This window comes from Myodes glareolus, chromosome 8, assembly GCF_982192425.1.
Source record: "Myodes glareolus chromosome 8, mMyoGla1.1, whole genome shotgun sequence".
NCBI lineage: Eukaryota > Metazoa > Chordata > Mammalia > Rodentia > Cricetidae > Myodes > Myodes glareolus.
This window is the reverse complement of record NC_142033.1, coordinates 83843206-83915294: the sequence shown is the minus strand read 5'-3', so window position 1 is coordinate 83915294 and position 72089 is coordinate 83843206. Positions and strand designations below refer to the sequence as shown.

The 72089-nt window shown below is 37.7% G+C and overlaps 1 pseudogene; it reads left to right on the top strand.

Annotated features, from left to right (window-relative positions):
* The first annotated feature begins 11835 nt into the window (after positions 1 to 11835).
* On the top strand, positions 11836 to 40002 carry LOC125401173 (methionine aminopeptidase 2 pseudogene; annotated as a pseudogene).
* The last annotated feature ends 32087 nt before the right edge of the window (positions 40003 to 72089 follow it).

Here is a 72089-nt window from a genome sequence, read left to right as displayed (position 1 = left end):
GCCAATTATGTTGCCTCTCTACTGGCTCTGAGGAAATATGCAATATCACTAAGTCTGTCCCTCCAGGAGAATCTGTCCTGATGCAAAGGTCACCAACTTCATCTGACTAGCCACCTCTGTGAGACTCTTGGCCACTGCATTCCTGGGGTGAGCCCATTCCAATGTGTCAACTAAGAAAAATGTCAAAGTTCTTCCCTAATCTAAGAAGAAGGCAGCTATGATATCTAGTCACATGCTTGCCTAAAGAGGAGGGAATGCTCCTCTATGAGTGCAGAGAAATTATAAAAGATGTTTATTTCTCAAGGCTAGATTTAAAGCATGAGCAACTCCCCATACTGATAGGAACTCAATTCAACAGGGGATATCAAGTAAATAACTCAAAGCAAAGATATATTGATAAAGGTGACTGCTCATTTCAGAGGACAAATAAAAAAGAATAAAAACAGTGACTCAGTCCTCTGGTTCCTTGAAGCTATCTGGGGCTCTGTCTTGGCATTGGTGCTCTGCAAGGCTCACATGAAGAGTCCATGTCAAGTGAGCCAGGAAAAATCAACAGGAAGACAAGGCAGCCAAACAAGCTGCCCTTGATGAAAACATAGTTCTGCAGTATCCTCCATTACCCCCAAAATATGTTTATATTCCCCATGTTCCCAGAACACCGTTATATATACCAGAAGAAAAAAAAGGAGTAACTTACGAAGAGGTGACTAAAACTCAGGAAGACTGAATAATCACTACAGATTTGAAAATAATAATTGTAGAGATGAGAGCTCTCCACCTAGTCCAGCAAGCTCACAAAGAAACCCATATGGGAAAAACTGCCCTCAAGAATTTTTACAAAGAGGTTTGATATTTTTGAGGTTGCTAAAACGGACACAACACGCTAGAGATTCTGTCTGCAGTTTTCTTGGAACAATCTTAAGCAGGGACCCAATGCCCCTCCACTGACACAAAAACAAGGGTCCTATGCACATAGACATACAGATATGGAATTTGCTGACATTCAACCTAGGAGAAAGGATTGAAACTTGCTGGTATGGTGCACTTTTCAAGCTCTGTAGAAGCTTTTCCTACCTGTACAGACAATCACTTGGAACTTGCACAAAGGATACCACCTCCAATCTTCAGGTTGGATCAAAAGGAATAAATAGGACCTTGACACAGCACTGGCCAAACATCGCCAAGAACAGACCTCTCTTGGTCAAAATTTCTATTACTTGCATTCTTTAAGGTGGATTATATATTCCATCAATGTGATTAATTGCCATTTGAGACTGTGTTTAGCCACCTAGCTCCACTTCTCCCAAAAAACTAACGGGATTACTAAGAACATCGACGTGCCTTCCTCCAAGATATAGCTTCAGGAACAACACAGAAAATTCGTTTAAGTTGCAGGTATCAACCAATGGATATGCCACACCCATCCTAACACTGTTATGGACTTCAGCCAGGAATAGATTCACCCAAACCAGCCTCTGAAATTGTCTATCTCAAAATGACCTCAGAATGGAGACAGCAGCTCAACTCCTACTCTGCATCCTGCTGTCCCTCCTGATACTGGGAATGGATTCATGCATACATGCAGTATTCACTTAGAATCTCTGATACTGTCACATAAATTAGTCTGGAGTGCTTTATTACAGAGCAGCTCCAATTCCCATATACTCATCAGTATAACTAACTACCCACCAGAAGAGGTCTGTCTTATCTCTTTCAGGTGGTCTTCTGCTGAGAAAGAGGCCAGCCACAGATCATTCCTCAGCCCTCATCAGGCAATGATGGAGCTGCTCCCATCAGCAAAACAGCCTGTGATTCTTTTGGGGAGATGAACATTGTCAATGAGTGGCAGGAGAAAAAAAATAACAATTGTGGATGGGCTTACCCTAAATACTGCTAATGCATGGGCTTCACACTGATAGAGGCTTAGAAACGAACTCCCACAGAGGGACAAGGAGTTAAGGTCATATCTGGCCTTTGCTTGAGAGAAGCTCTTTATATGAAAATAACATATCTTGATATTCTGGCTTTAGTATATGCTAGGCATGAGCTTGTTTTCCTTGGTCAGGATTGCTGGATATGCTTATATGCAATCTAGTTTACTTATACAGGAGTAGAAATGACTAACCAAAACCTAACACCCCAAAAGAAAAACGTTTAACTAGGCTATCTGCTCGAGAATAGGATAGGAAAGATCTGATATATGAGAGAAAAAAGTCTCTATCAGACTTGTTTAAAGAGTTGTAGTTCCACAAGCTGCATACATAGCCTACCCCCAAAGCATTGATGTCTGTTGCTCAGGAGACAGTTGTACAAGGGTATTCTTTATCCCTGTCTTAGCTGTGCTCCCAGGAAGCAAGGCACAGCAATACTTACATCCACTAGATTCATGAAGTAAAAGAATACCTGTATATTTACTAGTTTTGATAGGAATGACCCTGAAAAGGTCAATGAACAGCAGTTCCACTGCAAGAGGCTTTCGATAAGTTCAACAGGGCCAACTCTCTACTCAAATCAAGAAAAAAACAAACTGATTGATGTGGGATTCCTCTCTGAATGCTGTGAATACCGTTGGTGAATAAAGAAACTGCCTTGGTCTGTTGACAGGGCAGAACTTAGATAGGTGGCAAAAACTAAATTGAATGCTGGGAGAAAGGAGGTAGAATCAGAGAGAAGCCATACAGCCCCACTGAAGACAAACACTGAAACTTTACCCGGTAAGCCACTGTTATGTGGCAATATACAGATTAATGGAGATGGTCAAATTAATATGTAAAAGTTATCCAATAAGAAGTTAAAGCTAATGGACCAAGCAGTGATTTAATTGATATAGTTTCTGTGTGATTATTTTGGGGCTGAGTAGCTGGAAACAAACAAGTGGCTCATTACAACAATTGCTCAAGAAAATAAAGCCACTTTTCATAATAAAATAGATTCCTGACTGCAATGGTCCTCCAAAATCTTACAAATTAGACCTGATTGTTGCATATATATATATATATATATAATTTTATAAAGAAGAATATTTTTTAATGCTGAATAGTCTGTCAGTAATGATATGAAAAAATGACAAAAAGTTATCAAAATGATTAAGGCTGCAAGTGCAAATGAGAGCCAATGGAGTACAATGTAGATAATAAAACAGGAATGTCAACCCATTTTTTCAAGATAGATTCATAAGATACTCTGAGGGAAAAAGGCAGGGAAAGATATTGAATATGGCAGAAAAACCCAAGGCAGTAAAAGTATTAGGTACTAATTTGCTGATCTATTTACTGATTTACTTAAAGGACCACCTGCACTGCCATTTACCAAGCATGATTTCACTTGTTACCTAGAAGCTAATGACCTGGAGAAATAGTTAAAACCATAGGTCTTTACCTTTAGAAACCTGCTGAATGGCACATATACCTGTAAAACCTTGCTTGATCCCTACCACACCTCATGGTTTTAGACTGAACCTGACACTAAAGCTCTTCTGGAGCTGTCCTGGCTCCATCTACCCGGCACATATCCTCTCTTCCTCTCTCATTGGTAAGAATGCTTATTTCAGAAGGGTTCCTGCAACAACATCACCTGAGCAGCTAAGACTTCAATATGGGAATTTAAAGGAGCTCACAGGTCAGAATGTAAGTTTTTCTACTTATCTGAAAACTCAGGTCCTTATTATAGGCAAAATACTTTAATCACATCAACTCTCTGTCTAAGTCGAAGAAGCGCAATGCAACACTATCCAAATTAGATATTGCTAAGACTCATAGTAGAATTCATCTTCTGATTTGACCCTTAACGGTTAAGGATGTTCCAAACATAACGGTGGGACATTCATATTAGGATATATAACTATCTTCCAACAGGGGAAGAATAGAAAAGAAAGGAGACATGATGAGTGTGAAGCCAGTTCATATCACCAGTAAGGCCTACTGCATGAGTTCAGATTTACGAAGAACAATCTTTTGTGGGTCAGTGTCCTGTCTTATGAATTCATTAAGGCATCATTTATATTTAAAGTCACTAGCATAGGGGGGTCTGCTCCACAACCTTTGATTAAGTGTAGCTTATTGAATTTGAGATTATCACCCGATCTTCTGAAATCAGAGAAGTAATCTTAATGATGACGAACAAGCTATGGCAGTCTTTACTTTACTTGAAGAATAACACATGTGTCTGTAGACAAACTCTATGATCCAGACTTGTATGTAATCTTTAAGTAAAGCAATTTCACCTGGAAAAAGAAAAATTTGTCCCTAGGTACTGGAGATTAAAGTGAGATTTGGGTGAGACCTCCATAATATGTGATATAGATCTTTTCTTTCTTTCTTTTCATCTCAAAAATTTATTATTTGGGGTGTGTGTGTGTGTGTGTGTGTGTGTGTGTGTGTGTGTGCGCACGCGCATGTGCGTGCGTATGTGTGTAGAGGCATGCATGTATCCATACACAACAGAAGAGGATGGCAGATCCTCTGGCATTGCAGTCCTAGGGGTTTGTGAACCACTCAAAGTAGGTGCTATGAACACAGTTTTGTTCCTCTGCAAGAACAACCATGGAGACATCTCTCCAGCCCCTGAATCTTTCAATCTAAACCCACTACTGTTTTCTCAATTGCACCTCAATGACTGAGAACACAAGTCAGACTTCAAGGTGTTATCTCCACTGCTCTCTCTCAATAGTGTAATGAGTAGTTATAAAATAATAACATTCATCAACAAATATCTGAAAATTGATAGGATCACACCCATATAGCAAGAAGAAACACACATGTGAAAGTTATATACTGCTTACTTAGTTCTTATGTTTTTGAAAAATAAACCTTGTTTTAGATCTCATGCATACATATTTTCTCTTGGTAAATTTATTATCTACCTTTTTAGACATAAGAATTAAAAGATTGAATACTACACAATTAAAATTTATTTATTCCAGGATTTTTCTCTACCGCATTTAAACCATACCACTTTCTAAAATTAGAAACAAATTCAAGGAAGTACAGAAATATAAGTGATCTCATTTAATGACATCTTTTAGTGCTACTTTAGATCTAAGCATAACAAATTCTGAAAAAGTGTATTAAAAGCATTTCAATCATTTACTTAAGTAAATTTTATGTTTGGGAGTTAAAGAGAAAATTCTAGATTCTGAAATATAGTTCCCATGTGTGATATAATCTCTGACTTCAGTGTTGTCTTACCTGCCTGAAGTTACTAACATATCCATGGGCTGTTATCAAAGGATACTAGAGATCTTGATGAAGCCTACAGAGGGGAAAATGCTCTGGTCCACTTTTCTAGGAAGTTTCCTGAAAAAAATTACAGGTGATATCCACAGTTTCTATTGCTGCAACAAAACACAATTACCAAAGCAACTCGGGGAGAAAAGTGTTTATTTGACGGACAGTTCAACAACACTGCTAATCATCAAAGGAAACCAGAATAAGAACTCAAGCATCACAGGAATCTGAAGTCTGGATGTAGGTTTTTCATCAGCACAAAGGCTGCACATTAAATTGCTGCTGCTTTAACGAGCAAATGTGAGCCTGCTTCTGCATCAGGGGCCCAGCCACTCAGGCTGTGGTCTGGTAGGAATTCTGTTCCCTGCAGGTACCTGCTATGTCACTGCTACCAAATACACCTTTTAATTAAATCTCTATCATTCTATTTATTAATAAGACTTAGATGTCAAAGGATGGGATGAATATCTGCTAGCTCAGAGATGTTCAGTGGCTACTAACTCTTTGCAGTCCTCTCAAAAGGAAAGAGAGAGTCCTTTCTCTTTGCCAAAACAAAAGAACCCATGCTACAGAAAGTCTCTCCATGCTTCTTCCTGTGCATCTCTCTAATGTCTCACAGACACCCTATGGCTCTCTCTGATTACTTTCAGTCAACTAGTTGCTAACTCAGCCTCCTCACTAAAGGTTGATTTTAATTATCACAAAGACAAACTCATGGTTCACAGTGGTAGGCGCGGATGCAGAGGTCATAGAGGGGTGCTGTTAACTGACTAGCTCCCTGTGTTCTGAGTACCCTTTCTTATAGAACAGAATGACCAGCCGGAGTATGGCACCATTTATAATAGGCTGAGCCTTCCCCCATCAAGCGCTAATTAAGAAAATGCCTTACAAACTCGACTGCAGCATAATCTTCTCATATTCTCAATTGAGATTCTCTCCTCTCTGGTGACTTTAACTTTCTTCAAGTTGACATAAAATATCCAGCACAGAAGAAAAGACACTCAGTGTTGTGTGACAATTTCTCCTACTGACAGAATGGTGGAATGAGAAGTATGTGAGGGAGTACATGGCCTAGGCACATGGTCTAAGTCACGTAAGAACTGATAGAAAACAAAAATTAAATAAAATAAGTAATTTATAGCAGCCAATATTGTAGCATGAATTCTAATAGGTCTTAATAATAAAAGCCCAGAATCAGATATTGGGGAAAATGCTGAGAGATCAGAGACAGGAAGAAACAAGTCACAGCCACACCTTAACTCACAAATTTCCCAGTGGGAAAAACACTGAGTTCCTGCTTTTTCCCGCCCTATCACTTCCATTCTCTGTCCAGACACATCACTTCCTGTCTGTCTGTACAGACCTCCAGACCTCAGTGTTTGGCCTGTGGCTAGTTCCACCCTCTGATCTTCAGGCAAGCATTATTTCTACAAAAAGGTATCACTATACAACATCTGCCAAACACAACACCTTGATGGTTTTCACAGTCCTATGGGCCAGCAACAGAACTCAACTGGGCCAGAAGGCCTAGCTCTACTCTTCTATTGTGGAATAATATTTCAAAGGCAAAGATGTATTACTTTAATTATATGAAGATATGTTAAATTTGTTTCTGTTGCCTTTGTAACACCTGATTCTGTGTTACCCTCTCAGTAAGGTTCGTGCGCAACCGTACCTTACGCGAGTTTGGGCAAAGGCCTGGAGATTGAACAAAAGACACAAGAGACCATGGTCATTCGAAAGAGAACAGCCGAATGCCACTTTATTCAGCTTTTTGCCAAACTAATATACTAGGCCACAGTAAAGGAATTCCTTCCCAACCAGGTGGGAACCTGGCGCCCTGTGGGACCTGGTGCCATAAGGAATTCCTTCTCAGGTAGGGGGGAACCTGGCATCATGTAGGAACTCCTCCCGGGCAGATGGGAAATTACCATACCAAAGATGAAACAATGCCCTACAGCTAAATCACCAGGCTATGTCAGAGTGAACACAGGAACTAGCAGGAAGCTTTAGCTGGCTGACCAGAACTGTCCTGGAGACACACCCCAGGGAGAAAGGGGAGACCAGGCCCTACATTTGTTAATGATGTAAAAGTGTGTTATGTTTGTGAAGGGTCTGAAGACAAGAATAAAAATATAGACACTAAAGATTAGAAGGTAGAAATTTAGGATGTAGGAAGAAGGACACATAAAGCTGTAAACCTAAGTAAACTATCAACAACTTTCTCAGCAGATCACAGATCAATCTTCACAGGGATTACTTTCTCGGATGCCTGGGAAATCTCCATCACGTTAGCTATTTACAACTGACTTTTTTTATTACAAGGCCAGAGCATCTCCCTGTAAACTGAGGGTAGTGTCTTGACTGTCCTTAACAAACAGTAGGTGTGAACTGAGTTTAACCCTTAGGAGACAGAGATATGTGACCTCTGAGTCAGACACTGTCTCTGTTATGGGAGACTGGCACTACCAGAGGAGAGGCATGACCTCAGTTTGTACTCGGGGATACCAGGAGACAGTGGATAAATAAAAGAAGGTTTTAATGAGCTCTGATAATAAAGGTTGTAAAGTATGGCAGTCAATTTACCTAAAAATAATGTGAAAGACTTTTCTTCTAAGTTCTCAGTCCAAGAATCCTAATTTATTAACCTTCTAGTGTTACAAGCAGCCCCCTTTCTGACAAATTGCTAAAGATATCTGTTTTCTTGCAATTAGTGAGTTTCGTTGTAGTCTCTCCTAAAACATATTTCATGATGGCTGCCTAATTACTCATGGACACTAGCACTCACTCCCCTCTTTAGGGTCTCCGCTGACCAACCCAAGGGTCAGGGCAAGGTTGTAAAATTCTCTTGTTCAGGGATAATGCCTGGTGCCCCTGCTATAAAAAGTAAGTTCAAAAACCAGCCGTTTGCCACAGCCTAACAAACACCATCTCTGGCTGTGGTCTCAGCTAGCTGATAAGCTTCTGTGCCCCGCGGTGTTTTATTTTTATTTTTTTATTTTTAAGTTTGCTTCTGGTTTTCCTAGGATCTGGTTTCTGGAATAAAGTTTGCTTCTGGTTTATAAGACTTGGTGGTGTTCTCATCTTTGTGCGACCCCCCTGGACCCAACAGTTTGTTTATGCTGCATTTGTTTAATAATGCAAAGATGTGTTGCTATTTCACTTTGTCTTCCTAAGGCACCTGACTGTTCTAATAAGGATCAGAATGGTCAATATGTAGTCAGAGAAAGGACAGCGTAGCTGGAGGGCAAAGAGAATAAGTAGGAGGAGAAATCTAGGCCAAGGAGGAGAAGATAAGAGAATGAGGAGAAGATGTTACCAAGGGTTAACTAGCCAGCAGACAAAGAAAAGGACAGGCAGAAAGAAAGATAAAAAGATCCAAGACAAAACATAGATAAGGAGAAATCAATTAAAGTTAGAGCTAAGACAAGGACGAGCTTTCATAACTAATATTAAGTCTCCATGTCATAATTTGGGAGCTGGTTGGTGGCCCAAGAGAAAAGCCTGCTATACTCTCCTTGTCAGCTAAGTCACCATTGGCTTGCTATCCTGTGAACACTAAGGAGATTATTTGTTTGCAGAGACAGTGGAAGAAGATGAATTCAAGCATCTGTTGGGACTGGTGACAGATTTAGTAAAGGCAACAAGTTGGAACTCCAAGCAACAGCAACAGGCATTTTACGGCTCTCCTGCATCACATTGGCTTATTTTCCATTGGTCAAAGTCAGTCATTTGTCCAAGCAAAAATGCAGCACAGGAGGAAATAAGTCCCAGAGTTTATGGTAGAGAGTATTGAAAAGTGGGGATACATTTTATGGTGATTTCTATAAACAATCCAATGAACTGTGTTGATTATGTATGTGTGTGGTTTCTGTAAAAATTTCTCATAATAATAAAGGCAAGGATAAATTTTCCACAGAATATGTTATTGGTAAATTAATATAAATAATACCATGATAAATCTGTAATAAATGAGTAACTAACTGATTAGAATGTAAATTACCAATTAGTTCTAATGTTAGTCTACCTTGATGGCAGAAGAAAAGAAGGATGAAGGAGAGAAGGAAGGGAAGGGAAAGGGAACAAGGGGATGGGAAAGAATGGAACAGAGGGAAGAGGAGTGGAGTGGTGTTGGCCTCTGCACTTTTCTGTGAATACCCACGCCCGATTCAGGCGTGCGCTTTCCCGAACCGAGTCCACAAGAATGGATTAATATCCTAAGGGTTGAAGCACACAGACACAAGGAGACCTGCTCATTCACCAAAGAGTAAATGGCCTCTTTATTAAACTCAAGTCGGGTATATAAATATTAGTGGGCAAAGGGGGCAAAAGGGCAAAGCCCCCTCCCATCAGAAGCAGTGGAAGAGGATGACAGGTGTCCAGCACCCAAGGCCAGAATCAGCTGCGGGAGGCAGGCGTTGCAGGTGTATAGGGCCCATGGCTGGAACCTTGTTTACAGGTGGAATTACCATAACAAAAGATGGCCAAGTTCTTTCGCCTGTGCAATAAACAGAAAAGCCAGGGAGCCAGAGGTCAAATGGCCCTGCAAATCACCAGGAACAAAAGGGGGAAAGACCTGTGTACCTACAGAGCGGTGAGAGGGAAGGAAAGGGAAGGGAAGGGAAGGAAAGGGAAGGGAAAAAAAGAGAAGCAGGAGGGAGAGAAGAGAGCAGGAAAGAAAAGTCAAACTTATTAGAAATCTTTGTGATTCGATATGAAATTCATGTGAATAAGGTAAAGTCTTAATGGTACTTGAAACTAAATCCTTGAACAATAAATTTTAGCTAAATTTAGAATCTTCAAGATGAAAGAAGGAGTAAACCTATTACAATCACCCATGTGATATGTCCTAAGATTATTTAACCAGGTTAATAGAAATCTGTGACCAAAATTTTAGAATCAGTGTTTCATTGATGCCAAGTCCTATTGTCTTTTATTTCTGTGAACTAAGTGAATTATAATAACCTTCTGCCAGGAGTAAGAATGTGTGTGTGTGTGTTTGTGCATGTGCATTTGTGTGTGTATGTGCAGTTGATGAGAGTGATTTCAGCTATCTTCATTTATGCTTCAGGTGAGATTATAAAACATGTAAATAAGTATATCATGTGGAACACAGAATGCTTGCTGTATAATTTTCACATAAAGTTGGGAGCTAAGAAGCAACAATTAAAGTAATAAGACCAAAACAAACTAACCTGAATTGCCCGATGTAGTGAACAGTGTGCACAGGTTGGCACAATTCCTCACAGTGCATGCTGGGAACTACAGGTCACACCAAAACAAAAAAAAAATACAAGTTAAAATTATCATTGTCTTAATTGTTCAGCAGCAGAAAAACACTTCACTAATCAATCTGTGTGGATGATATATCTGACAAAAGTGTGGAGGCAGAATCACAAGACATGATGATTCATTTTCCAATAGGTCATAGTTGATAACGCAAGAGCAGTCCCCTTCCTCACAATGAGTCCCCAAGTTAGAGCGTTGAAGAGTCATATATAGTCTTGACACCACTTCTAGAATACCAATGTAAAGCATCTTGCCTCTGATTCTCAGTGGCTTTATTTTTATAAAGGTTGAAAGAAGAGATTTATCTCACTGTATTGCAACCTTCTCCAATCAAACAAAAATCAAATTTAAAAGAAAAACCAAATAAAACAAAGAAAATAAAGCAAAAACAAACAAACAAAGCAAAAGAAAAAGTAAAAGAATTGTATCACGAAACTTGTAGTATGACCCGTTGAGTCACACAGTGTACCTTTTAGTCCATTCATCTTTACTTGCAAGTGTTCATTTCCACAAGTCACTGGTCTGGTCCAAGGCCTCTGCTTTCTGCTATACCATTGACAATGAACTCTTAATGGGGCTCATCTTGGAAATCATGCTGTTGTCCTGTGTCTTGAAGATTCTGCTGCTTTGGATCTGTAGGTGTTTTCCCTTCACATTTTCCAACAGTTTATAGATTCTGTAGATGTTGAGGTGGGACAATTCATAACTCTGGTTATGAACCTGGATGGTATGTGGGTTGGTCATTTCACTAAATCTCTCTCTTTATCACAGTTTGGGGAAACTCTCTGGCACTGCTTTGACTGGCTCACCCAATGCAGGCTCACCCAATGCAGGCTACAGCAGGCAGCAGGGCCAGTTCTCCTGCTCCCAGGCCCTTAGACCTGGGTCTCTATCACTCATTTCACCAGGAGGGACAGCTCTACTGTTTTACCTAGATAAGGTGCAGGGCCCTCATTCCTGATTGCTGTAGGAGAAATATGAAGCAGTATGGTCCCTGGGCACCAACATGGTCCCATGTGGCTTACCAGACCCTGGGCATCCAAAGAGCCCTCAGTGGCAACTATAGCCATGGACACCATCACAGTCCCCACCTTAAGCAGAACCACAGACATGGCCATAGGCAGTGACCAGAGTCCATCTGTCTCCATGGCTACAGTTGACAGTATCAGTCTTCCAGTTCAGTATGGCCCCAAGTGCAGCACTCTCCTCAGATACCAATATGGTTCAAAAGCCAGTCAGACACTGATCATTCACATGGTGATAATAGAAATCCTGGGACATCAATTTAGACCCAGTATGCTATAGGACCACAGACCTATACATGGTCCTTTGCAGCAGCCCAGGACTGGAAGAGATCATGACCCTGAGTGACAGTGCAGGCCACTCAGATCAGGATGTCCCTCATGGCACCATGGCCCTCAGATGCCTTCATGATCACAGGTTGCAGCCCAGACCCCAGGTATTTATGTGGCCTTTAGTGGCAACATGGTCCACGGACATCACTACAAACCCTAACTGTAGTACAATAATGGACCCACACATGGCCCTAGGCAGCAACACAGCTTGATGTCATCATTGGTCACTTGGACTGGCATGGCCCCCACAGCAGCATGGCTCTCCAATATCTACATGGACCCAGGTGGCAGCCCAAACCCCTGGCATCAGTACTGTTGTCAATGACCTCAGGAACCACAGTCATCAAAACAGATTGTATAGCAGTGTCATAACCAGACGTGGCCCTTGACCTTAGTCTTAATCCAGAGGATACAATGGCCTCAGATGACAGTCCTGGCCATGCAAATCACCCTGGCCCAGGTGGTTGCACAGTCCTCAGACACAAACAAGGTCAGAGCTTTTGACCCAGGCCTCAGGCATCTGTGTGGTCTCTGGTGGCAACATGGTCCAGGAACATCAACACAATTGCCTTTGGCAGCAGGACTATAGATCTAGACACGGTCTTCAGCAGCAGCCTGGGTCAGGTTGTCACCATGGCCTCAGGAGGTTCTGCAAGCTACTTAGGTTGGCATGCCATGACCCTCAGACACCAGCATGACCACAAGTAATAATCTAGACCATCTCAACCTCCAGCAGTGACAGGAGCCACAGACATCATCATAGGCCCTCTTGGCTGCTCCAGAGTTGAAGACAAAGACCTGTTTCTTGTTCATAGGTCAGGCCCCTATATCTTCCTGGACTCAAGTGGCCCACTGGTCATTTATATCAGCCCATTCTTTATCACACTCACCTCTCTAGAACCACCTCTGTCCCCAGCCCATGAACCATCTTCCACCTCCTCCTCCTGTACTCTCTTAGCACAATGGTGCCTGACCATTCAGAACCAAGGCCCTTGGTTGAATCATAGGTGATGCTTAGTTGAACACTCAATAAAGCTCAGTCTTAAGGGATGATACTGAGCTTTATGCTTTTCCTCTCTCCCATGCCCAGGGCTAGAGACCTCCAGCAGCACTTGGTACCTGATAACACTATGTCAAGGTACCAGGAAGTCTCCTGGTTGGTTGTGACCCCCCACACAGTCCAAAGAATCTGGATAGGGGCTCGACCTGTGTCCTTTGCATATTTAAATACAATATTCTCGTTTTTTTGTCTTTCTGGAACCGGTTTATTTGCATGTTATGATCATGTCCATATATCTTGACATTTTAGTCAAAAATCGAGTGGTTATAACTTCATGAGTTTTGCTCTGGGTCCTCAGTCCTACTCTGTTGATCTACATGTCTGATTTTGTACCAATACTAGCTTTTTGCTACTGTGGCTCTGTAGTATATAAATTAATATTAGGTATGGTAATATTTCCAACAGTTCTTTCTTCTCAGGATTGCTTCAGCTATCTGTGATCTTCTGTGCTTCCATATGAATTTAAAGAATATTTTTCCTATTTCTAAAGGATGGTTCTGGAATTTTGACAGGGACTGTACAAAGCCCATAGGTTTCTTTTAAAAGCATGGTTATTTCATAATATGAATTCTAGTTTCATGAGCATGTAAGCTCTTTGAGCAGTGCATGTATAGTGGTCAGAGGACAACCAGCAGGGGCTGACCCTTCTTCCCACAGTGTCCACATGCAGGTCCTCAGAATCAGAGTTGGATGCTAAACCACTCTGGATCCTAAGCCACTCTGTCATCTCACTAGCTTTTCTTTTCCCTTTTTTATTGCTTTATAAATAATACCATTCAAAATTTTCACCTCCTTCCCTCATCCCTTTTCTCTCCCACTCCCCTCACTCATCCTCCCACCTTCAGTCCTAAGAGAAAGCAGGGTACCCTGCCCTGTGGGAAGTCCAAGGCTCTCCCACTTCCATCCAGGCCTAGGAAGGTGAGCTTCCAAACAGACTAGGATCCAAAAAAGCCAGTACATGCAGTAGAAACAAGTCCCAGAGCTTTTATCATTCGCTTCTCTGTCAACCCCCCCTTATCAGCAACATTCAGAGAGTCCAGTTTGATCACATGCTTGTTTAGTCCCAGTCCAACTGGCCTTGGTGCACTCCCATTAGATCAGTCACAGTGTTTCAGTGGGTAGACGAACCTCTCGCAGTCCTGACATCCTTGCTCATCTTCTCCCTCCTTCTGCTCTTCATCTGGACCTTGGGAGCTCAGTCCAGGGCTCCAGTGTGGGTCTCTGTCTCCATCTACATCCATTTCTGAATGAAGGTTCTATAGTGATATTCAAGATATTCATCAGTTTGGCTATGGGAAAAATATAATATTCTTTAGCATTGATTTTGTTTGTTATTATTTGTCATCTCTGAGTTTTTTGAATTTTATATTGTTTTGATCATTTTTATTTATAACTGTTCTAAATTCTGGTGTGTCATGTCTTGTATCATTTCCAGGATATTTAGTTTTTTGGATTGTATGTAGTTATATATACATACACACATATTTGTTTTATTTATTCATGTAATTATTTCAATACAGGATTTCACTGTATAGCCTTGGCTGTTCTTGACTTCGAACTCAGAGATCTGCCTGCCTCTGCCTCCCAAGTGTTTGGATCAAAGGGGTGAGCCACCACTACTGGAGCATATATTTGTTTCTTTAATAGGAGTTTTTATAAGATGTTTGCATGTTTTGAATATATTCATCTTCTCTCCTAACTCTTCTTATATCCATCTTCTTTATCCATTCATCTTTGTGTCATTTTGTGAAATTATATTATAATACCAACATTTTCCCTTCTTTTTTCTCTCTGCAAACACTCCCATGACCACCTTTTGTGCTTTTTCAAGTATTTTACCTCATTTTCATTGTTATTATGTGCATTTGAATATACATCCATACATATAACCTATTCATTCTATAGAATGTTCTTCATATGTATGGTTTCATGGATGATCTTTTGGTATTAGAAAATGAATTGATATGCTGTTCCCTGGGGAAGGCTATTTCTCCTGTTCTCAGTGTTCTTAGGTTCCCTATAGTTCATTTTGTATGGTTGGTGACTCATGGGCTTCCTCTCTCCATTTTGGCTAGGCTATTGTTGTTCTTAATTGGCTCTTACAATCCTCCTACCATCCTCTTTCACAATGTTCGCTTAGAATTTTGTGTAAGAGTTGTATTGTCGATGGATTCATTGGGACTGAGTTCTTCAACTCTGCATTTTGATTGGATGTATTTGTTCTGTAGTGGTCTCCATCTGTTGAAAGCAGAAATTTCTCTGATGAAGAGTGAGGGCTACATTTGTAAGTATGAGAGCAAATGTTTAGAGTGTAGTCATGGCTTATGTTACCTTGTCAAGTAGTGGTTGGATATTCTCTAACAAGGTAATTTTTAACTATTAATTCATTTGATCTTCTCTCTAAAGTTTCACTAATGATCTACCTGTGTTTTCTCAATATCCTTGGGCATAGTTTAGTTACTTTTATAATTCTTAAAATTTTAAATTTCAATTAAAACACTCTAAGGTTCTTAAAATTATGATTACATATAATTACTTAGAAAAATATATTACTATAAACACTTTCATGTTACACATTTGCTTCAAATTAGAAACAGGTGTGCATCTCTAAACAAAGGATTCTGAAAATATTTTAAATGATTTAAGTAAATGCTTAGAAAAACTGTTTTTAAGAGAAGTTTCTATGTAGAGTAATCTTTTGTTTGTTTTTGTTGCTTCATAGCTTCTGTTTTACTTCATAGGTGTCTCTGTTTTTTAACTACCATCTGCTTGCCAATTCTCTGTTTGGTCACATGAAATTCATAGCCTTCAAAATTTACAGAAAATATTACTCAATGTAGAATAAGACGAGAGACAAAGAAAATCATTCTTACCTATTGGAAGTTAAATTCTTCCAAGAGTCTATATGTTAAATTCTTGGTCTCAGCAGTGACACTTTTAGAAGATAAAGTGTTGCTCAAGACATGAATATCTTTAAGAGATTCTCAAACCATATCAGAAGTGATGGTTCCTAACAATTATCAATTCAACAAGACCTAGATTCACTTAGGAGATGGGCCTATAGACATATCTGAAGAGGAAAATCTTAATTATTTTATTTAGGGGGAAGGTCTGCCCACTATATATGGCACCATTGCATAAGCAGAGGATCCTAGTGTGTATCCAAATCAAGCTAAACATCTGTATACATTAATTCATTGTTCTGTGCTCTGCTCTGTGGGTGTAATGCAACTAGTCCTGTCAAGCACTCACAACTGTGACTTCTTTGCCATAATGAACTGTGACCTATGAGTCAAATAAACCCTTTATCCCTACAGTTGCTTTTTCTTCTATATCATTTCATCTCTTCATCATAGGAAAGCAGTATCAACAACAAAATATTAAGACATAAGGCACTTAGAAACATAATCTTTGCTTCTTCACGTACATTCTGGCTGATGAAGACTACTTTCCTTGCCCATACTCAACCCTTACCAGGGGCTCAAAACATCTCCAAAACAAAGAAAAAATAAACTTCTTGCTTTATAAATGAATTATCTTAGATAGGTTACTGTAGCACCAGAAACACAATTAATATGAGAATTTCTGTAATATGTCTTTACCTATCTTAAAGAGGATAATCTTCTATTTCAGAACCTCAATTTCTTGACAGCTGCTATCGACAATGTTAAAGTAGACAAAATTTGCCCTGGTTACGAACCTCTCATGATTGCCTCTTTCCTGTGTACAGTCACATAGTCATAGAGCATATTGTTATTCAGAACTCATATACCTCTCAGTTCTCCAAATAACTTCTGATACTTATTTGCCCTTGTTAAAAAAAAATCCCTGAGACAAAATTAAGTGAATTTTGGTAAAGAAATATTGGGAATTCTTTGCTCAGTGGTTGCAAAGCCAATTCAACTAGTTTTCCTGGATGCATTTTCCTTCTCTCCTGTGCTCTGTGGGAACAAAATAATGAAGTTTCTAATCAGCAGCATGCAGTTCATGGAATTGGAATGGGCTGGCACCATGTCAAGCTAAGAATGACAGGAAAATAAGCCACTATTTTTCTGTAGAGGTTCCTGGGTTAGAGTTGTGCTTTTCAATTTGAAGAATTAGAGTGAGTTTTGTTTATATTTATTTTAAGGAAACAATACTAATACATGTTCATATTGTAGTTAACTGATGATGGTCACAAAGTTCAGGTCATGGAATTTCAATGGCTTGCTTTTCCTTTTCTGCTTGTATTCTAAATTGTGAGTAGTGACAGCAATGTTGTAATAGACCGCATAAGGGAAGAGACAATAAGTCAGAGAGCTCAAGTCATCCTGTTGTAAATAATTCCAGTCATCCATCCCTATTTCAATTAATAGATACAGCTGATTTCCTATTAGCTGGAGTAGGATACTGAGTGCACATTGAACATTATTAATTGTGGGAAATAGGTGATTTTCAGTGTCAAGTTTTGAAATAAAAGGTTAAAATAATCCACAAAATACTATGATATCAGTAAAAAGACATTTGCTAGTAAGGAATAAAACAGTATTGGTAAGGATAATGAGTCAAACTTTAACAATGATAATATTATTTTCAAAGCTGAAAGCAAAGCATAAAAAAGATTTATATTCCTCACACTTACCTGAATCAGTATATTAATATAGAAGGTATAAGTACAAAACAAGTTCCGAACCCTCAAGTAATTGGTTTCTTACATGCTTGTATAGATTGAATTGCATGATGTGTCCAGCTATGACCATCGTGATTTTTTCAATATGTCTCCCATTTGTCTGGGGTTGCTTCTTTTTAGATTGCTTTTAGGAAGCCCTTATTTTCCTAAGACACATTCTTTTTCATCAGTAGTCTTATCCAACCAAAAGGGACAGTAAATATAGAAACAAGAGTACTCAACAAAACTGAGATGATTTTGAGTGTAGATTTGGATCTGCACATCTCTTCCTGTAAGCTCTGCTGGTGTGTCCGTCTGAACTTATTTCATTTATCTTTTAGACCATGGTTGATTTTGAACCCATTTTCTACTAAATCCAATCTGAGAATAAGATGAAATATCTATATCATTAATAAATCAAATGGATATTCAGTGAAAAAATAGTATTTCTTTACCCTCTTTAACTTGGCAGGTAGGCCAGTTCCTGTGGATTAAAATAAAACAAATAAACATGCAATACAGTATGAGATCATGGAAAATGCTCAACTGGCTAGAAAATATGCAGTTCTTTAATTCAGTTATGACTCAGAGAAAAGTTTTATTAATAATTAGTGAGAATTAGAGGTATAGTTGCATAGAGCGTTTGTCTAGCATTCATCACATGTAAGGAAAAAAAAAGAGAGGGAGATTGGCAACAAGGAGAGAACATGAAGGATGAGGAGAATGAGGAGAGAAGTACGAAAATCTGAAGCAGAATATCAGGTGACATGGGGGACTTGGATCTAATGGTGTTACTGAATTAAAGAATGAGAAGAGGTAGAAGAGAAGCTACAGTACAGACCACAGAGAGGGATACAGAAACCAAAATGATTAGATTTAGAGGACCTTCTTCTGAGCTTGGCCTACATGGTGCTCAGAATAAAACTCAGAACAGTTCCTGTCATTCTTAGGGCTGCTAATGGTGACTACACCATAACATTTGTAATACAACTTTTGAGTATATATCCAAAGGATGCTTAATAATGCCACAAGGACATGCATTCAACTATGTGCATAGCAGCTTTGTTCATCATAGCCAGAATCTGGAAACAATCTAAATGCCCTTCGATGGAAGAATGGATAAGGAAAATGTGATACACACTGGAGTACTACACAGCAGAAAAAATAGCAACATCTTAAATTTTGCAGGAAATTGATGAAGCTAGTAAACATATTGAGTGAGGTAATCCAGACACAGAAAGACAATTATCACATGTACTCACTCACAGGTGGTTTTTAAACACAAAGCAAAGAAAACCAGCCTACAAACCACAATCCCAGAGAACTTAGACAACAATGAGGACACTAAAAGAGACTTACATAGATCTAATCTACCTGGGAAGTAGAAAAAGACAAGATCTCCTGAGTAAATTGGGAGCATGGGGACCTTGGGGGAGGACTGAAGTGGGGAGGGGACAGGCAGGGAGGGGAGCAGAGAAAAATGTAGAGCTCAATAAAAATCAATTATAAACAGAGCAGAACATTTTGTCAGCACTGTGCTTTCAATTGACAAATGATTTTTTCCTAAAGTTTGAAATTTTCAAGTATGTGACAGTCCTATGTGACTTGACTCAATAAAAACTACAGGTTCTGAGCCCCTGCCAAACTTTCCTGTGTTGTCAAAGTTTCATGTATGAAGTTATTATGTTATTATGTAGGGAGAGAACTACTGGAGGTTGCTCCTTCATTTCTCTTGTCATGACTACATGTGTTTTCTGTGCTGTTTTTACTTCACATATTTAACCTATAATTAGCCAAAGCTATGAACGTAACTATATGCTGAATACACAGGGCTGTTTTGTTCAATCCTCACAACATGGAATGATCTTAAAACAGATAATAATGGTTCTAATTTCCTCAATAATGTGAAAGATGATATTAAGTTAGACAAAAGAAGCAGAAAGGTAAGTGTAAAATCTCTGTAAAAGCACAGAAAAATAACAATGCTATTCCTTATCAGTGCTTAATTTCTCAGAAATAGGAACAGCCCAAATATCCTTTATTTGGTCAATAAAGAAGTAGTTGTTTACAGACACAATGCAAGTAACTTACATACATATTCTATATATAAATATAGAAATGCATTTGTATGCAATACATGTAAATTTATATATCTAATTTATGTTGCTTATGTTTATACATATATATGCATTTATATATTTGCACATATGTTTCATATAGATATGCATATATGTTCATTTCTATATGAAATTGAAACCACATATAGCAGTGAAAAGGGCAAACACAAACATTTCAAGGTGAGTACTTTATTCTATTACTAATATAGGTGCTCAAAAATTAGTTTCTTGGTTTTATATATTAGCCTAAAATAAAGTGGATTCTCAGTGTGCTGTTCTATGAATTTTTTCATCTGTCTGATTCTAGAACCACTACAGCAGTCCCAGTGGACCAAAGGTCTTTCACCCTAAAGTTTCCCATATTATTTCTCTGTAGTCATATTTCTTCCTACCCAAGTGCTTCAGGGGCAACCTACCCATCCCGAATCACTGTGAGTATTAATTTTCCAAAAAATCTTTTGTGGGCAGTTGATAGGGCTCGGCAGATGAAGGCACTGGCACCAACAACTTGTGTTGTTTCCCATGGACCAACATGGTAAAAGGAGAAAAAAAACTTTTCAGTTTTTATCTGGCAACCACACACAAACACACATACCACTTACCCAAAATAAATAAATAAATGGAACAAAACTAAATGCATCCCTATACTATATAAGCTTCTGGGATAAGTTTCTTTCACTGAATGTCATATAGATCAGAATGTGGCAACTGTAGCTGTCTATCATAATTCATTTCATTATCAAATCTTTAGAGAATAATGAATTACTTTTATTTTTCAGTATAAAGCTCATATTAATACTTGTGTACAGAATTTTAAGTGACCGTGTGCTTTAATTGTTCTAGAGTAAATAACAAGTAGGATTATTATGTCATATATATGCTTATTTGTAGTTACCAGAAACTGCCAGCTTTTTCCTAGACTTACCATATGATTTGCTAATTTGTCAAATATGATTATCACTTATTACATCCACTGGGTACTATTATTAATATCACAGTTTGGGGATTATTATCACATGCTTTATTTTATCCATCTTTTATGAATACAGAGATGTGCCACAATGATTTCATTTCCATGATGCTAAGGAAATTAACATTCATATGTCCTCTTTAGGGTTATGTCATTTCCAATAATTAGATCCAATATTCATTTAGGGACCTTCATATATTAGCATTGTTGAATAAGAAATTTATATGTTTCATAGAGAAGTCTAGGCAGATATATGGTGATACACAGATTAATGGAGATTGGTTAAATTAATGTGTAAGAGTTAGCCAATAAGAAGCTAGAGCTAATGGGCCAAGCAGTGATTTAATTAATACAGTTTCTGTGTGATTATTTCAGGTCTAAACTAGCTGGGCAACTGGGAACAAACAAGTGGTCCCTCCTTCCAACAGATTTTAACATAATGATAATATAGCATAAACTGATATGCTAATAATTGATAAAAATATAATATAAACTGATATGCCAATAAATTATAATAAAATATAATATAAACTGATATGTTAATAATTGATAATAAAATATAAAATGAAAATATAAACATAATGATCATAATTAATAGAAAGAGTCACTTTATAGAATGGATAAGTAAGACATACCCAGGTGTGGCTGTGGGCTTTTTAAGAGAGGACTATGTTTAAGTGTCTTTATAATAATGACATATAAGGCTTTAGTGGTTTCTGAAGTTGAATCTCAAATGGTTGCTAAGGAACAATTTTTATTTTAGTGAATGAGATCACAAGATATTTCTTGGGAGGCATTGGATGAGATGACAGGTGACAGCTCATACAGATAAAACCTCATGTCAGAAGGTTGCAGGGAAAGTCGAGATGTTTACACTGTCAGCAAAACTTAATAGTTTGGATTAGGAAATTTCCGAAAAATACACTAGAAAGACTATGTCTATATCCAACAACATATGTACTCAAGTTTTAGGTAGTCGAACTGCTATTTTAAGATTTTTATTTCAAGTATTTCTGTATAAAGAGAACACTGTATTGTCTAGATAGTTAACATTCACAGCAACTGGAATTGAGATGCAAGGTTTTAGTTTTGACTATCAGCTGGTAGATTTCACCCTCATCCCAGAGAGGTTCCTTTCTTGTCTCGCATCCCATAGTTTTCCTTGTCTTTTTATACTGCCTCACTCTTCAGATTTGGGTTTTGTTTTTTATCATTTGTTCTGACCTATCTTGCTAGGTGCTGTGGGCCGGCCTCAAAATCATAACCTTCCTGACCTACCTTCCTAATTACTGGGACAAAAAGCATGCAGTAACAAATATGGAGAAGTTGTCAGCATACATCTCAGTGTTTCAGACTTAGGTTAAGGAACAAGGCAGCTACATTCTGTAAGCATTTAGTCAAGGTTACAAGGCCAAGGAAAACAAAAATCTCTACATGTCCCACGTCAGCTCTCAGAGCACCAAGTTCAGGAAAGAAAATCCAAAAGTGTTGACTCATAAACATGTCTGCCAAACAACAGCCTTTGTTTATTTTATTTTATTTTTGTCTTGGATCTTTCCCAACTTGAAACTTCTTGACAGGCCATTTTCTCCCAGTGGGCTTTCCTAGGACTATGTAATTTTGCTTCAGCTATCTACTAATCAGAATTCCCACATATTCAAAAAAATTTGTCTCAACTTCTGGCCTTATTAACGTGAGTGGACTAAATGAGCCTATTTCCAGATTAGAAAACCCATCACCTCCGAACACTACTCGGCAACTTACTATGTCTTACTTTCTGTGCTACGGGGCCTGTGTTTTTTACATCCCAATAAACCTCGCTTCCTTGTCTTTCTACTGTCCTCACTCAACCTTTCTCATACCTGTGATACAAGAAACTCAATTGCAAGTCAAAAAACTTGATTCAATGAAATTTTAATTTTTGTGAATCTCAATTTTGTTATCATTAATAATTTTCTAATTAGAATTTATGATTTATTTGCACCAAATATTTCCATAAATTCTGGTCATAAAAGTTTTTTTATAGCTTTCTTTTGGATGTTTCGTGTTTTATTTAAGATTTATTTTCTGTTTATAGAAAATATGGAGTTTAATTTGAAGCCTAATGTTCTGCATATAAATATCCAGTAGAGCCTATGACATATTAAGAAGAAATGTGTTTCCTCCCTCAATTGTCTCTGCATGTTTTGGTGATCAACAGTTCAAGAGTGTTTGTTTTTTACTAGGTGGGAGACATTTTCTTCAGTGATGAAGCTGCAGGTAATAATGTCATGCTCCTGCAAATCCCTTACCCAGGATCCTGTCACGTGGGTCACCACCAGTCACTTTTAAGTCTCTACTATCAATGTCCTTTCTGCAGAATGTCTTTTTCATTTTAAAATTTGGTTAGCTCAATGTTTTATTGTGATTTCTTGTTTGCTTGAGACAAGGTAAAACATATGTATTACATATGGATCGTATGTAATTTATACATGCAAGATATATGTGTGCCATAGCAAAACCAATTATTGTACATAATTACATATAATAATAAAAATAAAATTTTAAATATGTGATGATACTCATACCAGTCTATTTCTGAACATACCATTATGTTGTATTTTATTGGTCTCTATTTATGTTTTTATCAATGGCTTGTTTTCTTAGTTATTGGTAATTTTCTTTGGAATAGCACTGTATTATCATTATAGTACTGTTTGTCTTTCAAAATAGTTTAAATATTCAATTTAATTTTTATTTAATATTAAGTTTATATTAGGTTATGAACAACAATTAAAATGGGAAAATAGAATAGGCTTTATACCAAATATTTAAGGAATAATAATGAAGAATTATTAGTCACTGGAAATATGTAAATTAATAACACAAGGAGAGCTACTTGAAACACCAGAATGGGTAGAAAAAGGGAGAACTAATAAGTAGAAGAGAGATTATTTAAACCCCTGGTGCTCTCCTACACTTCTAATGGAAAATTAAATGGTTGAATCACCTTGTAAGCCACCTTATTAATTTATGCAAAAGTCAAATACAAACTTCCCAGATAATCCAGCCCTTCCACTCTCAGGTATGCACACAAGGAGAATTAAAAGACATGTTTTCCCAAAGAATGGGAGTAAGACATTCATACCCACATCATGTCTATTTTCTGATAGTATAGAATAATCAAAACATAATATCTGGTGAATAAACAAAACATGGTAAATATATCTAAGTGTTGTTTGTCAATATAAGAAATAAATCACTGTTGGTTATAACTTGAATCATACCTAGAAAACATTATTCTAGGTAAAAATAATATATGTATGTGTATATATATAAGCATACATTAATATAACCATATATATGAATATAAAAATATATTCCTAGTTTATTGTATGTGTCTTTGTCCTAAGCTTGTCAGTGAACATATTTGTTTGTGTTCTTGCTCATCAATACATATATGGAGGAAAGAGATAAATACTGGGTATTGTTTTGTATAGCTCTCCACTTTATTTTTTGGAGATGGTTGCTCACTGACCTGGAGCTTACTGAATGTCTAGGCTAGCTTATTGTTCTGAACAGAGAATGTGCCATTGATTCTACCATAAGGTATTGAATTTTGACCTTAGGGATTATCTGGCAGGGTAACCCTAACAATTATCTGGCAGGGTAAATCTTAAGGGGTCTACCCATGGACAAAGATCTACAGGCAACTAAAAATGCTGCATGTGGGAGAAATAGTCTTCCTGATAAATGGGCACTTTCATTTATTATTCAGTATCAAGGAACGAGACTTAAAATCATATACAGACAAGTAACAATAAAGGAACCGAGCAGCTTGTATTTATATACTTAGGAATATATTGTTTTCTTATCAGATAAAGACATACTTTGTCATATGAATCTATCTATCTATCTATCTATCTATCTATCTATCTATCTATACAGACATATATACTTAGTTAAAAAATGAGGTCACAATTTCAAGAGGGAGCAAGTATGTAAGTACATGGGAAAGAATGGGAAGAGAAAAGAGAAAGAAAAAGAAAGAATGTAATTATATTTTAATTTAAAAAAATAAAATCAACTTAGATTTAACCAATGTTATTGTGGGAGTCCCCTCTGTGTGTTGTTTATATTGGTTAATGAATAAAGAAACTGCCTTGGCATAGTAGAGCAGAACATAGGTTAGTGGAGAAGATAGAACTGAATTCTAGGAGGAAAAAAAAACAGAGTCAGAGAGACATCATGGATCCTGGGAATTTTACCTGGTAAGCCACTGCCATGTGACAAAACACAGATTAATAGAAATGGGTTAAATTAAGATGTAAGAATTAGCCAATAAGAACTTAGAACTAATGGGACAGGCAGTTATTTAATTAATACAGATTCTGTGTGGTTATTTTGGGGCTAAGCTAGCTGAGTGGCCAGGATGAACAAGCAGCCCTTCCTTGCAACACAATATCATCCTTTTTTAAAAGAATATATTATCTTTTACAAATCATTCACAACATATGTTAAACCTCTAATTTGGCCTCATCTATTTCTAGTTTGGAACAATACTTTACCTGCAGAGAAATTTCCACGTTAAATTCATTCTTGTCTAAAATAATCTCCCCCTTTCTAGTTCTTCCACTTTTATTCGTAGATTTTTAGAGTTATATGGTACTCAGGCTTGGTAACTTTGAAACTCTATTTCTCAAAAGCTTATATAAAATCAAAAATATTTCTCAAACATGCTTACCTTTGTATCTTATTATGCCTTGTTTGGTAGATCTCCTTTTTCTTAAGGGAAACTGAGAAGTAGTAGATCTGGGGAAGAGGGCACGTGAAGAGGGAATTGGGAGAAGAAGAAGGAGGGGAAACTGCAGTAGCATTTTTTTATATGAGGGAAGAATAAATAAAAAGTACTTACACATTCACACATGTACCAAGATTCATGAATTGACCATATATTTTATTATTTGGTTATCTTCAACAATTTTAGAGACAGAAAAGTTTTTTCGTGCATAAAAATTTCCATGATCTTCAAGGTTGCTTCTTTGTTTAGTGCATAACAATCCTCATTGGATCAAGTACTTACTATTGGAGGAAATATACAACCCAATGATCTAAAATTCAATTATTTTTAAAACCTTGGAATATTTATAAGCTGTATTATCATAATTACTAACTATAAGACCATCTGGAATACCAAATGGCAGTTTTAAAAATATGTTTCCTATACCTACCTTTGAGTTATATACTGAAGGAGTGGTAGGGAAAAGTGGTAAACACTGAAAAATTAACTAGTTAAATTTCTGCAAACAACAACAGCAAAAATATTAGCAAAATGTTCTGTTTTTCTGAAGAATATAGAAGAAATAATATTTGAATAATCAGCTCAGTTTGAAGCTATGGGCCACTGAACAAACCATAGAAGGAGCTCCAGGAAGAATTCAACAATATCTGCCTGAGAAGACAGCCAGCATTCCATGGTGGGGCACAAGAAACCCATGCTGGTACACAGGACTGGTATAGGAGGCCTTCTGTCTATGTGTTACTTTCATTGGTCAAATAAAGAAACTGCCTTGGCTTTTTGAAAGGGCAGAATTTAGATAGGTGGAGTAGACAGAACAGAATGCTGGGAGTAAGAAAGCAGGGTCAGGCAGACACCATGGCTCTCCCCTCCAAGGCAGACACCACTGGTCTCCTCTCTGAGATAGACATAGGATAGACTCATCCCAGTAAACTACAGTCACGTGGTAATATGCAGATTATTAGAAATGAGTTAATTAAGATGTGAGAGCTAGCAAAGAAGAGGCTAGATATAATGGGCCAGGCAGTACTTAAATGAATACAGTTTCCATGTAATTATTTTGGGTAAAGCTAGCCGGCAGTCGGGCGGTGGGAAGTGGCCTGCTGCTACTCTTTTTACAACACAGGACTACACTGGACCAGCTGAACTATCAAGTGAAAGTAGATCTTCCCTATGTCCCCACTCTTAGGTATCAAGAAATATTGGTGGAAAAATGCAGCTCTTCCTTCAATGAGAAGATTAAACAATTCATTGTGGAGTCAAATGTGATAGACAATATTTGTTATAAGGTAATAGTTTTGTAAACTTTTGTCTGCTAGAAACACGACACAGTAAGTTAAAAATCTGTCAAAAATTTAAGATGGTATCTATCTTAGGTTTTCTGCCCCTGTAAAGAGAGGCTATGCCCATGGCAACTGTTAGAAAGAAAAACATTTAACTGAGGTGGTGGTTTAGAGTTTCAGAGGTTTAGTCCATTATCATCATGGTAGAGAGCATGGCTGCAGGCAGGTAGACATGGTGCTGAATGAAGAGCAGCTGCTACATTTAAATAAGAAGGCAACAGAAAGTGGATTGTGACACTGGGAAGTAAGTATCTTGAGCGTAGGAAACCTCAAAGCCCAGCCCCACATTGACGCACTTTCTCCAGAAAGGTCACACCTACTCCAACAAAACCATACTTTCTAATAGTGTCACTCCCTAAGAGTTTCTGGGGGCTATTCAAACTACCACATTCCACTCAGTGACACCCATAATGCTTCAAATACTATCGTAATGCAAAATTCATTTAGTCCAACTTCACATGTCTCTCTAGTCTATCATAGCCTTTTTAAACAATGTTTACTTGATTCTGTAGTCTCTGTTTGTTTACCTAGATTTTCCATACCCAGCCGGCCCTCGGTTTGTGTTTTCTTCATTGCCTCCATTTCAGTTTTCAATTCTTGAACTGTTTCCATTACCTGTTTGATTGTTTAAAAGCCCAAAGTTCAAAGTCTCTTCTGAGATTCCTACAATCTCTTAAATGCAATTACCTACAAAGTTCAAAATCAAAGAGTAGATTATATACTTCCAAAATGCAATGGGACAGGAAATGCATCACCATTCCAAAGCATAGGGAAGGGAACATAGTGAGGAAACACTGAGCCAAAAAAAAAAAAAAAGAATGAAAACCAACTAGGCATTAGATCAGTCCCCTTATATCAGTGGGTGATGGCGCCCATCGCAGTCCTGATTTCTTTTTTCATTTTCTTCATCCTTCTGCTCCTCATTTGGACCGTGGAGGGCTCCGTCCGGTGCTCCAATATGGGTCTCCGTCTGTATCACCATCCAACGTCGGATGAAGGTTTCCTCTGCTCTTGCCTTCTTTGTTCACGTTCTTCTTCCTTCTGCCTCTCCTTTGGACCTAGGGAGCTAGGTCCAGTGTTTCGACGTGGGTCTCCGCCTCCATCTCCCTCCATCGCCAGATGAGGGTTCTATGGTGATATGCAAAATGTTCATCTGTATGGTTGTGGGCCAAGGCCGGTTCAGGCACTCTCTCCTCTAGAGTTCACCAAGGCCAGCTGGACTGGAACTGAACGAGCACGTGATCTAACCAGATTCTCTGAATGTGGCCGGATTCTCTGGATGTGGCTGGCCCGGAGTCTTTCTGAAAAGCCATTGACAATGACACTGGGACTTGTTTCCTCTGCATATACTGGTTTTTTGGGATCCAGTCTGTTTGGATACTCACCTTCCTGGACCTGGAGGGAGGGGGGAGGAACTTGAACTTCCCACAGGGCAGGACACCCTGACTGCTCTAGGGGATGGGGAGGGAGGAGGAGAGGGAGTGGGGGGAGTGGGAGTGTGTTGGGAGGAGGGGCGGAAATGGAAACTTTTATAATTTAATAAACATTAAAAAAAAAGAAAACCAACTAGGCAAACTCAAAACTCTATATCTCCTTGTTTGATGTCAAAATTCTCTCAAACAGACAGCTCTGTTTAGCTTTGATGACTGCAACACACTTCTCCCTCTTGGGTGGTTTTTGCTCCTTACTAGCAGCTCTGCTCAACAGGTTTCCCAGGGCTCTGGCATCTCTCACGTCTTGGGGTCTCCAAGGCAATCCAGCTTTCAACTTCAAAGCTTCACAGGATGCCTTCTTTAGTCCTCCATTCAGGGACACCTCTGACACAAGCTTGCCATTGGTGGCTTTCTATAGGAGCAGAGGCAAATTACATAACCTGTTTCTTCTATCCTCAACTCTACAGGTAGAACCATGTGTCCAAAGCAGCCAAGTTCTGCTGATTGCTGTGACTGGAACATTGCCCCCTAGTTCAATGACATCTTCACCAGTTTTCTGATTTTTTATGGTTGCCTTTTCTGCCTAAACTTGGCTTTTCTTGAACTTGCTGGATAAACCAAGCAGGCCTCAAATTCAGAGAGCCTCTGCCTTCTCAGTGCTGGGACTAAAGGTGTGTACCTCCGCATCCAGCTCTAAATTTTTCAATTTCTTTTCACCAGTTGAAATTTAGCTGGGTGGATTCTGGCCCTGAGGCCACCACTCCCTTTTCTCAATTTCTTAGTCTATTTAACTCTTTGAATATAAGATTTAGCTCTATTCCACATCCTAGTGCTCTTTTTCTCAAGTTGTACATTTGGTATTTTTATTTGCCCGGTTTTCTCCTTTTAATTATAAATCTTCTTTAGAGTTACCACTAATAACCACAGGACAGAATCTGTTTTGAGATTTCCCCTGCTAACAGGATTGATCCTACTCATACTGTGTATGTCCAGGAGGCCAAGGAAAATGTCACAGAGGATAAGCGATTAGCTCAACAAAGGAAACAGTGACGCAAATTAGCTAGTGACAAATGACTCATTACCTAGGACACAAGGACATGCAAGGGAGAGATTGAAGAATGCAAGTTAATGACACCTGTGTTTTATACTGGCAAGGTTAGCATTGTAATTTTCTTTATTGTTATTTTAATTGGCAGATAATATTGAATGCTTTTATAGTGCACACAAAAATGTTTCAAAATGGGTATATATTGTACAATGGCTAAATCAAGCCAACTTACATATTAAAATACTTATTCAGCAATTTTCAATTATATAAAGATGATTGTTAGCTCTAGTAATTCTATTATGCAGTAATCTCTTAAATTTATTCATGCTGGACAGTCTTATATTAGCACAGCCTAGCCTTAAACTCCAATTGATCTATGTTAGCCTGTAGAGTGCTAGGTTCACAAGAGTTTAGAACCATACCCAGCTGCTGGTGAAAAAAGTTTATTCTTTTTGTCCTGAATGTGCCCACTACCAGAATCCACCATGTTACTCTCAATTTCTATAAAATCAACTGTTAGAATGTGATCCTGGAAGTGATATTACCTAGGGAGAGCGAATCAACTGTCTGAGTCTTATTACATATGAAAGATTGTTAGGTGGTACACTGATGTTCAGAAAGTGATGGGCTTTCCTCCTTCTCAAAGACTGAACAGGGTCTCAGACATATATGGCATCCTTTAATTTTATGCCATGATCACCAAAGTACTTACAGGCTTAGGGGCTGGGGGGTTATTTTGGCTTGTGGTTTCACTTTTTGGTGTCACATTAACGAACTCACTCCCTGGGCCAATGCTGCCAGCACTTCTGTACTTCCAACTGCTAATTTTGCCATTTCAAATCCCATGCTTTCATCTTTGGGAATTTTTAAATTGAATTTTGAATGTGGTGTGAAGAAATGATCTGATATAATTACTTTTCCTATCAATATACAATTTATATGCTATTATTCTTTTAAGAGTCTAGTCATTGTACATCGTGTATTCTTAGAATTGTTGTTGAAAATCAATTGGCCAGAAGTGTATGCACTTTTGAACTCAATTCTGTTTTAATGGTCTGTTTCTGGTTTTAACGTTAGTATTATATTCTATTGAATATTTGTATTTTTTACTACTCACTTTTAAAACAATGTTTGAAAGATAACATATTATGATAAGTCATTATTGACTTTTTATGCCTAACATTTTAAAACACATTCACAGAAAACAGTCCACACATGCTTATAGCAACTGTACTGTGGGTTGCTAGAATCTGCAAACTCAAACATCCTTCAGCAGACAAAACTATGCTTGGGTAACTTCACAAGACAGAACGTTACAGACAAAAAAGATGAAAACTTTAACATACATATCCAGATTAGATGAGTCTTAAAGGCATTGCACTGACTAGTGGATTAAAGTCAGTATTTTAGAAGGTGACAATGGTTTACAGTTGTTTAAATATTTCTTCTTTCAATTTAATAGTTTTTATTCAACTAAGATTTCATTTTATATACATTAACATATTTTAGATGATATACATCATTCACATTTTAATTTACAGAATTATATCTAAGTCATGTGTACCCTCAGTATGCACACTTTATATGCTGTCTTGTGTTTGTGTCATCTCTGGATGATATTCATCAGTCACTCTTCTTATCTGCTAACCTATGTTCTTAGTTATTTCTTTCAATTTCTGGAACCTGACATTCTTCTGGTCAGGTTCCAGAAATACCAAAAATACATTTGGGTATTTGGTTGAGTTTGGTTTGGTTATATCTCTAAAAGCCTCCCATATCTTCTTACACATAATTATTATATTTTAAACCACTTGTCATATGCAGACATTCTTATTGTGATGTTTTATACATATGACTTACTTGACAACTTTTAAGAACAGTTCTAACTCCTAATTATGTAGCGCAAGACCAATAGATTGATGTGTTAGTTGGCAGCTGGACACACTAGATGTAACTTTAATTTCAATAAGATATATTTCAGCAGAAAATTTGTTTGTAATTAGATATCTAAAAGCTACTAATGGTGAGTCATAGGAATTAAAAAAGAAATGGTTTTGTTTACTTAGTTGGTATTTAGGGCCTTGGTGAGCAACATCTAATCATGAAATATGTTTGGAACAATGACCAGTGATAGGCCTTCAATATCTAGCATAGGCTACTGACAGAGTGCTTGTGTCTATTACTCCTCTCTTCATATGGACAGGAAATCCACTGTCAAATTGCCTTAGTGCTTTCATTAAATTGTTCTTGTAATTGTGTGTGTGTGTGTGTGTGTGTTTGTATACTCTATATACCTGTATATACTCATGTGTATGAATGTGTATGGATATGCTACTGCCTTTGTATGAAGGTCAGAGGACACCCTTAGGTGTCAATCTTTTTCTTTTACTGTATGAAGTACTGTCTTGTTTTTGTTTCTCTGCTGTAGAGGCTAGGATAGCTGGCCTATAAGTTTCGGGGCTCTTCCTTCCCTACCTCCCATATCCCAATAGGAGTCCTATGCATCCAGCATTTACATGAGTTGTAAAGATTCAAACTCATGTCCTCATGCTTGCAAGGCATGCATTCTTCTCCATCTCCCTAGTCCCTCTCTCATAGTCATAAGGTAGATATCATTAGTGCATCCAATGAGAAAGTTTAGAGGGTAGAAGTACTTACCACGCAAACTTGGAACCCTGGGTTCAATTCATAAAACCCATATGAAAGTAGAAAGAATCAATGCCACGAGCAAAGACGGCAAGATCAGAGAGAACCTTCATCCCACGATGAATGGCGATACAGATGGAGACCCACATTGGAGCACCGGACTGAGCCTCCCAAGGTCCAAATGAGGAGCAGAAGGAGGAAGAAAATGAAAAAGGAAATAAGGACTGCGAGGGATGTGATCACCCACTGATACAAGGGGACAAATCTAATGAGAGTTTACCAAGGCCAGTTGGACGGGGACTGAATGAGGACACAATCCAACCAGATTCTCTGAATGTGGCCGGATTCTCTGAATGTGGCTGGCCGGAGTCTTTCTGAAAAGCCATTGACAATGGCACTGGGACTTGTTTCCTCTGCATATACTGGATTTTGCGGATCCAGTCCGTCTGGACACTCACCTTCCTGGACCTGGAGGGAGGGGGGAGGAACTTGAACTTCCCACTGGGCAGGAATCCCTGACTGCTCTTAGGGATGGAGAGGGAGGAGGAGAGGGAGTGGGGAGAGTAGGAGGGTGGTGGGAAGAGGGGCGGAAATGGAAACTTTTATAATTTAATAAAATTACAAAAAAAAAAAAAGAAACTGTTCTCCGATGTTCCCATATATGCTATGGTCCTTGTATTCATGTATATACACACATACCCAACATAACCCAAAGAACAATAAAATTAAAAAAAATATATTATCTACTTGAGAAAACCTTATGTTGAAATAAATCATGTACAGTGGCTTGGTATCTAGTAGACAAGGAATTAAATATGAGATTCCCAAGGAAAACTGAACCTATGTTTTGCTAGCAAGGTCAATTGACTATCAGGTTGTCCCTTTGTGGATAAATATCCTTCAAGTTCAAATAAATTGTCTCTACTGTGTCAGAAATCCAGTCACTAGTTACTTTCTTAGTCACCATACATGTAAATTTTCAGTTTCAAAAGATTCCAAATTTATCATAAAGTTACCTACATTGTCATTTTGGTACCTCTGTGTTTTCTTTCCTAGATGGTTATGGCAAAATCAATAGTCTGAAGGGGAAGTCTAGTCAACTCTTATTTAGAAGCTAAAAGGATCATCTTATTATATGAATATTTCATTTACCTCATATATATTCATAAGAAATTTCTAAGAGTCCAAACCTGGAACTTTTTTTTTTCTCACCTTGGACCAGTCCATGTCAATCCCTCTTTGAAGTGATTGCTTGGCAAATAAACTTTAACTTACACTATTTGTGTCTCCCGAATAAATTCTTTCTTTCAAAAGAGGCAATAATAAAGAGACTACCAGTAACAGTTTGTTAGACCAACGGCAGGGAAAGATGGTCACAACAACAGACAGGACCTTCCACTTTTTGTTGGTCCTTACTCATTTCTTAGAATTTTGAACGTTTTTCAAGGGACAGGGTGCTTTAGTGTTCAAATATTCCCAAGGAGAAAATGATGGTTTTTTTTTTTTCCCCCTCAAGACACTGCGGGAAATAAGGACAAACTGTCTTGTGCCTTTCTCAGGTCTGATCTCAGTTTTCTGCCTATAACTTATCTCACTAAGATCAAAGTCATCTTGACCTCCTCTTCCCAGAAAACTTCATGGCTCCCATTAATGTTGGACATGCAGAGCATATGAATGGATTTCTGAAAGTACAGATCTCTGAGTGTCATGTGTATGAGTGTTCATTTTTTTCTGTCGAATTAATTATTGTTACTGAGGCTTAGAAACAAAGGGAGAGCATTTTAAAGTGTTGTTATTGATGTAGTATTAAAATGAGGCTATACAATCTTCTGCTCACATTTCTAAACAAATAATTGATTTTTAGTCACAGGATATTTTCAGCACATTTATTCTTTGAAAAGAATCAGGAAAATATGTTCTTTTGTTAATTCAGAAAGTTCCTTCCATTTCTCTGGCGCCTCGAGTATATTAAGAAAATTCTAAATTTGTGTATTTCCTTTTCAGTTCAGAGAATATTGGTTCTTGCATTCACTGACAGTGTGTCATGTGTTAACCACAGGATGAACTTGCTCATTTGCTTGTTTCCCAGACATGGCTGAGACAAAGTTAGAAGTAGTCTGATAATTTTAACTTGACATGGAGGTTTGTACTTGCTGTTCTAGTATTTACAAAGAGCTTTATCATCATAGGTATTGTTTTTCTTGTGCTGATGTCATTAAACAGTACTTACTCATCTGATGGTCTTAGATGATGGACAGTGTCATCCTTCTAGTGTCTAGGGTGATCTCTAGTCTCTTGCCTAGATGTAATATGGTCTACTAAATGAAACTTGAGCATAGCAATGTGTGTCAGCACAAGGTCATGGCACTTTGCTATGCATTTAAGAGTCTTTACCTCTGTCTTATTAATAAGTAGCTTTTCAGATGTTGCTATCTTTAAAACTTGGAGTCCATAGTTAGGAAATATAAGCTAACCTCATGTGTTAAGAACCTTTCATATTATTTCCTGAATTAGTCTATTATGCCTCATATGAAAACTATGGTACACAAAAGATATTACCTCAAGCAATATTTCAGACTTAAAAAGATACTAGAATACTTAGGATTCCTGAAATTAACGTAGAAATCCCATAAATAGCTTCAAGAAACTACCCTTAAAAACTGAAGTACAGTAGCACATTCCTTTGCTAAAATTTGTGAAAATAATCTTTTAAAAATATTTAGTAAAAGTGAAGATAAAATGGAATTTAAACAGCAACTTAAGAAAACTACAAGAGATTTTGCACTCAGGAACAGGCTCAGTTCTCTTTCATATCTTGCAAAAGAAATATCTGTAAAGCAAAACTGATAAATTTGTCTATATTGACATTCATTCTATTTATTATCATTGGAATCTTTATTGTTCCTCATGAATTTCTCTGAAATGTACTGAAAATTAAAAAAATAAAATAAAATTGAACCACTAGGAGTGATGCAGTTGGAAACGTTGCCATCGATAAATCATCATCCCTTGAAGTTTAATTGAGTTTTCAAAAATATTTCAGCATCCATCAATAAGTTATAAAATAAATGTGAAAAATCATCTTCCAGATTTCTCAGAATTACTATAAACTAAGCACATTGGAGAAAACGTGATTTTAAAAAAAAATCTCACTTCATCAAAATAGCAGAGTAGCAGAAGAGATTTCTCAGTCATTTAAAGTTACCATTGTCAACATTTTTCTCCTTCTTATGTTTATTTCTAAATATTATGTGTGTAGTTAAGCTTTGTTTTATTTTATATTCCTTTCCTTTCTTATATCTTTACTTCTCTCTATCTGTGGAAGCCATAGGGTTATATAGTGCTTATTTGGATATATATAAATCTTACTCCTTGATGAAAGTGTTCATTATACCTAAGTGTTTTCTCGTGACAGATTTAGGATTTTCTAAGTACAGAATCATGTTTCCTGCAAGGAGAACTGGTTTGATTTCTTTATTTCTCCTACTTGATCCCCTGCTGTTTCTTTACTTTGCTTTATCGTTCCTGCTAAGACTTCAAGCACTCTGTTGAATAAAAGTGGAAATAATGGCTACCTTCATTTCAAGCATTCATAGTGATAGTTTCCTCCTTTTTCTACCCTCTATTCTATCTTTCTTTGTCAGTCTCTTTTCTCTGGATCCCTGTCTGCTTGCCTTTGCTCACAGGGGAGTTGTAGTGTCTGGAGCCCTGGCTGCTTGCTCTTTTCAGGAATGTCAAGTGTGTGTCTCTATCTTCCTCTGCTGCTCTATCACCCATTTATGATTTACAATGCTCTTCCACAATAGATTGTTTTCTGTTATTCTGGTTCTTTGAATTTACCACACAGCACAGAGGCAGCTTATATTTCCTAATGACTACAAGTGATGTTAGATGAAAATATCCTTGATAAATTCCCTCAAGTCAAGAATCAATGAACCATCAATATCTTTCCAAGAATAATAGACAACTGCAATGTTTTTATTCAGCTATTTAGTAAGAAGAATCTTATCTCACAAAGTTGTGACAGAAATCATTTGATACTATATAGATTCATCCTATAACTAGAACCTAGACAAACAGGAGCTTGATAGTAGCATTTGAAAAAGTAGCACACACAATCGATGAAAAAGCTGATAATTTTTGTGATTTGTGGGAGAGAGTTGTAAGGAAATAAAAGACAATTGAAAATAGCTGGAGATGTCATATTTGATAAAAGACTGTTATCTAAAATTTGTGCAGAATGCACAGCACTCAATCGTGAGAAAATAAACAGCTCAATTAAAAAGTGAATCAACAGCCCTAACAGATAATTCATCAGAAACAATATGAAGATTTCAAATACGCGTGAAGAAGCATATTCCACAGCATACATTATCAGAAAATATAAGTTAGTGTAAGGGGATAACACTGCATTTCTCTCTTAATGATTAAATTCCACAACAAACAACTAATTTCATAGATGTGAAACCACAGAAACTTTCATTTATTGTTGATTGTAATCTTTGTGTAGTCATTTTAGAAGCTGTTTGTAACAAAACTAAGCCTATTGTTATAATAGGGGATGTAAAGAATTATATATTTTTCCAGTAAATCTCCTGATGAGATGAGAGTTGGTATACTAGAATAAGACTTATCACACAGTTCTGACTAATTCATCTCATAGCTATATCTATGCATGCAGGTTTATAAAGAAACTGATGTATAAAAATGAGACATACTGTAAAATCCCAACACATGACACTCCATAAAAAGAAAACAATAAATACTGTTATCATCTGGTTAAAGGTGAGCATGGGTTGAACTGGCAAAGGCAAGGCTGAAAGTGTGAAAACTCTTGAATGATGATATAATGGTCAATACATTTACTATTTCATTTTCCAAACCTATAGAATTGTGAAGAAAAAGAATGAGTTTTAATGTAAACTATGGACTTTAATTATAATGCCTCAAAGTATGTTAATTAACTGTAACGAATGACCACTCTAATAGGAAATATTGATCACAGTGGAGACCATGCATGATTGAGGCAGAAGGTACATGAGAAATCTCTGTACTTTGCCCTCAATTAAACTCTGAAAATAAATCAGCTGTGTCAAATAATCTTTAAAATAAAAAAGTATTTTGTAGGAAGGACATATATTATGTTGATATAATCTATGTTGTTAACTATTCTATTTGTTATTTACATATCAAAACTAAGAAACATTTTATAATTAAATCAAATGGTGACTACACCACGATAAAGTTTTAGAGTTTAAAAATTATTTCATTTGATAACACAATATAAAGGGGAACTGGAAGTAGCCAAGCTGAAATATACTTGAATATTCAAACCAGAAATCAGTAGCAGCAGTTTGTTCTTTGCTGTGAATTTATAAGCAATGACCTACATCTGGAACATGTTCATATTTTAGGTATACATGTCCTCATCAGGAAGTTACACACGTTTTATATTTAAATACTTATTTTACAATGTAATACTCATTTTCAACACTCCTTTATCCTCAAATTATTCATGAAGTAATTTTAAAGATTTTCAGAAATGTATACATGACAACATTATTCCTAGAGTTAATGTTAATGCCTGCTTCTTTTGGTGAAGTAGAGGTCAAGATGGTCCTTGTAAATAATTTTTGAACAAAATTACTCAAGAAATAGAGGACAAAGGTCCTATTCTCCCTATGGAGCCTGATAGACTCAAAGCAAATGATATGAACAAAGACAGTGGGGCATGTCTGACACAAATTGTCACAAGAAACTCACTGGAATGAAAGATAAGAAGCAGGTTATGTTTTCTATGCAATTCTACTGCCAGAAACAAAGTCTCTGAGTCCTCATTTTAAAAAGTGTAGAAGTGGTTGGTATTAAAGCACACAGGGCTCATCCCTGAGTAAGACTATTGATGTTGTGTCTCTGCCAACAGCCTGAATGCCATCTTTTAGCACCATAAAGTTAGCTAGAAAGGAAAATGTCTTCCAGTCATTTTCAGAGTAATTTTCTGTTCTGAAATTATAGTGTATGAAGTTTTCAGCAACAGAGTCATAACTTTTAGTTATGATAGGTTACCACTAGCAATAGCAAAAGCTTCTGTGGCTTTAACTGCTTTTAGAGGATCTCTAACCAAAAGTGATAGGGAGGTTGTCCATACTTTGCAGTGAGGTTTTACAGTAACAATCAGTGTCTCTGGGAAGAACATTAACCAGTCATGCAGGGATCTCTATGCAATCTCTACTCGTAGCTGAGGAGCTATAGGTAGATAATTTGATGGCTGATACAAAAGACAGTCACTTTTTGGTGTTGATATGTTGCTGTGATTCTGTTGATCTAGTAGATAGCTACATTCATGAGCATATGGGCAGAAATAATCAGACTTGGTGGGTGCTAAAAAAATTAAGAAGTGGGCATGCATGTTCTGGGGAGTTTTATGTATTAGAAGTGAATCATGTATTTTTATGATAAAAATACACTATATGAAGCCATGCAGTTTTTTTTTCTGCTAAACCATTGAATCAGAAAGATCTCTCTTAAGGGTGCCACGACATGCTGCCAGCTGGAAAAAAAAATGCCACTAAACTTTAGTTTTTTGTGTCTAGAATTCCTTTCCAAGTTTTCCCAGGTTTCACATGGATTTAGTCAGTACACGCTGGTGCACCAATTTATTGTAAGAAAGCAGCTTGCTCGTTCCCAGCTGTCCAGAACTGAAATAATCACACAGAGCTGTATTAATTATAACACTGCTTGGCCTAATATTTTATGCCTATTTCTAGCTCACTTTTATCTCTAAATTAATCCATTTCTATTGTTTTATATTTTACCAAGAGGCTCTTGGCCTTATGGCAAGTTTCCAGCTGGCGACTTGCTCCTTTCACCTCTGGCGGCTACATGGCATCTTCCTGACTCTGACTCCTTTCTTCCAGCATTCAGTTTAGTTTTCCCCATCTAGCTCTGTTCTGTCCTGATATAGGCTTAAAACAGTTTATTAATTCATTAACCAATAAAAGTAACACATATACAGAAGGACTTCCCTTACCCCCTGACAAGGAAATCTACCTCAGTGGGTGAGGTGACAAGACATTCATTGGATGAGAAAGAGAGAGATGATGATGATGAAAATGGTGATGGTGCAACTGGGAAGAAGAAGGAGGAGGAGGAGGAAGGAAGGAAGGAAGGAAGGAAGGAAGGAAGAAGGGAGGGAGGGAGGGAGGGAGGGAGGGAGGGAGGGAGGGAAGAAGAAAAGAAGGAAGGAAGGAAGAGAAGAGAGACAGAGAGAGAGAGACAGAGAGACAGAGAGAGAGAGAGAGAGAAAGAAAGAGAAAAAAGGAGGACCAAAAGTTCAAATAGACCCTCCCTCTGTTCCAATATGTGACCTGATTCCTAAAGATGTTTTCCCCAAAGAACAAGAGAGTGAATACCCACCCAAACAAGATGGGCAAACAGCTGCTTGGAGAACTATAAGTTATGAAAAGAAAGCATTAGATCAGCCTAGTGAAGAGACTTGGAATGACATCATGGAAGCTGCAGAAGCTCATCAACAAGTTAAAAATTATGTTATGAGCTGTATCAAGCTGGAAGACTGTTCTCAAAAGCTAACAAGAGATAATTGATTAAATGCAGGCTTGGCATTTCCCACTGGGTGTTCTCTCAACAACTGTGCTGTACATTATACTCCGAACACTGGTGACACGACAGACTTACAGTATGATGAAATCTGTAAGACAGGCTTTGAAGCACATATAAGTGGCACAATAATTGTGCTTTTATTGTGACTTTTAATCCCAAACGTGATATATTATTACAAGATGTATAAGATGCTACTCATACTGGAATAAAGTGTGCTAGGATTATTGTTCATCTCTGTGATATTGGTGAAGCCAATCAAGAAGCTATGGAATTCTATGAAGTAGAAATAGATAGAAAGAATTATCAAGTGAAACCCATCTGTAATCTAAAGGGATATTTAGTTGGCTTTTATAGAACATATGCTGGAAAAACATTGTGAAAGGACAGGTGGCTATAAGAATGGAGGATGGAGAGATGTATGCCATTGAGACCTTTGGTTTCCAAAAGAAGGTGGAAAATATTTGTCCATAAGAATAGCCTGTAACTCACCACACGTCACATGGGAGGTAACACAGATCCTGAGCACCTTGAGGACTAGCAGTCAGTTCTGGATGATGAAAGATGTATCTAATCGACACCTGTCATTGTAGAAGGCAAACATTTAGCTGCTGTTGAAAGTCTGACACTGCTTCCTTTTCTTCTTAGTCATAAGCAATATTTCAAAATGTAAATGTTCTGTCAATCTTAGTTTGGAGCAATCCCAGAGGCAACCTGATGTCATGTATCATTTTTTTTAAAAAAAAAACTGTAGCATATTTTTTACCCCTCTCTTAGTGCATTATCTTTAGCTTTGTTTGTTGACTCATTTTTTCACAACTAAGCTATTTTTCCAACCTAGTACCTGGTCCTCAGTACCTAAGTAATTGGTCTCTCTGTTTTTCCTACCTATAGTCTACCTTTGGAATATCTTAAGAGAGTAGGAGTTTTATAGCTATTTGGTAGACAAATAGAAAGGCTCTTGATAGATTAATGCATGTTTATGTAGTCATTTAAGATAGCTAACTTTCTGACTCTTCTCCAGGTACAAGACAAAGGCTTGGAGGATGTGATGAGCTTTTCCCTGCTATAGGTGATTAGTCTGTGGGACTTTATATTTCCTACAAGAGGGTCTCTTGATACAAGAGCCAATCAGCTTTCCTTTCTTTGTCTGCTTGCAATAGCCCAATTCAGCCAATTCTGAGAGAGAAATGAAAGCTATTTTACCCTCAAACATACAAAATTTTGAATTTCACAGACATACTACAGATTTCTTCCTTACTGAGTTAGTCATTCTCTTTGGGTGCCTTTCTGTGTGTATGTGTATGCTTCTGTTTTCAATGGCACTTGCCTGTTACTTTTACTGCCTATTTATTAAGTTGTGAAGAAAAAACATGTATTCATGCCACCATACAAAATGTCACCATGAAGGTATCAATCTTATCCTTTCTAATGTCTTAAATTAAATCAAAACATGAATAACTCAACTTTATGTTCCCTTATAGGTCAAAAGATCCCCTTATGTTTCACTCCACTCAGTATCCATCACAAAAGTTTTGTAGGCATCTCATCTTCCTTTCTTACTTGTGGTAACTATTATGTTTCCATTTTGACCACTTAAATTTAATTGAGCTTGAACTTAATTGTATAAGCCCTTTGAATATATTGCTAGTCCACCTAGGAGTTGAACTGATGATTCCTTAGGTAAGTCTAAATAAATGCTACCATATTAACTGCCCATTTCACATTTCTTCTCTCCATGAAAGTGTTTTCTATCCACTTAATCTCAAAAATAAAATAAAATAAAACTCTCAAAACCTTTCATTGCATATCTGTCCATCAGATTTCTCTTTTCTTCCCTTCATCGATAATAGGCTTAGAAGATTTTCATTTCTTTGACTCTTCTTCCCTTCATCTATTACCCGAGCCCAGAAAGAAAATTAAAAGGCTGGTACAAATGAAATATCTGTGAAGTAGATAGATGTGTTCACTTCATCTATTTTCCTTTATTTGGCTGCATGTATTTGCAATTGTAAACTAAGGAAATGTGGACCATTGTTGCATTTGTTAAAGAGAAATGGATGATGCTTCTTCATTGTAAAGATTACAAAGCAATTTTTCCTGATACAAGAAAAATTTCTAAAGCTTCTGCCCAAAATGCTAGCAATATATTAGTTTAGACTGCTTTCCTTCTCTTATCCAATATGCAGAAAAAGCTTCTAATACAGTGTTTTTATCAAAATTGCTGGAAATTCCTCAATTTGGAGATTCTAAAATAAATCAGCTTTGTTTTACATTTTTAGACTGGAAATAAGGCAAAGGAATGACTAAATAAATACATAGCTAAGAGAAATATACAACTAAAGGAATGGATGGGAAAATTGTTGTCTGGCATAAAAAACACAGGACTGGGTACAGAATAAGTGAGAATAGAGGGCACTTACTAGCCTGACCTCCCACTGCAGGAGATGGCACTTAACAAGAAAACCTTATCTGTGTGTTGCATTGTAATTCTCTGCATTCATTTACCACCCACTTGTAGGAGCAAGAGCAGGCACATCCATAAAGTATATGATTTATCACAACGTCACTTTTATTCCTTCTAAAATGCAAACATAAGGAAAGCGCAATAAACATTTTCTAAATTATGTGTGAATGTATAAAAATAACCTGTAAATCTCTCGGCTTGTGCAAGAATGTGTTCATATTTTCCATTGTACACATTTTAAAATCTATGCCTACTTTCCTCTATTAATTCATATGATTTACATGGAAAAGATATTAAAAGTTGGAACAAAGCCTTCATAAAATAAAATTAGCCAGTTCATGTGTATGTAACTTTTGTTGCTGCTATGAATTGAAAAGTAAAGTGCCCAGCCCTCAGCTTCATCTGAGCTAGGCTTGTACTCCTGTGAAGTTTTCTGAAGTGCTTGATCTCTTTAATCTCTTTTGAAAGGCTCTGTAGATGGTGAAAGCCCCACAGGGTATTTCAACATTTGAGTACATCATTTTTCTGCCATTCATTTTACCGCCTTGGTATTTATTGCTTGCTCATAATTTCCTTTCATCTTTTGGAAGGCTTTTTGTTCTTCCATGTCTTACTCTACTTGTTTCATTCAAGCTCTATAGGTGTGATGAAAGTTTCACATCAAATCTTTATTTTCTTCTGACTTTATGTGGATATAAAATTCTCAAATCACAATTTTCATTTATCATTCAATTTTTCAGAATTTTATCAGTGATTATTATATTTACTTCATTTCTAATCCTGTCTCTTTCCCCTCTAGTTCTTCTACTGCCCCCTTCTCCCTCTCATTATCATAACATCTGGTTTAGTTATTGTATTCAAAAGTTTTTCATTTAATTTACCTACCAACCACAGTTTCCCCTCTCTCCTTCTTCCCATTCCCTCCATCCATCTCCCTTTGGCACCTCCCCAACCACTCCTCCTCTATCTCTATTCATAAATGGTAGGCCTCCCATGGGGTTCAACAAAGCATGGCATATCAACTTGAGGCAGAACCAAGCTCCTCCCTCTGCATCAAGGTTGTCAGAGGCAACCCAGCATGGGATTTGGGTTCCCAAAAGTCAGCTCAAGAACCAGGGACAGGTCCTGATGTCACTGCTAGGAGCTCCATGAACAGATCACACTACAAAACTGTCACACACATGCAGAAGGCCTAGGTCAGTCCCATGTAGGCTCCCTAACTGTTGGTTCAGAGTCCATGTGCTCCCACAAGCTCAGGTGATCTGCTTCTGTTGGTTTCCCTGTCATGACCTTGATCTCTCTGTCTCTTCAGCAGGTCTCCAAGAACTTGGTCCAGTATTTGGCTGTGGATCACTGTATCTGCTTCCACCAGTTACTGGATGAATGATCTCTGATGACAATTAGGATAGTCACCAATATGATTACAGGAGAAGGCCGTTTCAGGCAGCCTCTCCACTACTGCTATAAGGTAGTTGTGATCTTCGATTTGAATTTTTAGGCGTTTCCCTGGTACCAGTTTTCTCCCTAATCCCAAAAATGGCCCCTATGAAGATATCTCTTTATTCTCTCCATTTTTTTCTGTCCCCCAACCTGCCCAACTTGATTCCTCATGTTTTCATACCCCTATACCCTCCCTATCTCCAGCTTGTTCAGGAGATCTCTTCTATTTCCCCTTTCCAATAAAATCCATTTGTCTCCCTCAGCCCTCTTTGTTACCTAGATTCTATAGAGCTGTGGGTTCTAGCCCAGTTGTCTTTTACTTTACAGCTAGTAGACACTTATGAGTGAGTAATGTTTGTCCTTTTGAGTCTGGGTTACCTTATTCAGGATGAATTTTTTTCCTAGTTCCATCCATTTGCTTACAAATTTCATGATGTTATTGTTTTTTACTGCTGAGTAACACTCCACTGTGTGAATGTACCACATTATCTTTATCCATTATTCAGTTTAGAGATATCTTGGTTAATTCCAGTTTCTGGCTATTATGAATAATACTGATATCAATGTGGTTGAGCAATCCTTGTGATATGATTGAACATTCTTTGGATATATGTCCAAGATTGGTATAGCTAGGTCTTGAGGTAAATTGATTCCAAATTTTCTGAGAAAGCACAATACCAATCTCTAAAGAGGCTGCACAAGTTTTCATTTCCACCAGCTGTGGAGGAATGTTCCCCTTACTTCACTTCTTCTCCAGCAGAGCATGCCATTAAAGTTTTTGATCTTAGTCATTCTGACAGGTGCAAGATAGTATCTCATAGTCATTCTGATTTTCACTTCCTTGATGGCTAAGGATGTTGAATAATTTTTTAAGTGTGTCTTGGCCATTTGAGAATTCTTTGTTTAAATCCGTACCCCATTTTTAATTGAATTATTTGGTATTTTGATGTGTACTTTCTTGAGTTCTCTTTATATTTTGAAGGTCAATCCTCTTTTTGATGTGGGATTGGTGATCTTTTATCATTCTGTAGGTTGCTGTTTTCCTTATTGACAGTGTCCTTTGCCTTACATAAGCTTTTCAGTTTTAGAAGGTCTCATTTATTAATTGTCAATCTCATTATGTTATTTTCAAATATGCATATACATATACTCTTTCTCTCTTTCACACACACACACACACACATACACACACTACATCAATTTAAGTTCATATATTCATGACTGACCACTTGGAATTGGATAACCTATCAGTGAGTTTCTCTTTAGAGAAAAAAAATTGTGGAAAGGGGAGCACAAAGATTATAAGAGCTAGAGGACCAAGGTGTCTGTTGAATAACATGTTTTAAACATGACAATGTAGCATCCATGTAATACCAACTATATGGTTGTCTAAATAAGACCTGAACATTGACAATAGCAGTAGACATGACAACACAGACAGGAGAAGATTGGGAATTTCGTAAGGTCCCAACTTTAAAGGTAGAGCTGCTGACAAACAACAACTACAAATAGAAGGAGAGTTGCATTTTTATTTCTAACCTTGAATCTGGACTCTAATGTTCAGTTGGAAACTGGTGCCTCATTGTTTTATGAATGTGAAAGGACTTTTTGCTTGAAGATTTATATATAATTGTAAGTTTTATTCATTTTAAGTTAATATTTACCAAGATTTTCTAGAAATTATTAAGACTCTTCACAATGCATGAATGAAGGCTTTTTTTATTTTTTTTTATTTTTTTTTTTTTAAATCTTTTTTTTTTTTTTTTAAGTAAATTTTATTAAATTATAAAAGTTTCCATTTCCATGAAGGCTTTTTTTAAACAAAACATCCTTTCTTTCATCCATGATTATTGTTGATGAGTGCATGATTTTCTCAAATTCATTGCCTTTCCAAAGACCTTTGATCATCCATGCATTTCTAGACTAGAGCTGGGGATAATTTTCTCTTCTGTAGATTTGCTCATGTCTGACCTATTCCTGTATTGTGGTAAGAAATTGATGATGTGATCAACACTGGTTGTTTCTATTTGCATGTAATTTAAAACATGCCTAGGTGTTGGGTGGGAGGGCACTAGACCACCTGTGACATGAAGGCAGAAAGGAGGCTGGTGGACGTGGAAAAGGCACAATGAGCTTCACAGGCAGACTGAGAGACAGCAGAGAGAACAGGATCAGTGAAAATTTATGTTAAAAATATATTCAAAATTATTGCTTTGGAGATTGATTAAAACAAAATATCACAAAAATGCTATCATGTAATCCTTATATCTTTCCTGTCCTGTAAGCAGAAACTAATACTTTGATTTTCAAGGTTTCTATTTAAGCTGTACTGCTTGGTGTCAAACAAGATCTTAGGCAGAGTAAAAGCAGGCATTAATTCAGAAAACAGCAACCTCTGCCCAACATTGTACAGCCAAGAGGAGTCATGAGCAATAGTATTAAAAAACACAGATACAGGGTATAGTAGATAATAATAAATGTTAAATAGGGTAACTGCTGTTTCCTAACAAAGTCAGAGGATTGGGACATTGGATCATGCTATGTTTGTCAGGTTACTGCATGACTTTTGCAGTTTGGACAAAGAGAACTATGCCTCACAGTGGACTTCCTTGTTTCAAGGATCACCATACCAACTATGTTCAAATGAGATTGAAAAATGTAAGACAGAGTACTGAGTGGCTAATCATACTTGATGGCAATTAGTTGAGAGCTGACTGATGAATCAAAAAAATAGATTATGGCAACAATAATATAACAAAAAGTGAGCATTTGGAAAATGGTAAATGTAAGACTATGAGTGTAGGAATGATACATCTTAGGTGACCTATATATCTGGAACAATTATTTTAACCCATTTTCTTTGTCCAAATTTTGAAAGGCAGACTAATTAAGCCAGTGCTCATGACACAAAGGTGTACTTGTGTTGTTAAGGAATGGGTTCACTGGCTCACTGCCATGCTGACTCTGTAAACTTGTTATAGTGGCAAATGTTTCTCTTTGACCTTCACCCAGCACCCAGTGGCAATCATAAACATGGACAAGTAAGGGTTAGGGAGGAGAAGTTATAGGAATGCAGTTTTTGTTTGTGTGTCTGTTAGTTTCCAGGCTTCTTTAAGGATCATTAAAAGATTCATCACAACATTTCAAAGCAAACAGATTTCCCTTTTGTAATGCATGTTTTGTTTGCCTTGAGATTTTGCTTGTTTTGAGTGGAAGGTATTAGGGATCAAACCCAGGTATCAGTCCACAGTAAACAAGCAATTTACCTACTATTTGAGGATTTTATGCTTATTTCTGATGCTGAGTTTACTTTAGAAAAAATTATCTGGAGCATTTCACATCAACATACAAATGTTTCTAGAGAATTCAATTTAAAAAGTCCCTAATCTTGTGGACCATGTCACCAGGGTGGCAAGATAGAGGACTAATCCCTCCTCTGTCAGAGCACACTCTGCCTCCTTTCTTTCTGCCTAAATATATGCCTGAATATGATTTCTAAAATGCCTGGGACTGCAAGGAAGATGGAGCCATTGGCAACCTGACTTAAGCAGAATTTTCTCTGTTCACAAAATAAATAAGCTACTGAACACCACCCTAGAACACTTCATGAAAGTTACCCCTATGTTTCATTGTCTAGGCCATTAAATTTTCATAAAGAAATTTAGCAATAGTTCCAAGAACACGTAGTAAAATGTAAACACATGTCTTAGTTATTTTCTATTACCTTTACAACGTTTCAGAAGCAAAACAACTTACAGAAGGAAGTGTTTATTGACTTCCACTATTCCAGAGTGTTAGAGTCTGCGACAATCATGATGGAGAACAGACAGGTAGACATTTCAATAGAGCAGCTGCTGAGAACTCACATCCTGATCCACAAGCATGAGGCAGAAAGAGAGAGGATTAACTGGAAATGGCATGGACTGTTGAAACCTCAAAAACTCACCCATGTTAATACACCTTCTCCAACAACACCAACCCTCCTAATCCTTCCCAAATAGTTCTATCAACTGGAGAACAAGTATTCAAACATACGAGCCTACGGGGGCCATTCTCATTTTCTCATTCAACGTACCATCCTTCAATATCTACTGAATTAACATTCCATGTGGTGTATCGCACATGGAGAGAAGGTCACATTTTCAACCACTCTGATAAGGTTCTGTGACTGAAAACTGGACAAGTATGAGTTTTGGAACAATTTCATCTCTGAAACAGTACTAAAAAATTTTGGATTGTTATATTTGACTCTTGTCAAAGATCCTAGCTTTGCCTGGAAAAATGTAAAATGGTAGTTAGTTTAAGAAAGTCTTTATTCATAACTTTAACATCATGTTTTATCTTATGCACCAATATCAGGCCATATAATATTAACCCTGAGTAGCTTATCAAGATATTTGAAATCTTTATTAACTTCACCTCCATTGACTGAGGATCCTGAGATATTTTTTCTAGCCTTAGGTCTTAAGAACAATTCAACTGAGTCCTCCCCTTGAACGATCTACAAGCTAAGTTATTATCTCTTTGCTAGTACAAACACATTTATAGTAATGATGAGGCAATTATTGAGTGACATATACCATTCTTATTTATCTCTTAATCAGGATATGTATATATATATATATATATATATATATATATATATATATGTACACACACACACTCACACATATGTGTGTGTGTGCGTGTGTGTGTGTGTGTGTGTATTTGTCCTACCAAGGCAGCTCAGTTAGTATCTACTTAAATGTTTAGCTGTTTAGCTACAAGTGGTGATTTAGCACAAATCCAGATCAAGTTACTGAATCTGGACAAATGATAAAGGCATTTTGCTAGTAGGGTGCCCCACTGGTGACAAATATTAAGCAGAGACAGAACGCAAAATAGGTTCTCACTGAAATGTAATTTGGAATCTACATTAAACTGAAAAGTTGATTACAGATACTTGGTAGAATTATAATTCCAACTAACTGTCACTAAAGAAAGCATAGAGCCCCTCATATCATATGGCAGATTAACTATTAAAACAGATCAGTACTATGGAAATTAGAGATAAATGAAACAATAGTAAATGGATACATCTGAAAAGTTGTCCAAATATGTTGTGTTGTGCTAGAAGAAAATGACTAATTTGTGTTCAAAGGCACATTTACTGCTCAGAAAAGAGATAGAGAGATCATGCGGAAGTCATGTGTATGTACTTATTTTCTAATTCTTTTTGTGAGTATACTTTATATACATGGGTTTTTATGTGTTGAAAGAAAGCATTCAGTTCTCACCTGGACAATGATTAGTTTGTACATGTTGTTTCATTGTGAGTTGTTGATGCTGTACTCTTTTGGCATTTTTGAGAGGTCTACCACCTAGCTCCCAAATAAATCTCTCATGGAGTTGGAAGCTTATTATTACTTATTCATGCCTGGCCAGAGTTTGGATTATTTCTTACCAGTTTTTCAAAACTTAAATTAACCAGACTACACTTTCCCATTGGGCTTTTCCTTTTCTTACTTCTGTATAGCTTACTTTCATTCTTACTCCATGCCTGGCTGGATAGGTGGCTGACCCTTGACTTCCTCCTTCCATTATTCTTTTATTACTTTTCCTCTTCCTCCTTTCTCCTTTTATTTATACTCTCTGCCTGGCAGTCCTGCCTATTTCTCTCTTTTGCCTCGCTGTTGGCCGTTCTGCTTTTCATTAAGCCATCAGGTGTTTTAGACAGGCACAGTAACACAGCTGCACAGAGTTAAACAAATGCAACATGAACAAAAGTAACACACCTTAAAAATAATATTTCCCAGCAGTGCCTTTTCAAAGTATCTCCTTCAATTCTCAAACATGCAGTCACAGCAGTTCCACTCTCACTTGACCATAAGGCCTTTGAGCATGTTTTATACATTTTGTTGGCTCTGTCTAGACATTTACAATTTTGTTGCTGATGTTCTGTCTCTGGAGTTATACCACTGTGCTTGTTCTTTGTGTCCGGAGTTACATCACTGTGCTCCCCAGTCCTGCTCTCGCTGCCTTCATTTCTAGGGAACAGGTCCAAGAAGCTGCATGTAGCCCATTAGTGTGACACAAAACTTTCCAAGAAACTTCAGAGAGTACAATTTTTCCTAAACAGGTTACTGCAGATCTATTGACAGCTGTTTGAACCATAAAAGCATTCTACAAACTTTATATCAACTAACTTCTTTGTTTTCATTGTGCAGCTGTGCAAATGTAATATGGATAGAGTAGGATAAAAATTCATAAATTACCAAGGGGTGTTGTAATACTCCATCAGAAAAGTAGGTGAACAAAGAGAAAAACACAGATTTGATTATCAACACTAATGGAACCTATTAGAACACACAGTCACACAAACATGAACACACACACACAAGTACACACAAATACACACACATATGGACATTCACACACAAACACTGGCAATGAACAAATAAATATGAATGAAAAAAGGAGGATGAATTGGGAAATAGAAAGGATTAATACAGTTAAAAGGGTACAGAATCAATTAAATAGGTGACTACAACAAAATAAGTAATGTAAGTAAGACTTAAAAAATCACATTATTACATTAGTGTGCTGACCAATTTTTTTCTTAACTTGACACAATCTAGAACAGTGATCCTCAACCTGTGGGTTGCAATCCCTTTGTGAGTTAAACAACCCTTTTACAGGGGTCTCCCAAAGCCATTAAAAAACAGAGGTATTTGCATTATGATTCATAACACTAGAAAATTAGAGTTTTGGAGTAGCAATGAAAGTAGTTTTATGGTTGGTGGGTCACCACAACCTGAGGAACTGAATTAAAGTGTTAAAGCATTAGAACATTTGAGAATCACTAGTCTAGAGACGTCTAAGTGGTAGTAACCTCAGATGAGAAAATGACCCCATCAGATTGGCCAGTAAGGAAGCCCAAAGGCCTATGGGACATTTACTTGATTGATGATGATTGATGATAGATGATTGGTGATCGATGTAGAAGTGCCCAGAGTACTGTGATCAGTGGCACCCTTAGGCAGATGATCTTAGGAAGTAAGGACAGCAAGCTGAGTGAGCCAAATGGAGCAAGCCAGTAAGCAGACTTCTGCTTCAGTTCCTGCCTTCACCAAGTTTCTCTCTTGAGTCCCTGTCCTAACTTCCCTTAGTGATGGACTGTGATTCCAGAGATGAAATAAACCCTACTTACCCAAGTTGTTTTAGGTCATGGAGGTTATTGAAGCAATAAAAACCCTAAGCCAATTAATACATTCTGATAAAATGTTTAAAATAAAAAATATTTAGTGTAAAATGATTAAAGAGATTGAAGAACAAGAGAAATAAAAAATAATAAAAGCAAAAAATGTCTACTATGAAATCAACTTTGCTTCTGTAGGTAAATTCTATCTATCCACAAGTAGTAATGTAAAAGAAATGCTAAAAGGCTAAAAAGGCAGACAATTTGTATGTCTCATTTTAGGTCATGTGTCCTTAGTATTAATACATGGCCTCCCTGAGCCTCTTTTTCTCTTACATAAAAGGAACATCTACAGAATTTACAGAATTTCACAATAGAGTTATGACAAACAGGAAGTTAGTCAAAATACCTGAAGTCTGTCAGCAGCTAGATGCCACGGGGATGTGGCCTCCACATCGGTTTTTTGTTATTACTTAGTTCCCACATGCTTGGCATGGCTGAACAATGGAACATATTCCAAGCTATTAACATACTCCGGCATGATTAAAAAGTTCCTCTTACTCTAAATCCTGTCTTTAATAATGTTTTAATTATGTGAAGTTTCTGCCTATGTGAATGTGAGTGCAGGTATCAGCAGAGGCCAGAAACACTGATTGCCCTGACGCTAGGTTTACGGTCAGGAGTGAGGGAAACAGTGTGGTTGCTGGAATTCTAACTCAGATTCTAGGAAAGAGCTGAGCAATGAAGAGACACCTATGTCACGTTTATTATCTAATATTCCTTTTGAACAACCGTCAAGACAAACAACTCTCAGCCCTAAAAATACTGAGACATTGGATTTTTGCAAATTAGTTCACAGTCCCTGGAATTAAATTTTATTTAGCTGTTTGTATAAGCATTATATTGTGCTCACTGGCGATGTTCAGTTGAGGTAGTTTCCCCCTTTTTGTTTTGTTCCAGGTCCTGGGAATCAAGTACTGCTCAGGAGTAGTTACTTTGCCTACACAGGTAAGATTGTTTAGTTGGACTTTCTGCAGAGACATGCAGTAGCCAAGCTATAACTCATGCCTTTTGCAAACTCACCTTGGCTAAATGTTGAAACTTCAGCTAGATTCTTCCTGCTTTACCAGGAAGAACAAGGCTAACAAAGGGGTCATCCTGCACACATCAGAAGCACACCATAAAAGAACTGATCTTAACAGACCTTGGCTCCATTATGCCACTAGTGTTGCAGTTTTGAACACCCTCCTGCTTTACAGACTCTCCAGGAAAATTGTGGGAAGCAATGCTCTAAAAGCAAGACCTGGTTTAGCGTTATTTGGAAGAGTGAAATAGGTCAACTGCCTCATGAATATACCACCTTCCTTATTAACATACATACTCCTCCTATAAAAAACGACCCCAAGGTTTCCTGCTGCTCTCCACTTCACTCTGTAGCCTCTGGGATGTCTTGGGATTGTCCTTTGACTTCTTTTGTGGCAATAGATCTGACTTCCTGTGTTCCTCTCTTCATCTACTGTTGAATTTTTTTTTCTGGGGAAACCCAGACTCCCCTGAACTCCTGGGTCAGTTATATGAACAACACAAGGAAGAAACCTTAACACTACTTGTCAAAATAGAACATTCCTGTCCACTCAGACTTTGAACATGGTCTCACAATCAAATCTTGCATTCTGAAAAGCAAATAAAACAGAAGCAGAGGAATATTTATGTGAAAGCATTATTTTTATCAGTTTTAGTCACTATTGATACTGATTATATGTTTTTATAAGATTTAAGTCAAGTTTTCATCTGAACAAATTAGCCATCAGTTTCGATGCCTGTATCTTTACATGTACTGGGGGTTACACAAATTCTGAATCATTGACTCCAGAACACATGGCCCATTCCCTGGTTTTGAATGGCAGCTCTGCTTTTCACTTAGCATAGACTCCTGTAACTTACTCTTCCACTCTATGCAAAGAGCAAAACACCACTTACCTAATATCTTGTTTGCTTTCTCTGTGGCTGTGATGAAAACTGAACAAAATTATTTTGTGAAAGAAAACTGCTTATTTGGCTTTATTCTTTTCATCATTTGTCCTTATCATTGTCCGTCACTGAAGGAAGTCAGGGCAGGAACTCTAAGCAAGAACTGAAGCAGACACCTCATTAGAGCACTTACTGAATAATGTATATGTCATATATAATATATTATATATAATATCTTTAAATATGTCTTTGTATTATCACAACCTTGACCTCATTCCTTAATTCATATTCAATGAAGCCGGACACTAGAGGAAAACATACTGAGTTATGTCCATCTTACATCTACAGTGAAGTTACAGATTATTTGATGTAAAGACAGTCATTGAGAAACATTATTTCAGATGCTTGTTCCTAACCAGAGAAAACCCACGCTTTTTTTTTTATTTTCCTTAATCCAAAGAGAGAAAGTGCCAGATAAACATGCAGAGTGGAAACCATTGATGAATCTATAATAATGGGAACTAGCACTGTAATAAAATTTCAAACATACATATTTCAAATTAGTCGATCTCTGTAAAACTTGACTGTGAAACTTTACATGACAGCATTATTTCCTACATATAATTTTAGTCGTAAAAATAGCAATAACTACATGACACAACTATTAGTGTCATCTTATTTTGCCCAGAATAACTTCGAAGGAAAAGCACTTGGAAACTAAGGATGGATTGGGTGGGGTAAGTCCCACAAACAGTATCCCCAATATAATTTCATTTTTCCTTTTATAATGTTGTTATTAATAACTCTGTATCCAATTAACTTTACCCATATATTAAAGGATTTGTGACATAGACAACTCTCCATCAGTTATCACCCAAAGTAGAGTAATTATCCTTTCTTCAGTAGTCCTCTACCCTCAAAAGTGTCTCTAATACAGAATATAATAGAATATAGGTTCCATGAAATGAGAGAAGGAAATACTCAAGATTAAAGGTTTAGATGAAATAAGAGAGTTGGGAAGAGGAGCGTGTCATGACTGGATTAAACAGAATTAAGGATACATGAAGAAATCTCTTGCAAATCAAATGATTTGTAAGATGATTTCAAAAATACTGCATGGCTGTTTCTGACTGACTTATTGGAGTCTTATCAGGCTCCTGCTACATAGGGCTTCCAGAGCGTGGAAGCTGCTGTTAGAGAGTTCTGCCAACCAGTGTCCACTCACTATTGTACAATGACTGGACCTTTGTCTTGCAGATTTGAACCTACTGCTGAGCCATTTCTCCTTTAGAAACCACAGTAAAGAGATCTAGGAAGAAGACAGACTTCATCGTGAGGTAAATCTACACAGCTCTCTGTCTTATTTCAGGCTTTGCGCCAATGGCAAGTCCAACCACAGCCCTGCAGGTGGCAAGCAGTCTGGGGTACTGTGGTCCACATAAAATTTTAAACTCACTTAAACCATTATGAGGTTTATGTTTTGCCAGTTTGTAACTTGATTGTATAGTTCTATAGTAAACTTTGTAGGTTGCACAGTTTCAAAAGATTTTACTCCTAGTTAGCCCATGAATTTCTACTTCCAACTGCTTTTATGTGAAGATACTTAAACTTAAGCAACAAAGTGCAATTCCATGCATAACCCAGATATGTCTTATTTATCTGGAAATTTATTGATGGTCCTGAACAATGTATATATGTGTAATATTTTATTTTATTGGGATGGCTATTTCACTTATTTAAAATTCAATCTGTTTAACATATGAATAGCACTAGAATTCTATAAAAGTGTGTGTGTGTGTGTGTGTGTGTGTGTGTGTGTGTGTGTGTGTGTGTGTTGGGAAAATGTCAGGTATAACTTCCCTCACAAAACACTTAGCAGTGAGCACTCAGATGGCTTCAGACTCTTTGTCATAGTGAAGATATAGTTGTGTGACTTATAAATTTCTTAAAGCCTTTACCTTGATTATCTAAATATATTGGTAAGAGCACTTATTATTTTGCTTCAGATTTTGGTATTAGTTCTGCACACAGAACAAACATGGCTCTGAGGCAATGCAGGTCGATAAACTTCTAATGACAGAAAGCCTTTTTGTAGACAAGAGAAAGCAGAGGATGAAAGGAATGTTAATGCTAAGGAGAGAGCAGCAGAGACAGAGGAAGGGGCTACTCAGGAACTGAGAGTGGCTCCTGACAGGAGAAGACTTTTGTCCTTCTGGGACTGGAGCTCCAGAGTTGTGGAACTCACTTTCTGTGAGATGACAGAAATAGTAATTCCATTATATTTCCAAGTTAATATCTTCAGCACAATGTAATTATTACTGTAATTATTCCTGCTAGAGTTGGCAGTTTTATATAATTTTTAATTTGATCATTTTCTAAATTAAAAGTTGTTGCGGTTTTCACCTCCTGCACCAAATGCAATTCTTAAACACATTCTTAGCCATACTTTAAAAACTCATTAAATATTTCATTTAAGAGCAACTCTTTCATTTTGCAGTGAGATATAATACCTTTTCTTAAACTTTTATGCACCTTACAAATTCCATACTTTGGAGAACTCTCAACACAGCTTAAACGTTTGCCTGAATTTTGACACGGTTAACAAAGCATAGAGGTGAGGAGAATGTATTCTATTGTCTGTTCAGTATATAGCCGTATAGATAGCAAAGAAAAAGAAACCTTATTGGCTTAATTGATTAGTTGAGTTTTCCATAATGTATCATCTATCAGGTAGTATAAAAAAGAAAGAAAAAAATTCTAAAGTCTTACTTTATGAAACAATCATTATTGCTGAGTTCTGTAATTAAAACAGGGTCAGCCAAGGAGATTGCTCAGTGGGAATCAGCACTTAAAGCACAAACCTGACGACCAGAGCTGTATCTCAACAGAAGTGGAAGTATTCCTCGCAGTCCTGATTACTTTTTTAATTTTCTTCATCTTTCTGTTCCTCATTTGGACCGTGGAGGGCTCAGTTCGGTGTTCCAATATGGGTCTCCATCTGTATCGCCATCCAACGTCGGATGAAGGTTTCCTCTGCCCTTGCCTTCTTTGCTCACGTTCTCTTTCCTTCTGCCTCTTATTTGGACCTAGGGAGCTAGGTCCAGTGTTCCAGCGTGGTTCTCCGCCTCCATCTCCATCCATCGCCAGATGAGGGTTCTATGGTGACATGCAAAATATTCATCAGTATGGTTGTGGGCCACTGATACAAGGGAACTGATATAATGAGAATTCACCAAGGCCTGTTGGACTGGGACTGAATGAGGACGTGATCCAACCAGATTCTCTGAATGTGGCTGGCCAGGAGCCTTTTTGAAAAGCCATTGACAATGACACTGGGATATGCTTCCTCTGCATATACTGGATTTTGGAGCTCCAGTCTGTTTGGACTCTCACCTTTCCTGGACCTGGAGGGAGGGGGGAGGAACTTGAACTTCCCACAGGGCAGGAAACCCTGACTGCCCTTAGGGACGAAGAGGGAGGAGGAGAGGGAGTGGGGGGAGTGGGAGGGTGTTGGGAAGAGGGGCGGAAATGGAAACTTTTATAATTTAATAAAAAAAAAATAAAGTTTAAAAAAAAATAAAAAAAAATAAAATAAAAAAGAGGTGGAAGTATTATGATTTGTGATAAGAAAACAGCAATAAGAAAGATCCTCCTTTTGCACCATAGTGACAAAAACAAGAGAGTCCCTTCCTTATAACAAGGGAAAAGGGGAGAACCAACACCAGAAATGTTGTTCTTTGGTCACTGCATGTGCATCATGCATACAAACATCTGCACAGAAAATCAACACATAAAAATCATAAAAATGGGCCCCCACCAGCCATCCCAGCTTCCATCCAGAGGGCCATTGGAGGGGTGAGTTTGCTTTGGGCCCGCGGCAGGGGCCCGGCAAGGAGGAGCTCGGATTTTCCCTGACCCCAAAGACTCCCAGGTCACTCTGCACTGCTGGCTACACCCTGCTAGCGCCCCCGCCAGCCATCCCAGCGTCCATCCAGAGGGCCATTGGAGGGGTGAGTTTGCTTCAGACCCGCGGCAGGGGCCCGGCGAAGAGGAGCTCAGACTTTCCCCGACTCCATAGACTCCCAGGTCAACCTGCAGTGCTGGTTCCACCCTGCTAAGCTCTCCCGCCTGCCACCCCAACTTCCATCCAGGTACAAATTTCTATATTTCTCCCTTCCCACTGGGGCCATAAAATTTCCCCAGCTCAGCTACCTTGCACACTGGGCCTGCTCTGTAGGCGCATCCCGGAAAGAGGGAGTGCCTGTGCTTCAATAGCCTACCTGAGGAAAGGTAGGCATTCTATCAGTGAACTCCCTGCCCAACAAGGGAACCTGACCCGCTACCAGAAGTTCCAATAGAGAGCATTTGAACAAAGAGATGGGCAGACGCCAAGGCAAGACCTCCTCCAACAATCTGAAAAAACAACATGAAAACACCAGATCCTAACAACCCTACAACAGAAGGACTTGAACACTCTAACCCAGATGAAGTGGAAAAAAGTGCCATTATGAAAGCAATAGAGTCCCTTAAACAGGATATGAATAACTCCTTTAAAGAATTGGACGAGAAGTATAACAAAAAGTTTGAAGAAATGAGTATGGAAATGGATGAGAAATATAACAAAAAGTTTGAAGAAATAAGTAAATCCGTGAATGATACCCTGAGAAACCAAGAAAAAACAATCAAACAAGTAAAGGAAACAGTCCAAGAATTGAAAACTGAAATGGAGGCAATGAAGAAAACACAAAACGAGGGCCGGCTAGATATGGAAAACCTAGGTAAACGAACGGAGACTACAGAATCAAGCATAACCAATAGAATACAAGAGATAGAAGAACGAATCTCAGATTCTGAAGACACCATAGAGAAAATAAATGCTCTGGTCAAAGAAAATGGCAAATCCAACAAATTCTCTTCACAAAACATTCAGGAAATCTGGGACACAATAAAAAAAAACCAAATCTAAGAATAATAGGGATTGAAGAAGGAGAAGAACTGCAGATCAAAGGCCCAGAAAATATATTTAACAAAATTATAGAAGAAAACTTTCCCAATCTAAAGAACGATATTCCTATGAAGGTTCAAGAAGCATACAGAACGCCGAATAGACTGGATCAAAAAAAAAATGTCCCCTCGCCATATAATAATCAAAACACAAAACATTCAGATTAAAGATAAATGAAGAGCTGCAAAGGAAAAAGGTCAAGTGACTTATAAAGGTAAACCTATCAGGCTTACACCAGACTTCTCTATGGAAACCATGAAAGCCAGAAGATCTTGGATAGAGGTACTGCAGAAACTAAGAGAGTATGGATCCAAACCCAGACTACTATACCCAACCAAGCTATCATTCACTATCAACGGAGAAAACAAAATATTCCAGGATAAAAATAAATTTAAACAATTCGTAGCCACAAATCCAGCCCTACAGAAAGAAATAGAAAGAAAATCGCAACCCAAGGAATCCAACATTGCCATCACTACCTACAATAACCCAGACATCTAGTGACCCTTCACAACCACAACTCAAAGAAGAGAAACACACAAACTCTACTACACACACACACTTACACAAATAATAAACGAAATCAACAACCACAGGTCATTAATATCACTTAATATTAATGGACTCAACTCACCTATAAAAAGGCACAGACTTAGAGACTAGATAAGAAAACAGGATCCAACATTCTGCTGTTTACAAGAAACACACCTCAACCACAGAGATAGACATCTACTCAGAGTAAAGGGTTGGGAAAAGGTTTTCCAAGCAAACGGACCTAAGAAACAAGCGGGTGTGGCCATTCTAATATCTAACAAAATTGACTTCAAACTAAAATCAATCAGAAGAGATGGAGATGGACATTTCATACTCATAACAGGAACAATTCATCAGGAGAAAATCTCAATCCTGAATATCTATGCTCCTAATATAAAGGCACACACTTATGTAAAAGAAACACTTCTAGAACTCAAGGCAGTCATCAAACGACACACACTAATAGTAGGAGACTTCAACACACCACTTTCACCAATTGACAGGTCAATCAGACAGAAACCTAACAGAGAAATAAGAGAATTATTGGAGGTACTGAATCAAATGGACTTAACAGACATCTATAGAACATTCTACACAAATAGAAAAGAATATACCTTCTTCTCTGCAGCTCATGGAACTTTCTCAAAAATTGACCACATACTGGGTAACAAAGCAAACTTCCACAGATACAAAAAAATATTAGTAACCACCTGTGTCTTGTCAGCTCACCGTGGATTAAAGTTAGAATTCAACAACAATGCTACCCCCAGGAAGCCAACAAACTCATGAAAGCTGAGCAGTCAACTACTGAATCACTCCTGGGTCAAGGAAGAAATAAAGAAAGAAATTAAAGTCTTCCTTGAATTTAATGAAAATAAAGACACAACATACTCAAACCTGTGGGACACAATGAAAGCAGTTCTAAGAGGAAAGTTCATAGCACTAAGTGCCCAATTAAAGAAAACGAAGAAAGCACAAATTGAAGACTTAACAGCACACCTAAAAGCTCTGGAAAAAAAAGAAGCAGACTCTCCCAGGAGGAGTAGAAGATTGGAAATAATCAAACTGAGGGCTGAAATCAACAAAATAGAAACACAGAAAACAATCCAAAAAATCAACGAAACAAAAAGTTGGTTCTTGGAGAAAATCAGCAAGATTGACAAATCCCTAGCCAAACTAATCAAACGGCAGAGAGAGAACACTCAAATTAATAAGATCAGAAATGAAAAGGGGGACATAACAACAGACACAGTGGAAATTCAGAGAATCATTAGATCTTACTATGAGAGTTTATATGCCACAAAGTTGGAAAATGTACAAGAAATGGATTGGTTTTTAGATAAATATCATTTACCAAAGTTAAATCAAGAGCAATTGAACACTCTAAATAGACCTGTTTGTCCTGAAGAATTAGAAGCTGTTATCAAAAACCTCCCCACCAAAAAAAGCCCAGGACCAGATGGTTTCAATGCAGAATTCTACCAGAACTTCTAGGAAGAGCTAATACCTATACTCCTTAATGTATTTCACAATATAGAAACAGAAGAATCATTGCCAAACTCTTTTTATGAAGCTACAGTTACCTTGATACCAAAACCACACAAAGACACAACCAAGAAAGAGAATTAACGACCAACCTCACTCATGAACATTGACGCTAAAATACTCAATAAAATACTAGCAAACCGAATCCAAGAATACATTAGAAAAATTATCCATTATGATCAAGTGGGCTTCATCCCAGAGATGCAGGGCTGTTTCAACATACGCAAATCTATCAATGTAATCCATCATATAAATAAACTGAAAGAAAAAAAACCATATGATCATTTCATTGGATGCTGAAAAAGCATTTGACAAAATTCAACACCCCTTAATGATAAAGGTGTTGGAGAGATTGCGTATACGAGGATCAAACCTAAATATAATAAAAGCAATATATAGTAAGCCGACAGCTAACATCAAATTGAACGGAGAGAAACTCAAAGCCATTCTACTAAAATCAGGAACACGACAAGGCTGTCCACTCTCTCCATACCTCTTCAATATAGTGCTTGAAGTTCTAGCAATAGCAATACGACAACATAAGGGGATCAAGGGGACTCGAATTGGAAAGGATGAAGTTCAACTTTCGTTATTTGCAGATGATATGATAGTGTACATAAGCGACCCCAAAAACTCTACCAAAGAACTTCTACAATTGATAAACACCTTTAGTAATGTGGCAGGATACAAGATCAACTCCAAAAATCGGTTGCCCTCCTATACACAAAGGATAAAGAAGCAGAGAGGGAAATCAGAGAAACATCACCTTTCATGATAGCCACAAATAGCATAAAATATCTTGGGGTAACTCTAACCAAGGAAGTGAAAGACCTATTTGACAAGAACTTTAATTCCTTGAAGAAAGAAATTGAGGAGGATACCAGAAAATGGAAAGACCTCCCCTGCTCTTGGATTGGGAGAATCAACATAGTAAAAATGGCAGTTCTACCAAAAGCAATCTATAGATTCAACACAATTCCCATCAAAAATCTTCACAGACCTTGAGAGAACAATAATCAAGTTTATATGGAAAAACAAAAAACCTAGGATAGCCAAAACAATCTTATACAATAAAGGAACTTCTGGAGGCATTACCATCCCTGACTTCAAACTCTATTACAGAGCAACAGTATTGAAAACAGCTTGGTATTGGCATAAGAACAGAGAAGTCGACCTATGGAATCGAATAGAAGACCCGGGTATTAACCCACAAACGTATGAACACCTGATATTTGACAAGGGAGCTAAAGGCATACAATGGAAGAAGGAAAGCATCTTTAACAAATGGTGCTGGCATAACTGGATGTCAACCTGTAGAAGAATGAAAATAGATCCATATCTATCACCATGCACAAAACTCAGGTCCAAATGGATTAAAGACCTCAACATTAATCCGACCACTTTGAACCTGATAGAAGAGAAAGTGGGAAGTAGTTGACAAGATATAGGCACAGGAGACCAGTTCCTAAGCAGAACCCCAGGAGCGCAGACAATAAGAGAAGCAATGAATAAATGGGACCTACTGAAACTGAGAAGCTTCTGTAAAGCAAAGGACACTGTCAGTAAGACCAAAAGGCTACCTTCTGACTGGGAGAAGATCTTCACCAACCCCTCATCAGACAAAGGTCTGATCTCCAAAATATACAAAGAACTCAAGAAACTAGACACTAAAACTCTAATTTACCCAATTAAAAAGTGGGGTACTGAACTGAACAGAGAATTCACAATAGATGAACTCCGAATGGCCAAAAGGCACTAAAGGTCATGCTCAACCTCCTTACTGATCAGGGAAATGCAAATCAAAACAACTTTGAGATATCATCTTACACCTGTCAGAATAGCCAAACTCAAAAACACCAATGATAGCCTATGCTGGAGAGGATGTGGAATGAGAGGAACACTCATCCATTGTTGGTGGGAATGCAAACTTGTGCAGCCACTGTGGAAATCAGAGTGGCGATTTCTCAGGAAGCTGGGAGTCAACGTCCCTCAGGACCCAGCAGATGTCCTATCATATTATAAAAGCATTTGTTCAACTATGTTCATAGCAGCACTATTTGTAATAGCCAGAACCTGGAAACAACCTAGGTACCCCTCAATAGAAGAATGGTTAATAAAGGTGTGGAACATATACACATTAGAGTTCTACTCAGCGGTAAAAAAACAATGACATCTTGAATTTTGCATGCAAATGGATGGAAATAGAAAACGCTTTACTGAGTGAGGTAAGCCAGACCCAAAAAGAGGAATATGGTATGTATTCACTCATATGTGGATTCTAACCATAATTAAAGGTCTTTGAGCCTATTATTCGTGATCCTAGAGAAGCTAAATTAGAAGGTGAACCTGATGAAAATCATGTAGCTATCTGCCTGGAGATTGGAAATAGACAAGAGTCCCAGGTAATCTCGGGTGCATGGGGGGGTGGGATGGTTGTCGGAAGGGGAGAGGGTTAGAGAGAAGGGAGTAGGGGAGGAATGGGGAAAGCTAGGTGGACTGGGATGGGGGGAGGGAGGAAGGATGGATATGAGATCAGGGAAGAATATATTTCAACTAAGGGAGTCATCTTAGGGTTTACAGGAGATTTGATTATAAATGGGATCACAGGTCCAGGGATATCCCCAGATTGTTCTCTGGACAGAAGAGAGGGTGCCTGAAATGGCCTTGGCCTATAACCATACTGATGAATATTTTGCTTATCACCATAGAACCTTCATCTGGCGATGGATGGAGATAGAGACAGAGACCCACATCGTAACACTGGACTTAACTCCCTAGGTCCAAACGAGAAGCAGAAGGAAAGAGAACTGTAGTAAGGGGGGGGCCGGCTTGTTGGGGTTTCCATCCCTCCAAGTACCCCAACAGCTGGCAAGCAACAAAAAAAATCACACACAAGACTCCATAAGGTTATAAACTGATTGGCCCATTAGGTCAGGCTTCTTCTTAACTCTTATAACTTATATTAACCCATTATTCTCATCTATGTTAGCCATAATGGCTCCATACCTTTCTCAGCTGGGCAAGTTACATGCTGCCTCTTCAGTGGTCTGCGCAGGAGTGGCTGAGGAACCTCCCTGCTTCCCAGAATTCTCCTGTTCTCATTGCTCCACCCTTACTTCCTGTCTGGCTTTCCCGCCTATACTGCCTGCCTGGCCAATCAGCGTTTTATTAAAATATGATTGACAGAATACAGATAATTCTCCCGCACCAGAGAACGTGAGCAAAGACAGCAAGATCAGAGAGAACCTTCATCCCAGGATGGATGACGATACAGATGGAGACCCACATTGGAGCACCGGACTGAGCCCCCCAAGGTCCAAATGAGGAGCAGAAGGAGGAAGAAAATGAAAAAGGAAATAAGGACTGCGAGGGATGTGATCACCCACTGATACAAGGGGACAGATCTAATGAGAGTTTACCAAGGCCAGTTGGACTGGGACTGAGAGAGAACGCAATCCAACCAGATTCTCTGAATGTGGCCGGATTCTCTGAATGTGGCTGGCCAGAGTCTTTCTGAAAAGCCATTGACAATGGCATTGGGACTTGTTTCCTCTGCATATACTGGATTTTGCGGATCCAGTCCGTCTGGACACTCACCTTCCTGGACCTGGAGGGAGGGGGGAGGAACTTGAACTTCCCACTGGGCAGGAAACCCTGACTGCTCTTAGGGATGGAGAGGGAGGAGGAGAGGGAGTGGGAGGAGTGGGAGGGTGGTGGGAGGAGGGGCGGAAATGGAAACTTTTATAATTTAATAAAATTACAAAAAAACTCATAAAAATGAGAAAAATGTAAGAGAAACTTGTTCTCTGCTCCTCTTGGGGGATAGTCCAAGTAAAGCTTCAATAGAAAGGACTTTAAATGTAGCAGTGTGTTGCTGCTGTTGAGTATGTACCTACTCAGAGATGGATCATTTGAAAGTGAAGTGCTCAGAGTTCCCAAGATGTAGATGTGCCATGTTGCACCTAGTAGGGTCAACGAGAAACACCAGCACAGCTCAGGTGAAAGAATCGTCATAGAGCCAAGGAGGTTTCTATGGAAACAAAGGGTAAAGGTACAGAGTGTAAAGAGAAAGCTTGAATTTTCGAGCTCCAATAATTACAAAGGTTGTGGGCTACAGGGCTTCTCACTTGGATCATTGACATCTGCCCTTCAAATCCTTTGGGAAAGAACATTACTGACTAGATGCAATGGAGTTAGATAAAGATAAAATGTAGCCAGGTGAATGATCAGCGAGTCTTCTAAGTGTCAATGTACTCTGCATTGCCTCTTATGTATATAAGTTAGTTACCTGAGAGGGAGAGGTAACTCCCTAGGCCCATAGGGTTTTCGGTGCCTGTAGTGACATTTCATTTGTATTTTAATAAATAAAGTTTGCCTGAAAATTAGAAAGTTAAACTGCCCCACTGGCCAGCCATACAGACCAGACAGTGGTAACACACACCTTTAATCCAAGTGCCCACACTAGTTGCCATAGAAACTGGGCAGTGCAAGCCTTTAATCCCAGTGGTGCATGCCTTTAATCCCAGAAGCAGAGTGGATTATAAAACGGAAGGAGACACCTCTCAGGCTCAGTCTCATTCTGAGATTTTTGGAAGAAGGATCACCATTTTGAACTGAGGTGGAGGTAATAGCCAGTGACTGGCTGCTTTGCTCTTTGGATCTTCAAGGTTAACCTCAATTTCTCTCTTTGAATTTTTATTAATCATGCTTCAAGTGCCAAAGCTTAAAAAAAACAAAATAAAACAACAAGAGCAAGAAAAAGGACTTCCATGATGCATTAAAAGCAAAAGCCAAGAGAGAGCTAGGAATCTTGACCTCATTTTCTAGGTTTTGTTGGCTTATTAACTTTAGAACAAACGCATCACTTAATTTAAAAAAGCATTTTGAAATGTTCACAGACTAACTCGTACCTGTAAAAGTTTTTTTTTTCCCCACAACCTAGCTATAGAACTGAAATCCCAGAACTCCCTCATAAGAAGGTATCTCCATGACCAGCAGGAGAATGACGAGCACATTCAGACTAATGTATACACAGAAGGACAGCTTACCAGAGCAGTATCTCAGGATGAGTGAACACTACAGATGCTGCAACCATGAGCTTGGGCTTCCCAGCCTTATAAACAATGAGCGGAACAAACCTATATCTTCATAAGTTATCTGGTCTTAAATTTATAAATTATCAAGTCTTGAGTATTTTGCTACAGCAACCCAAAATTAAACTAAGAAACACATAAATCCTCACAGCTGGATCCAATTTGTCTCACCCCATTTAGCCTAGGGCTACATGTTTAGCTTGTAACAAAAGTGATCACTAATAAACTAAAAGATAAAAACCAGTTTAAAGAGATAGGAAAACTTAAGAATCAGACATACAGGATATATCAGCTTGAAATGACAAATCAGCTATAAATTATATAGCAGAGGCATATAACATTAAAACTTGAGTGTATATATCAGAAAAATGATGTATTCTGGGTGATATAAAGTATGACTCAGGAAAAGAGTTGAATAAACAAGATGCATATGATGGTGTTCATGAAAGAATATACACGGCTTCAGAAACATTTGTTTCAGTAGAAGAAAAGAGAAAAAAAGAAAAGAAATTTCAAGAACATTGAGTAACCAAGCACAAAAGCTGTGGAACTACATCATAGGTATATCAGGAGAGGAAAGGATCATGTGGGATATTGGAGCCAATAAGCAAGAATTAATTATAGACACCAACTTACGTTTTAAGAATTTCAGATAATACAAAGCCGAGTAAATTAGAACAACAATAATATAATTGTAAACCATTAAAACTTCAGAAAACCAAATACAAGGAAATAATTTTGAAAGGCAAATGTTGAAGGTTTCCTTATTATGTAAAAGGAAATCTAAGAATTACAGTAGGCTTTGCTTTATAAACCAGGCAAGTGTGAAGAGAGCAGACTGAGATAAATTCTGGTTAAGAAAGAGATGCTCAGTGACAATTTTGTATGCAATGAAATCACACTGAATGAGGAAGAAAATGAATATTTTCCAAGGCCAGGGAAACATGAAAGTACTTCTCACAGACTGAGTGTGCCATGACCCGGAGAGATTTTAGAAATAAGAAAAAATGATATTCAGCACATATTTGTATCTATAGAAAGGAAGAACATTAGAAAGGAAATAGAGGGAATAAAATAGCATTTTACTCTTCTTATTCTTAACTGATATAACAGATAGTAGTTTATCAAGTTAATTACAGAAACAACATATTCTGAAACTATAATTTATGGAAATGAAATGGATTACAGCCATGTTCTGAAGTGAGAACAACCTACAGCCTCTTTTCGAAGGAACATCTATCCCGCATTAACTTGTATTATTCTGCCTGAACGAGGTTTGGATTAATTGCAAAGTCATATTGCAAAACCATGAACTACTAATAGAAATTAAAACTAAGTACAAACTAAGTACAGATATTCTAAAAACAGAGAAATCTGAAACTTGTAAATCTCATCCTACAAGAAAATTAAATTAAAATTAAAAGGCAATAAAAGATGAAAAGTAGGGCGCTAAGCAGATAGATCAGTCAGTAATGTGTTTGTTGTGCCAGCAATGCCTGAGTTTGAGTCCTAGCAGCTCTGCAACTATCTGAAGACAGCAGTACACACCCCACACTCAGTGCTGGGGAGGCAAGGACAGGAGACTACCGAGCTCTTGCTGGCCAGCACATGAACATGAACATATGCACGTGCACATACACATACACACACACAGAGACACACACACAGAAAGAGAGAGAGAGAGAGAGCGAGCGAGAGAGAGAGAGAGAGAGAGAGAGAGAACACAAGTCAGGGTCAGAGGACAACTTGGTAACTTAGTGGAGTGAGTGCTTTCCTGTTTTCATGGGCTGCAGTGATACAACTAAGGTCATCAGGCTGGTCAGAAAGAGCCTTTACATCCATAATCTCTTGAATAATTTTAATTGGTAAAGTTTACATCAATCAAAGCAATGTTTACTATTCTGTGCCATGTGTTCTTTGCGTCGTGTGAATTTGCAATGATGTTAGCACAGTAACTTTTCTATCTGCATCAACAATTTCAGGAATAGAGTAGACTCTGGAGTAGACACTGAGTAGACAAACTCTGGAATGAGAAAAAACCCAAGCTCTCACATCTTCTGTGAGTTATAGATTTCAGTATTTGATACTCTTTCTAAAGAAGAATGGCTATTTCCCTCATGGTAAGATATCTAACTTTCATACCATCAATTAACTTTCCTGTCTGGTATTTGGTGGGTGCCCATAATGAACTGAATAAAAGCCTCACATGTGTTTTAGACAAATAGACATAGAAAACAAACTGTATGGCAGTATTCCATCTACCTTTTGACTGATGATAGGCGTTGATCAGATAGTTGTGACTAGGAATAAAAATAATCTAAGAACACCTTTGATGTGGGAGTCCCCTCTGTGTGTTGCTAGTATTGGCTAATGAATAAAGAAATTGCCTTGGCCTGATAGGGCAGAACTTAGGTAGGCGGAGAAGACAGAACTGAATTCTGGGAGGAAGAAAACAGAGTGAGGAGACACCATGGATCCACTGTCAGAGGCAGACGTGCTGAGATTTTGCTGGTAGTCCTCAACCTCATGGTGATATAAAAATTAGTAGAAATGGGTTAAACTAAGGTGTAAGAGTTAGCCAATAAGAAGCAAGAGCTAATGGGCCAAGCAGTGATTTAATGGATACAGTTTCTGTGTGGTTATTTTGGTTCTGGGAGGCCGGGTCAAACAAACAGCTCCTTGCAACACACCTTGGAGTCAGGACCATGAAGAAATACTTGTCACAGCTAAAATAAACAAGAAGACAACACTTAGGCTCTACAGAATGAGTGGATAAGAAGGGTGTTGATCACTGCAGTTCTCTAGAGCTTTCTTATGAATGTACCTTTCTTGTCTTCCAAGGGAGAAGCAGTTTCAGGTAGGATGTATAGAGACAACCAGTGTCATAGCTCCGGCTGGATTGGCAAGGATTTAAACTATATATCAGTTTAATCGATACTCTGGTTCTATGGTGAAAGCCCTAGTTCAGATCTTATCACAAATGTGTTTCCTAGGTTTTCCTCTATGACCTTTTCGTAGGGATGTTTTTACTCAGAGGACCCATTCTAAAGGCCTCAAAGACAGAATCACTGAGGATGGTTAGTTCAGATCTCAGCAACTCACCAGGGAACACCTTGGTTAGCATGAGGCTCCTACTGTCTCTTCAGAGTTGATAGGTGATTTGTCACTCCCATGCTACCACAGCTCTGAAGAGTTTAAATAAGGTAAACAAAACATTTCCGCAAAAGACAAGGTATTTGGGGAAAATATTTCCCCCTCGATTAAGCTTTTTATTTCCTCTATTATAGAGAAGCCCTGTGAATTCTGTTTTTTTTTCCCAGAAATTTCTTCAAAATCTCATTTTCCATTTCTTCAATTGAAGAATAATTTGAGTTTTACTATTGCTGGTGATTTTTGAGGTTAGTGCTGTGATTCAGGAACAAAGGAAGTAAGAAGCTGTTTGTATTTACTTAACAAAAGCAGCTTCTTTTTTGTTGCTGCAGTGCTGGGGAATCATTTTTTACAGCTTGGAACACTGCCATTCTTCACGGCACACATGATTGTGCTCCTTTAGACACTGTACTTCTTAGTTCTATTTCCTTCCATTGATAATGGCATGGATGCTGTGAAATGCTAACATGTTAGGATAAACATATGATACAATGAAAGTATTAAGGCAAAATAATGAATTTATTTGCAAGTATGTATAATGTGTGATAATCTGAAACATCTAAAAATCATATCCCCAAAATACATTTTTGTCACATATGTAGTTCATAAATTATTTGAAGTTCTCAATATATCTCTATGTGGTAAAAAAAAAATTCCAATTATCTAAAACCTGAAGACACAAAACAAATGGTATGATTTTTATTTTTAAATGATACTTGATGTACCTAAGTTTCTAGATAGATTTTCAGGTTACACTTTGCTGAGGCTTATTTGTATGAAATGAAAGGTGGGAACCACACAAGAGAGATGATCATGGAACTTCATATGTTCTCTTTCTTTATGAGAAACCTATGTGTAGTGTAATGTTTTATTATTTTGGATTTTTGAGGGGCCCACTACCCAGCTCCCAAATAAATCACACCGAAAGGCTTATTCTTAGCTATGAATGCCCATTCCTTTACTTGGTTAATTTCTTGTCAGGTTTCCTTATCTTAAATCATCCCAACTACCTTTTGCCTCTGGGTTTTTATCTTTCTCTATTTCTGTATACCTTTCTTTACTTCTTTCTCCATGGCTTGTTGTGTAACTGGGTGACTGGCCCATTGTCTCCTTACTCTCCCTTTGCTCTTCATTCTTCTTCCACCCAAATTTCTCCTTCTATTTATACTCTTTGTCTGATAATGCTGCCTATCTGTGCTCCTGCCTCACTATTGGCTGTTCATGTCTTTATTAGGACCACCAGGTGTTTTAGACAGGCGCAGAAACACAGCTTCACAGAGTTAAACAAATGCAGTGTAAACAAAAGTCATACACCTGAAAATAAGATTCCCACCACCCTATGGAAATAAGCTTTGTCCATGAAAAAAATCAAGTTTGTTTGTAGAGAAATCTCTGTTAATGTAGAGAAATCTCTGACATGTCTGCATCCCACATGCCAAGACCACTTAAGAACTTTGTAAGTAGTTTTAGGATTAGACAAAAGGTTTTGAAATACTCCTCCCAAAAAAAACGCCTGCCTTTTCAAAATCTCAGAGTATCATTACACATTTGTATGCATATATAGCCCAAGTGCTTTCCAATCCCAAATCATCCTGACTTTTCTTCCAAAGGAATGAAACCAAAATCATGTGTAGCATACTTAGCTATTAAATATTAGTCTTTTCAAATATAATAATTCACATAGATTAGCAATTTTCCTAAAAATATTTCTGTAAAGAAAAAAAATGTACTTGAAAAGACATTTCAATAAACTACAGAAAATCTTTGAATTTTAAAATACTTTGTCTTAACTAAGAAGTAGAAAATCAAAAATCAAAGCAAAATTGTATGATAATGGAATGGAGTGTCTTTTGTACCCTGCCCCTAAATTTCCCCATCATTAATATATTATATATAGCACATTTGCTGTGAGTAATCAAACACTATTTTTTTCTTTCCTTGTTTCTGTTTCCTTTGGATACAGGGTATTGCTCTGTGGCTCAGCTTAGATTTGAACTATGGTTCTTTTCTTCTACCTTACTGTAAGGAGCTGCCAGGATGTCGCCTTGGCGAGATAGTGCCAGCGGTCCTACAGCCTGGAGGTATTCAGATCCTTTGATGCTGCTGTGCAGGCCAGAGTGCTTGGGGCCTGTGTTTTGCATTTCAGAGCCTTGGTCCTGTGGCCTTGGGTCCTAGTAGAATGGCATCAACCAATCAGCATTCGAGCCTCTCACCCTAGAAAAGCGGCTGCCTTTGGGTTTTTCCGCTTGCTCTCTCTCTCGTCATCCCTTTTCCCCATTTCCCTTTTCAACCGAGTGCTCCAATAAATTGTGATTGAGAAGGATTCTTGATTTTGTGATCGTTCCTTCTTGCTGGACAAGGAGTGCGTGTCACACCTTACAAGTGTTGAAGTAAAAATGTGACCCATACTAAGTTCCAAGACTAATTTTTAGTCATGAAGTGAAATGCACAGCAGTGGTCCTACTCTTTAGTAGTCTTCCTGGGATTCCATAGTGTCTTCAACAATTGAATCTCCTCAGATGTTTTTGATCGGTGACACTTTGTGAGAATATCATTGTTTGGGGTAGTCTTCAGTGTTTTCTGATTTATTTTCAGAGTATTTTGCATCTTGGTCTTCTGCTGGAATTTGAAGCTTTCCTCATGCATGCTTAAACATGACCATGCCATGATTGTAAGGGAAGAAGACAGTTCTTTTATCATGACTTCATGTCAATGGTGTATATTATCAAGATTTTTTCCATGCCAACAGTAACTATGACAGCCTGGATGAGAGTAAGATAGACATTCCCATGCTGTTCTCTATGGAATGATGTCACTGGGCAAAGTCTAAAAGCAAGAGGACCATAGCTCTATCCTGCTGGGTGCAATTAATCTTCTAAATGAGCAGGAGTAATTGGCAGGTACATTTGTCTGTTTTTCATTTATTCATTCATCCCATCATTTACATCATTGTACTTCAATTAAAATCTGGACTATGTTATACAATCTTATTTTTATACCCAAATTATTCTAGATTTGGTATCATTTTCAGTTTGTACCTGTGTCTCTGCCACATACCAGTCCTCCTGACTGTAAGGGTCATGTTTATTATTTGAGCTGTTTTTATTATACTATTAAAATTCCTATTGCAAGATGCTATAAACACATTTTGGACATTTCCTACCCCAATTCTAGGATGAGATGTTTGTCCATAGAATCCTTTCTTACTAACTATACTAAAGGCAATGTCTGGCCAATAAATAATATTATTGTTACTGAGATGTGTTCGATTCTGGGATCCCAGTGCTAACAAATTCATAAATTAGTAAATGTAGTAGTGTTAGTGTCAAGATTCACACAGCTATAAATATTTCTAAGCCTACTGATCGGTACATATCTCTGCCTAAAGATTTATATATATTAAGAAAGAAAACAGATGCCTATGAATTCTCCAACTAAGAAGCATACTATACAACCTTCTGCTCCACAGGTTGACTTGTAAATGTTACTCATGACTTCTGTTCTAAGTAAGAGAATAAGAATTGTTATCACTATAAATCTCAGTATTTTCTGCAGTATACAAACTAGGCCAAGGGTGATGCTGTTCTTGTCTGGGAAAGGAGTTCACTGTCATCAGATCTGCACAGGGCCTGTATTTCTCTTTGAGTCACTGTCAATTTTGTGGTGAATTTTGACAGCACTAACTAATGTGTCAACTTTGACAGCAGAATAATTTCTAGGACTTTTTCACTAACTTTTCAATATTTGTGGGATGGAGAGAGATCACTGCTCTGTCATCTCACAGTTGGTGAACTGGATCTTGTGTGTGTTTTCCTCGATTAATGTAGGCAAAGCCTATTAGTTAGTTGATATTGTCAGTGAGTTATTCTGTGTTTATATTAATTTTTGTCCTGTAGATTTCTGTGTACAATTGTATGAACTTCTGCTGTCATCTGGGAACTCTTTCTCGCATGCTTGAATAAGGCATAAATTGTTCTCCTTTCTGTAGGTGGAGGTTTAGACTATGGAATTTGGGTTTCTGCTTACGCAGCACAGGCACCGACTACTCCAAATTAGACTCTAAATATTACCATCACTCAGTTCTGCAAATGCCCTTGAGGTATATTTCCACTTAGTTCAGAATATTTAAACTTGTCCTGAGATTTTGTGAACCATGTATGATATGAAGAAGAGTTAGTT